The sequence below is a fragment of the Ziziphus jujuba genome, chromosome 12, assembly GCF_031755915.1.
Source record: "Ziziphus jujuba cultivar Dongzao chromosome 12, ASM3175591v1".
Classification (NCBI taxonomy): domain Eukaryota; kingdom Viridiplantae; phylum Streptophyta; class Magnoliopsida; order Rosales; family Rhamnaceae; genus Ziziphus; species Ziziphus jujuba.
The window spans coordinates 15,426,841-15,480,813 of record NC_083390.1 but is presented as its reverse complement, the minus strand read 5'-3'; the positions used below and the strand labels follow the sequence as shown (position 1 = coordinate 15,480,813).

The following is a 53,973-nucleotide window of genomic DNA, read 5'->3' as shown; positions in this document are numbered from 1 at the left end:
TAAAATATTAACAATTACTTGGCTTTATTTCTATTTTATCAATCTATTTTGGTGTTATAAACTCGGGTGGAAAAATGAAATCAAGAAAGTATCCTTCGTCCATAGAGAAGAATCACTACGTGGAAATGCACAAGGTTTTGCCATATATGTATCCAAGCATTTCCCACTGGGGTAGGTTGTGAATATCAATGCTAATGCCTCTTGGGAATGATCAATTGGACCACACCAAGAGCCTGATTCATCTTGAAAAGCACAGCCTGGCCTCCTTCACTCTCGTGGAATCTTATCTACAAAGGCTCAACAAATAACACTCTCAACTAACTTTGACATGTATCTATACTTGCAAATTCTCATGTATATTGCGCTCTTCCTTCATCATGTCCCACATCTCCATTACAGCACCATCATCCTTATTTTCTACTTCATCGAGTCTCCTTCCTCTTCTTGAACTCCCTGAAATTCCCATTCGTCATCACGGGCCTGAAAAATAACTTCATGAAAATGTTGCTCTTCTGCAGTAACCCATTTACGTTTACTCCAATCTATCATAGCAGTTTTCTTTTACACTCTTTCTCCAACAAGAGTAGATTGATGTTTCCAACACGAAGACTTTACATAGTTGAACTGACCGAAGTGCATACGTTGGAGCTGAGCAGATTATCAATGCTTGAGGACTTCCAAGTACAACAACCCAAACTCCACCGAGTAAAGTTTACCTTTTTCTGTTCTCTCTATATTTCCTAGAATAGTACTTTCCGAATTGCTTAGCTCGCTGCGCAACATTTCGACATAACCAAGAGCATAAGAAAACAAACCACATGAAGAAGTGGGGGAAGCAATAATAGAATGGCTACATTCACTCACCAATGGCTACATTCACTCACCACTTTTTCCATATACAAAAAATTCCTTTGCTCTAAATTTTAACTCGAACATAGAGAATTAGATGAATAGTATTGAAATTCTTGAATTCTCGTTTATTACATTAATAAAGTACGAACAAATTTAGATGCTGTACTAGCTAAAGAGGTGTAAGGGCAGAATACTGTATCAAGGTACCTACCATAAGGGAGAGATAACATTACCTTAAAACTACCAGAATGAGAAAAAAAAAAAAACAAATAATATAATGAAATGAAATATCGGACACATCATCCTCTCTCAATATAAAAATTTATATTTGACTAAAAGCAAGACTATTCAAAAGTGTCTTCTTTGTAGCCTTTATACCACAGCCGGCATGTCCTTGAGCCAAGAATCCAGTGGCTTTCCAATGGCGTAAACAATAAACCCAATTTGCCTAAGCTTCTCCCCATCCACAATGTTCCGACCATCAAACACGAATGCAGGCTTCCTCATGTTATCATAGATCCTTTGATAATCAAGACTCCTAAATTCATCCCACTCGGTCAAAATGCATATTCCATGAGCATCTTTAGTTGCCTCATAAGCATCCCAGACAACACTAACTTGCTTAACAGATGTAGGGCTCATCGGCTGAAGATGAAGTGGGTGATCCCAATCAAATTTTTTCATGGAAAGATCCCTCTGGATCTGGTCCTCATTGACCTGTGGGTCATATATGCTCAACCGCGCTTTGTCACCCAACAAGCCCTTGCAAACATCAATGGCCGGGGTCTCCCTGGTGTCACCGGTGTCCTTCTTGAAGGCAAAGCCCAGAATGGCAATCTTCTTACCTGAAACTGTGTTGAACATTGATGACACAACCCGGTTAACAAATCGGGACTTCTGATAGTCATTAATCTTAATTACCTGCTTCCAATAATTTGATACCTCAGTAAGGCCATTACACTCACAAATATAAACCAAGTTCAAGATATCCTTCTGGAAGCATGACCCACCAAAACCAACACTAGCATTCAGAAACTTGGGACCAATTCTTGTGTCCTTACCAACAGCATGTGACACTTCGGTGACATCTGCACCAGTTGCCTCACAGAGTGCTGAAATGGCATTAACAGAAGAGATCCTCTGTGCCAAGAAGGCATTTGCAGCAAGTTTTGAGAGTTCAGCAGACCACAAATTAGAGCAAATAATTCGGTCAACAGGGACCCAATGGGCATAAACGTCTCTCAGTGCTTGTATGGCCTTCGTGCCTTCTGGGGTTTCCCTGCCTCCGATGAGAACTCTGTCAGGATTGAAAAGGTCTTGAATTGCAGTTCCCTCGGCAAGAAATTCAGGATTGGAAAGAATTTGGAAGTTGATTCCTTTACTATTGTGGGTCAGAATCTTTTCTATTGCCTCAGCTGTTTTCACAGGGACTGTTGATTTCTCAACCACAATTTTGTCCGATTTTGATACATCAGCAATCATTCTAGCAGCACTCTCCCAATAGGTCAGATCAGCTGCTTTGCCAGCTCCAAGACCTTGGGTTTTGGTAGGAGTATTGACTGAAACAAAGACAATGTCTGCCTCCATAACATGTTTCTCAACATCAGTGCTAAAGAATAGGTTCTTCCCTCTGCACTGTTTTACCACATCATCTAGCCCAGGCTCGTATATGGGGAGCTGATCACTGTTCCAGGCATTGATTCGTGGCACGGAAATGTCAACAACAGCTACCTCAATTTCTGGGCACTTCAATGCAATTACAGCCATGGTAGGCCCGCCTACATATCCAGCTCCAATGCAACAGATCTTCACCATCTTTCTTTGCTATTGATGACCTAAGGGAACAATATATTCAAATGATCAAACAAGCTATAGAAATAGCTTGAACATGAACAATATGTATGCTATAGTTCTTGAAAAGCAAATTGCTTTTTATAAGAATTCTCGCTTTTAGATCAAAAGTATCATGCTAGATGAAAAGCAAACAGCAATATTAATAACCAGCAACATATTTTTACTAATCAACCTCATGCTAGAACAACAAGGGCCTGCACGCATAGCAGAATTTGTCATAAGAAAAGGAAAAAAAAAAAAAAAAATTATTGTAAATCTGCTAAACATATAATCTTAGAAAACAAACAGGTTGTCATTTCATACCAAACGGATCGAATCAAGCTAACCGTGATGTCGTACTTAGCCAACCCACAAACCAAAACCATTATTCAATTCAAAACAACAAATTATCCTCGTACTCTATGTGCAATACACAAAAAAAGCATGGTTTTCATTTCTGAGTTGAAACTCTAAAAAAGGAACACCATAGACGCATCCATTACATTTCAAAGCAGAGGAAAGAATCAGATCTATATGCCAGAATGAAGGGAAAGACAAAAAATCTCAGAATTTGCAGATCCAAAAATTTTTAAATTGAAGAAAATGAGATTTCTCAGAACTAACAAAAACTTCTCAGATATCAGCATTGCAGAATTAGTTTCTACCACGCCAACAAGAACAAAGTGTCAAACAGTAAAATTTAGATTCCCATTGACAAGTTTAGCTACCAGATCTACAAAAAAGAACAGTGCGAAACAACATAGATCTGTCCACTCCAACCCCTACCACCAAAACACCATCATATAACAAACCCAACTCTGTAAATCAAGAAAACCATGACCCAACATAAAAAAGCAGAAAACTTTAAAGACAAAAAATTAAAAAAAAAAATAAATAATAATAATAATAAATTAATTAATTAATTAAAAAACTACAAAATCAGATACTACCCAGAACAGCAAATGGCCAAAAACGAAATAAAAAAAACAAAAACCAAGAAAACAATAAACACAAGGAGATCAAGTTACCTCTTAAAAATGGATGAATGGGGACAAAACTAAGAAAGACAGAATTTTTATTTTTTTTGTTCTTCTAGTGTCTGGTTAAGGAGAGATCTAAGGCAGAAGAAGTGGAATAGAGAAATTAGCTTGTTTCTTTTTATTCTACTGCTGTGCCCACCTATGAAGGAGATCCAAGAGCTCTATTGGATATATATAACCCACAACCCCAGGCCTTTATAAGATCCAACTACCCAGATTTCCGCGACCAAAAAACAGTACCACACCCTTTACATTCATTCAACACGTTTTCTCTCACATTACACATCATGATCGTTCACTGACTACCGACTTTTTCTTCTTTCTTCTTAAAAATTAGTTGATAAATGGTTAGCATTTTATAATGTTTTATTCAAAATTAAATGACAAAAAGTTAGGATTTTTTTTTTTTTTTTTAACATATGCTCCTTTCTATAGATTTTTCTTGGAAGACCCATCTGTCTTTTTGAAGGGTTTGTGCCCAGCACATAAATTTTTAAATAAATCTAGAAATATATTTATAATTAATGTCTAGTTATTTATTAGCATGGAGTTAAAATAAGGTACTAAATTGATTAAAAAAACAAAGTTTTATATTTAATTGTTGTTGAAAATATTATTTAATGTGCATAGCACATGATAAAAATAATAAAAACCGAGGATAATAAATTCTCAGAGGCTTAAAGCAACAATATTAAATGTCACACATTTTAATATAATATTCTAATTAAGAGCATTGGTGGAACCCAAAGAACATGAAATAGAGTAAAATGGAAGGGATATTTTTATGAAGAAATAAAGAATTTTTATTACGAATAAAATATGTAGAAATAGAATAATGTGGCAGTTAGAGAGTCAGATTCGAAGAGAGTTGAATAATTGACAGAATTAAAGTGGGGTTGTGGAAATGTACAATTTTCGAAAGTTTGCAACAGAGGCAGAGAAATAGAACCTATGAGAATCCAAACGTGTATGGCACTCCGAAGTCTAATTCCCGATTTTAATTTGGAGAGAGTGATTGAAACGAGAAAGAGAATATTCCATTTAATGTGTATTAATATTACATATTATATATAAATACATACAATAGTTTTTAGGTTACAATATCTTAAAAATTTTAAATTAAAAATATTTAATTATTTAGAACAGTTAAATTATAGGTATTTAATATTATATGTAATCCAAAAGTTTTAAATTATTGAGTCTATTTATTGATATTTTTACTTAAACTAAATTGTATATACATATATTTATATTAGAGATATGATATAAGAATCAAAATTTGGATCATTACTCTAAATGCATATAATTATTAAGAGTAATGTAAGGGTATCAAAAAGAAAAAAAAAATCATGTTTATGAGATAAAGCAATAAAAAGATTCATTTTTATTTTATTATTTAAAATAATATAATTTAAATATAGAAAGGTGTAATTAAATATAAATCAATAATAATATTGTATCATTAGTTAACTTAACCTTTAGCATTGTTCAATTATTAATTTGGTTCATTTATTTGTCTACTTTCCCAGCTGTATAAATTTTAAATGATATAGTAAATACTATGATAATATATTTATAGTTAAAAAAAATGATAAAATTGAATGTTTTATGCAAAACTTGAATATTTGTAATGCACTTTTAAATAAACTTATTAGAAAAACTCATTATGAGGTAATAAAATAATATCACATCAATTCGCAATGATATCAAAATATAAATTAGTATCATGGAACAATTTTTTACTTGTGTTTGGTTGGTGAGAAAGAAATACATAATTTATATGTAATCTCAAGGTTAAGTACATTAATGTAACAACTCATCCCCAAAAAATCTAGATTTAGAATTTTTAAATAAAGTTGACCAAATGAATTGTTTATGGGTTATAAATTGATTTTTTGTATGATTAAGAATTTAGTTTGAGTAATATACCATAGTGTAGAGTGTGTCGATATGAGTTTGTAGTTCCGCGTTATAAATAAAAAATTATAATTTTAGGAAGTTTTAAGCATAAATATTTTATCAGTGTCTAAATCAGTTTTAATTTTTTATCTATTAATGACTCAATGGCCTATATATACATAGGGAATCATGTCTTTATTAAATAATTTGTATGTTATTCTTTTAGAATGATGATAAATTGTGTCACTTCCTTATGACCATAAAATGATAGGTTGTCATAATATGAGCGAATTATGATGAGTTGTCTGCCATTCTCTTGGAGTGATGATGAGTTATGTATCACTCTCTTATGACTTTGATTTTTATATATTTTTTTACTGTTTGCTAGTATTTTGGAATGTCGTACACTATTTGATAGCGCTAGGTATATCATATGTACAATGTATGTGTTTTTTTTCATATACATATTTTGGTGATTTTATTACGTTTTTCTATTTTTTTTTATAAATTATGATTACATTATTTATTGTTTAACATTAAAATGATTTATGTTTTAGTTAGTTAACGATATTTTAAATTTCTTTAGTTATGAAATGCTTATTTATGACATTGACTTAGGATACAAGTTGGATTTTGTAAAATAATTTTAAAGAGGAAAACTTTTTAAAAGAGTGAAAGTTGGGTCTTTGGTGAAAAGTTTTGTAATTAGATGACTATTTTCATATTATTATTCTATTCCACTTATTGAGTTTATCTCATAGTTTTATATTTTTAAACTGTTTCTCGAATGCACATTATATTTGGCATTTTCATCATTTTCGTAGCATATCATCATTTCATATTTTTATCGCTGCTGTTATTCTATTATTGATATATTTTCCTTTTCATGTACTTTCGTTGTATTTATCATTTATATTGTCTTTTATTGACTCTTAACTTTTGTATCTTTTAAATTACTCTTGTTTATTAATCTAATATGTATGACTTTTTTCTTCTTCTTTTTTTCCTTTCTCTTGATTCTCGAATTAGAACTCTTAACGTTTATGACAATGATTTTATGAAAATTTTATTAATAGTGTTTATGATATTTTATTTATAATATTAGATTATATCCATTTCATGAGAAAGTCCCATTAGGCTTTTGGTATCGATTCAATGGGATTTTTCTAATTGAAACCACTTTGAGAGTCTGCAAAGGATCTCAGAACCAATCCTGTTATTTAAAAATAAGGTAAAATTATCACTAGAAAAATTAATTTTCAAAAGAATAACATTTTTTAAAAAATATTTACCACCCCATTTCTATAACAAGATTTTTGGAACTGCTACCAGATTTCATCACTGCCATCTTGGTTGATATCAAGTAGGTCCTATTGGACATCCCAAAAATATGTTTGGTACTTTTACATATACCACGTAATTTGGACATTTCTTTAACGTGTGCAGGCATTGCCACTCTAATTAAAATTAGAGGAAAATAGGCAATGCATTCCAAGTAACAAATACAAAAGTGGTAAATTTAATATATTGTGCACAAAACATAAATATAACAAAAATCCAACTATTGTAGATATTGTAAAGAACTTCCTATCTGAGATTTTTTTAATGCCTTGTAATAAAGGATTTTAAAAGAAACTTGACTCAAATAAAAAATAACAAAGATAAACAATTAAAAATAGATCTTTCGAGAAAGGAGATTAGGAACTCAAATGTAAAATACAAAGAACTCAATAAAAAATAAAAATGATAAGAAATCAAAATAAAAAATGAACTAGAAAATTGAATATATTAATAAAAGAAATATTTTATGTTATTGAACTGAAAAATTATAGAAATAACAAGAACAAATGCACTAGATTGTTTTAAAAGTTACAAAACAATACAATTTAAAGGAAATAAGAAAGTAAAAATTTAGGAGTATGTCTGTATAGAATTTGGCAGATTTTTTGTCTTTGAGAATGTGTCTAGAAGAAGGTCCCTTCTTCTTGCCTCAATGTCGAATTATAGGCTAAAGTCCCCGAAGCTTAATAAGGAAAATCATGTATTTTGAATGAAGAATCTATAATAAAGGTATATTATCTGTAATTCTCCAAATCAAATATTTATTTCTGAATGAAATATTTCGTTTTATTACTTGAATTAAATTCAAATAAATAACCATAAATAGCTACTAATCACCTTTAATTTTCCAAATCCAACATAAAAAATTAACGTGGCCTTATTCATGCCTTTATTCAAAGAGATATTTATTATTTTCAAAATGAATTTCTAACTTTATTCTGGTTCTGAAATTACTATATAAATCATAAATAACCTTCCGAAAAAAAAAATTAATCTTGCAGATTCTTAAGTGCTTCAAGATTAATAATATTTCATAAACTAAAAAGGTGGCCTTATTCATACCTTTAATTGCTTCATTTATCACCAAATATACAATTATTATTATTTATTATAATATAGGAAAAATAGTTGGTCCGAACATAATGCTATGTCAATTGTTAACCATACATATAATAATGAATAGCATTACTCTTTCTAGAATCTTACCAAGCTTTAACTTTTTGCCGGTTAGGAATCTGATAGATTTGACTCACCAAATATTTAGGTCAATAAAAAAAAAAAAAATGTTTTACTGCCTTCTAATTCTGTTTAATATCCATTGAGACCTTTAAAATTTTTTCTTTTCAAACGATACCCTTTACTTATTCAATGTATTGAAGAAATGTAGGATAATATCTTGAATTTCTAACGGAACTTTGCAATCAGAAGTAAAGGTAGCTTTTTTGAAAATGGTGTTGCCTATTTCGAAGTCGATTTAGAAACTAGTTAAGATTATCAATCAACTAGCTTCGGATGATAAAAAAAAATAAAAAAGTAAAAATGTCGTACTACATTGTAACAAATTGAAAGATATAGGGTATATAATTGGAAGTAAAACTTTTAAATGGTTTTAATCAATCTCAATGCTTGAATTCAAGAGTGGTTTTAGTGATAGTAATCTTGATTAGATCAATCTCATAACTAATACCCTTTGCTAATACTTTACTTTCATGCCAATTCACTCCAGGCCTTATTAGATTATTATTATTATTATTATTTATTATTTTTTTTGTTTGGGTCCTTTCACTTCAATTAAAACAGGGTAGGACATCCTTAAGTTGGTAACAGAATCCTAACAGTCACAACACTACCATTTTCGCCCCTCTCTAAGTCTAAGCTTAGTTTGTCACAAAACTGTTACCAGTATCACTATGGTCATTATATTGTTGAAAATAGAAGTGGGTAAAAATCCATTGAACCAACCAAATTTAATTAGTTCCGTTTGGTTTTATTAACAAGTTCAGTTAATTTCATTAAAAAACCATGTTCTTTTGTTGCTCTTGAGGTCAGTTAAGATGGCAATAGCTATTCTTCCAATAATAATAATAAAATTAAATTGTTTGGTCCAGTTTATTTTTTTTAATGAATTAAATGAATATATATATATATATATAATATTATGCTGTAAACTATTTTCAATTTAACTTGGAAAATATTTTTGATATTGGCATTAAAAATTGGATATCCTATATAAATTTAAATGCTTATCTCTCTTTTTTTAAAATTAGCTTTAGTATTTTAACATTTAAAATTAAATGGATAAATCCGTATAAGATTTATTTTTGTTGTTTGTGTCATCATATCTTCTAGAATAAATGATGAAATAGTTCTTTAAAAAATCAGTATAGTTCCTAAAAAATCAGTTTTGTATAAAATATATATATATATATATATATAATTTTTTGATATTTTGAGTTATGTGTTTATAATATTGGTTATATTTTTCAATAATTTAATTTGTTAATAACAATCTTTCAAAAAAAATTAATAACATCAAATTCAAATTATTGCAAGTAAGAAAAAACAATAATATTTAATAGATAATGATACAATAAATAATATAATAATATTTAATACATTTAAATTATTAAAATATTCATTAATAGATAATGTGATAATATTTAATTAATTTATTTTATTAATTTAGTTGTCATTTAAAATTTATGTTAATATTTAAATATATTAATTAATATTATTTTAATATATAATTTAATAAATATTTTAATTTTGAAGAAAATATATACTTTTGACAAAATTAAATTTTAAAAAAAAAGAGTGGTCTGGCCAAGGCCCAAACCCATTCAGTCATCATTCGATGGTGGGTTCAGTTCAGCTTCACACGAAACAAAACTGTTCGGTTTGGTAAAATAAATAAAAAATAAAAAATCTAAGGAGTCAAGGTGGCTTTAGTTTGGCAGAGCGGCTCTTTATGAACTCAACGGTGGCGGTAGCAGCAGCGTGATAAACATAAGGCACAGGCGGCGATGATGTCAAATTTGGGGTCTTGCACTTTACAGATTGAACCTTTTTTTTTTTTTTTTTTTGGTTTTTTAAGATATTGAAGTTGGTGGGATTCCAATAAGGAATCATTTTATGAGAAAATTGAAAGGAAAAATATTAGACTATCTGAATTGAAACGAAGCATATTAAACTATCCATCTTGAATTGAAGTGACATTTTAAGATAACAAAATATATTAAATCCTCATGTAAATTAATGGAGAGTATCATTCTTCATGCATTCAATCTCTCATCATAATAATATCTTGATGATTTTTATATCAAAAACTTTTATTCTTAATTTTCAATTATTTTAAAAATTAAGATTTCAAAATATTTTAAATATAACAATATATTAAAAAGTACAAAATAAAATTTAAATAATATTTAAAATTTAATTATATTTTTAAATATCAATTTCTAATTCAATCTCATAATTGATGATGAAAAAAATCATCACGAGAATTGAACAGGGGAATTTCTTAAATCTTCGTAAAGAAGTAGGCTACAAGACACCAATAATATTGTTTGGTGGATGTTAGACGCCTAACCACTGTCACCTGTGGGCTGGAAAAATGGAAACCTGCAAACATGGTACTGATAGGGATTTATAAAGACGTGACCCATTCGAATTAACCACAGGCTTTGTCCTTTTGTGCGGTGTCTGCGGCGTTACTGACGATAGATCATGTTCAAAATCCAAAAAGCACATAACAATCATAACAAAACCAAACCCATTCCTAACATTATTCTAATCAATTAGTGTTTTCTTTTTACATAATACTTTAAGTTTGTTACCCATTTTGATCTGCTTAACTTTAAGTTTGTTTCCCATTTTGATCTGCAGACTCTTCGTTTTAAAAGAATAATTATTAAAAATATTTATCATGTGAACTGCTAGGATTCCAAATTTTAGCTTTTATGTATAATGAAAATAACAATTATGGTAGAGTAGCGAGGTATCCTTAGCCTTTTCTTTAATCTTTTGTTACAACATTATACAAGCATGTGTCTTTTGTTACGTTTTATATTAAAGTTTCATGAAACTAACACTAAACCATATATTTATACACTGAGTGTTATAAATATATACATACATATATATATGGAAATTTTATTGTGAGGACGGTCCGTATGAGAACCGTAGTATTAGTGACGGTTTTTTATAGTATTAACGACGGTTTTTTAGAAAATCGTCACCAATATTATGAAAAATCGTCACCAATACTATGGTCCGCATGAGAACTGTCCGCACCATAGACTGACTATATATATATATATATATAAATCACAAAAATACATTTTTAATTGAAATGCTTAACATAAATGAATATTTTAATTTTCAAATTGAAATTAAACTTTAATATCTTCTATTTTGAGTAGTTGCATTTTTTATCTTTAAATTTAAAATATTTAAATTCAAACCTTCAAATTTCAATTCATTGCATTTTGATTCAATTGAATTTGCTAATGGTGATTAATGATTTTGTTATATTTAACCAATTGTGGTAATTTAGACCTTTTATTTTTTATTTTTTAAACTGTTATTAATATCCCCAAATTGTTGATTGCCGTTTGTTAAAAACCTAATTAGATCAAAACACAATAAATTTAAAATCCAAACATATAAATTTCAAAATTAGATTGTGTATATTAAATTGCAATTAACACTTAAAATTATATATAAGAAATGTTAACAAGTATCAAAATATTGGCTCAAATTATACATTGATTAACATATTTATATAATTTAAATATAAATAAACGAACACTTCAATAAATAAATAAATAAAAAAATTAATTAAATATTACTGCATCGTTTAATAAATTAATTATACATTTTGATTCATTACTTTCCATGCTTTTTTATTTAGCAACTACATATCATATATACGTAAGTTTAAAGAACTATATATATATATATATATATATAATTTATTTCTTTATCAAAATATATGATGTGATACTTTGTTGGTTTTTTCACTAATGGCTTTTGAGCTTTCAAACATTTTCACTTTAAATATTCAGTTTCAAGTCTCCAAATTCTGAAAACAATGTATTTTTCACCTTAAACCATTGTATTACTCTGCTAGAACTGGAACCGTGCAATTGTGTGCAAAATCATACAAATTACGCTCAAAATTTTTGTTCCAAAAATCATACTATCTTTTAGGATTGTAACTCTATTTTGTTCACTAATGGTGATCACCAACAAGAAATTAACATGCAATTAGCTGCTTGCTAACATATTCAGTTTCTGTTTTTTTTTTTTTTCTTTTTTCTTTCAAGATTATGTATAATTTGTTTAATTCAACAGTTTGTTAGTATTAATAAGTCGTAATTAAAATTTGTTAGATATATCAATTAGCTATAAATGATAATAAAAAAAAAAAGCAACACAATTACAAATCGTGTTTTATATATTTTTTTAATCCTTAGATATATAGCTAGTGAAATATTTAATTATCACTAAATAATATTAACAAACAACTAAAGTAGGTAAATTAAATTGAGTGTAATAGAAAAAAATAAAAACCAAACATATTAACAAATGATACCTAATTAAAATTTTTAATTATTATTATTATTTTTTTTTACTTTTCAAAATTAAAAATGTAAATGGAAAATGTGAACCAGACCCATGGATGATAAATATTCATTTTCTTTAGAATAAAATGTAATATTTTACTCATTAGAAATAAAATCTCAGCAATGACAAGTCACAGGCAGTTTGACTTGGCAAACTCAGCTCTCTTCCACATGTTGATCACCCATTACATCCCGCTCACTCTCGGTCAGACGACCATTTCCACCATCTCCACGTACACAATTCTCTATCCCTATCTTCATCACCTTCTCTCACTCTTTTCTCCATTTTTGCTCTCTCTACAATACTCAAAAGAACACAAAACCACATCTCCATGGCGATAATCCGCCACCTTACCAGAACCACTCTTTCTCTATCCCTCCTCTCTCTATCCAACGGCTCAACTCGCTCCGCCTCATCTCTCCTCCACCGTTCTCCACCACCACCTCAGGACCCCACATTAATGCAGTACGACCGCCTTTCCAACTCCATCAACACCAAGATCAAACGTCTCGATCACCCGGACCCACGGTTCCTCCGCTACACCTCCCCGCACCCAACATCTTCCCTGGACCTCACTCCCATCCTCTCGTCCCCAAGAACCAGAATCACCACCCTCCCTAACGGCCTTCGAGTCGCTACTCAATCGACTCAGTGGGATAAAACAGCCACCGTCGGCGTTTGGGTAGACGCCGGTTCTCGGTTCGAGACCGACGAGACCAACGGTGTCGCGCACTTCCTGGAGCACATGATCTTGAACGGGACCAAGTCGAGGTCCGGGAAGGCATTGTGGGAGGAAGTGGAGAACATGGGAGGCTACTTGAATGCTTACACGTCGAGGGAACAGACGACTTACTATGTGAAGGTGATGGGGGAAGAAGTTCCGATGGCTTTGGATATATTGGCCGACATGTTGCAGAATTCGTGCATGGATGAGGCTCTGATCGATCAAGAGCGTGGTATTATTCTTCAGGAGAAGGAAGAGGTATACATATGTGTATATATATATATATAATTTTCCCAGAAAAAGGCATCAATCCCGCATTATAAATATATATAGCGTGTTACCAATCTATTGTCAACATTGGATTTCGAATTTTTTTATCCATAATAAATTAGTGGCACACCCTTTATAACGTAGAATTAACGTATGCTATAACATAATTATATATCCATACACCTAATATATAATATATATATAAAATTTTGCCAAAATATGAGTATATATATAATTTTGCAAAATTAGTGTTGATCCTCTATGATCACAATACGAGCGTTTCATATTTGATAATATTTTGTTTGATATTTTCATCTCCAATATTTTTTGATGTAGCGCGGCCACATTATTATAAACATTATTATGATAGGGAATAGGAACCAAATATCCACAATATATATATATATAATTTATACCTACTGGACGATAATGCCTAAATTATGCTTGGCGTCAATATCCATGTCTAGTGGACAGCACCAAATAGAATAAAATTATATATGACATTATTGGAATTAATTAATGGAAAAGCAGAAATGTTTGGATCAATTGAAAGTCATGTGAATATGTTGTGTGTGTTATGCGTAGGTGGAGATGCAGGCTGAGGAAGTTATATTTGATCATTTGCATGCAACTGCATTCCAGTACAGTCCTCTGGGTAGAACCATTCTGGGACCCGTAAATAATATTAAAAAGATTACCAAAGCAGATCTTCAAGATTATGTTTCCACCCATTACGCTGCCCACAGAATGGTAATTAATCATCACTTTCTTCATCAGTCAATTACATATATTCATACCCTGATCCCCCCCAAAAAAAATAAATAAAAAATAAATAAATAAAAAAACATAGTCATACATAAATATTAAAATTATCCAGTAGGCTAAGTGAGACAACTTATATTGAGTATATTAATGGTATTAAAACTCAAAATCAATAGATGATTGATTTTATACAATAATGTTCAAGTGAAGATATTTTTAACTTTTTAAATTAAAAATAAATGGATTCAATTATTTAAAATGGTTCAATTACATGTATTTGATATGACATATGATTCACTAATTTGAAATGATCCATTTTATATTTTATCAATTTAAACAGTTTAAAAATACCTTCCCATAATTCGAACTGTTGTGTTATATATATATATATATATATAATCATGCATTGTCATTTAACAATGAGGCTTAATTAATTAGGTAATTTGTGGAGTTGGAGCTGTGAGGCATGAAGATATTGTGGAGCAAGTGAAGAAGTTGTTTACAAAGCTCTCAGCTAATCCAAACACAAGCCTTCAGTGGGTTGCAAATCAACCAACAATTTTCACTGGCTCTGAGGTTATATATAACCTTACAAGCAGGCTTACTCTTTTTTTTTTTTTTTTTTTTCATTTTATAGAATTAAAATATTAATTGAATAATTAATTAATAATTCTAGGTTCGAATAATTGATGACGATGCTCCTCTGGCACAATTTGCTATTGCATTCGAAGGAGCATCATACACGGATCCAGATTCCATTGCTTTGATGGTGATGCAGACCGTGCTTAGTTCTTGGGACAAAACTTCTGGGGCCGGAAAACACATGGGGTTGGACTTTTAATTTTTATATATTTTACAAATATTTTTATCCCGTAGTTAATTAGTTCCATATTTTCTTATCCAAAACTAAAATAAAATAATTAGTTCCACGTTCCCTAATTAATGTTGGATACTATATATAGTTCAGAGCTTGCACAGAAGGTCAGCATTAACGAATTAGCAGAAAGCATGGCGGCTTTTAGCACCAACTATTCAGATACAGGCCTCTTTGGTGTCTATGCTGTTGCAAAGGTAATAATATTAATTAAATTTTATAATATTTCACTTATTTTTAGTCTCTCGCAAAAGTTTAATTCTGACTGATTTTAATTTTTTTTTTTTCCATGAATATTCAGCCAGATTGCTTAGAGGATTTATCCCAGGCGATAATGTACCAAATAACAAAATTAATTTATCGAGTTTCGGAAGTTGATGTTATCCGTGCTCGTAATCAGGTAGTAATTAATTTACTTTTAACTTTTTATTTCTATCCTAACTACTATACAAGTCAGAATTCCTAATTAACTTATAATAATTTTTGATCGCGAAATAAAAAGTTACAATATTTTTAACTAGCTATTTTGGTACAGCTGAAATCTTCTATGCTTCTCCACTTAGATGGAACAACCCCTGTTGCTGAAGATATTGGACGTCAGGTATTCGTTTTTAATTTGCCTTTCAAATTGAGTTTAATAAAGCAGTTAAAAAGAGAGTAAGCAAATTAGATTTGGGGAAAAAAAAAAAAGCGTAATTATTATCTATATGACCATATATATTCTTCTTCGTCAGTACTGCTAGGAGTGAAATTGATGAAAACCCTAAAAATTTAGGTAGAAGATGAAGTTTCTAGTAGAGAGAAAGTTTGACAGAAAATGTAGTGAAACTTCATTAGGATTAAGTAAAATGAAGCTTATAATAAATGCTAGACCAGTCTCAATTTTTATATAGAGATCTAATCTATTATAACCACATTAACTAATAGAAAAATTCCCTAATAAAAAAGAGACACGTGATCAACATTAAATTAAACTATAACAAATAGTATGTAAGGAAAATAAGACATCACAAGAAAGCCACCTCCACGTGACTGGCACACCACTCATAAACACATAACATGCCCCCATAAAAGCACGCTTCTTTAATAAACCTCTTTAGCCTCTGTATCAGTCTCTGTAAGGTACCTTCTTCACACAAAAACAATAGGATGAATAAGCTAATAGCTGCACCAATACGCCCGCGCAAAAGCAAGCTTCTTCCTTGAAAGATATGTACCAAGAACAATATTAGTCTTTAGTATCTGCAATATTGAGCATACTTCGAAGAGCAAGAAATCTAGCTATACCAAGTGGTTTCGTAAAGATGGCAACCACTTGATCTTCTGTAGGTATGTATCTAATTTCCAAAGTCTTCTGAATTACTTTTAGAAAATTATAAGTCGCTTTCAATATGTTTAACTTGGGCATGTAAAATAGGATTACCAGCTAAAGCAGCAACTCCAGTGTTGTCACTCTACACGATAGGACAATAAAGCTTAAACTAAATCTCTGCTGTTAAATTTTGAAGCCAACAAATTTCAGAGGTAATGTGGGCAAAAGCGAGCCGCTCTACGTCAGTACTAGAGCGAGCCTCTACATGCCATTTCTTGGAACTATAGGAAACTAGATTTGTACCATAATAGATGCAATATCCACTAACAGAATGACAATTATCAATAGTATCAGCCCAATTTGCATCTGCAAAGCCTTAAACTTGGAGAATTTTGTTCGTTGTTTACTTTAAGCCATAATGAAGAGTAACTTTCAAGTATCGATGTATATGTTTACAAGCTTCCCACTGATTAATAGTAGGAGCATGAAGAAATTGACTCAAGGTACTAATAGAATATGATATATTTGGCGGAGTAAGTGACGAGTATTGCAAAGCTCTCACAGTACTTTTGTAAGCAGCAGACTCATCATAAGGATCACTATCAAACAGAAATAACTTCTTGCTAGAATGCATCGGTGATGAAATAAGTCTAGCACCATTCATCTTAGTCTTCTATAATAAATCTCAAACATATTTGACCAGGCACAGCACAGGGACATATTAGAGCTTGTACGAGTCACTTGGACACAAAGAAAATAATAGAGGCTGCCCAAATCTTTAAGAGAAAAGATAGAATCTAATTGCGTCATTAAGTTGGTTAAATAAATAGGATTATTGCCTGAAAAACAAAATATAATCCGCATAAACCAAGAGCAAGGCATATGCCGATACTGTTTTCAAGATGAATAAAGAAGTATTAGCTTATGAATTTCGAAAACCAATGTCTTGAAGAAGAGTCTTAAGTTTGTCAAACCAAGCTCGACGGTTTTTTTTAAGACCATAGAGAGCTTGTAGAAAAGTGTAGGGTAACAGGAATCAATAAAACCTTCAGTTTGAACCATGTAAACTACCTTTTTTTAAGTCCCCAGATTAAGAAAGGCATTGTCAAAATCAAAATGTCTAACCTCCCAATTGTTAGAAAAGATTAAAGTAAGAACAATCGTTATCATGGCTAGCTTAATGACAGGATTAAAAGTCTCAATATAGTCAATAGTAATTGTTTAGTCAAAACCTTTTGCAACCAAACAATCTCTCAGTCTCTCAGTTGTACTTGGTTCAAAATATATATTTATTCCTGACTACACGCATCCTAGGAACATAAGGGTCTAAGCTCCATGTCTTATTACGTCGAAGGGCTTTAAATTCTAAAGTCATTGTATTCTTTTAATGAGGGTAGAACAAAGCTTGAGACAAAGTAGTAGGATTAGAAGAAGAAGAAAACCTAGTAGTAGGTAAAGGATGATTGGTAGCAACAAAGGATTTCGGTTTGAAAATATCAACTTTAGAACAAGTGGTCATAAGATGAATATTGTGAAGAAAGAACAGGTTAAAGGGAAGAAGAGGAGAAAAATTAAGCAAATCAACTTGTGAATAAATAAAAGGAGGAGAAGGTGGAAAGGAAGGAGAAACTGAAGTAGAGACAAGAGCAAGAAAGAGGATGGAGAAGAAACAAATGGTGAAATATTGTCGGAAGAAGATGTCGTAGTAGTAGTAGTAGTAGTAGATGATCAATATAAAACCATGTGAGAAATAGATGAGACTTCATCAAATTCTCTAGTAAGAGAGTAGGACTTTGAATCTGATGAATAATACAAATTCTTTGGTAAGAGAGTAGGACTTTGAATCTGATGAATAATGCAAATTCTTTGGTAAGAGAGTAGGATTTTAAATCTGATGAATAACATAGAAACAAGATAAGAGTAAAAAGGAAAATCAGATTCATTGAATTCTACATTCCTAGAACTGTAGATATGACTTGAATGATAAAGACATTTATAGCCTTTCTGATAAGAACTACAACCAAGAAAAACACACATTTGTGTATGGAAATGAAATTGATTATTGTTATGGGGTTGTAGAAAGGCTTAACATATACAACCAAACATATGCAATTTCATGATAATCAAGAGTTCTTTAAAAATAACGTTGATATGGGATTTGATTTTGTAGGCTTGAGTGGGTAATCGATTGATAATAAAAACAACACACTCACTTACTAGTAAGCAAGAGACATAAGAGCATGAGCAAGCAAACTAAGACCTACTTGAATAATATGTATGTGTTTGCACTCAACTTTACTATTTTGAGTATGCAAATAAGGGCAAGGATGATAAAATTGGATTCCAGTTTTGGTAAGAAAAAACAAGAAGGAACAATACTCACTTACCCAATCAGCTAGAATAGTTTTGATTTTTTTATCAAAGGTTCTTTCAACCATGGTTTGGAATTTAATGAACATATATAAATAAAAACTTTAGATTTGAGTTTTAGAGGATAGAGCCATACATATCGAGTATGATCATCCAATAATTGTATAAAGTAGTGAAAATCTTCTACAAATTTGATAGGAGTTGGCCCGTAGAAGTCTATATGAATCAATTCAAGAGGAGTTAAAGCTCATGAGATAGAGGAAGGAAAGGAGATGAGGTGTTGTTTGACAAATTTACAGGCATCATAGAAAGACAAATTGTGTGAAGAAGGCATATGATAAAAACTTAAAATTTTTGAAAGAACCTATAAAGGTGGTTGGCCTTGTCATTGATGCAAAATATTGATATTAGTAGTTGATTTAGAATTTGAAAAGAGAGCAAATAATTCGAACAATTAGAATAAGAATAAGAAATAGGCAAAGTAGAAATAGCATTGCTTTTATTAATAGAAAAGAAGTATAAGTTTTAGATGAATTTTTACAATCAATAGATTTTTGTGAACAAAGAGTATTATAAGAAAGATTTGAAACTTCATTACAAATAAATTTAGAACTAGAAATAAACTAAGTACAAGGTGAATTACAAGAGAACACTTTATTAGAGTTCATCGTAAGAGAAAAACTTGTAGTATAATAACTGGCAGGACCAACAGTAGACTTGAGTCTATCATTAACATATGGAGAAATAACAGTAGAAGTTGGTGAAAAAGAACTTAATGATGTTCCAAAAGGATGACATTGAGTATAGAAACCAATACTAGAAGCAATATTAGGTGAAGATATCAAGCTTGTATGACAACACTCATTAGGAAGAAGCATCTATATAAGCCCTCATTAAGCACTCCTTTTAGAAATGAAATCCTTCAATGATCCTCAAGAACACAAGAGAAAGCAGTAAATTCAATAGTAAAGCATTGTTTTTTTCCAATCATGGGACACTTAATAGGTTCTTTACAATAGTATGGATAACCAAAACATTTAGAAGCTTGATGGTAGTAGAACTAGTTGGCAAAAAAGTACTACTAATATGTGTAATAGCTAGATATTGATCACTGCCAGCCATTAATTTGTTATTACTTTTGTATTCAATTTTCTCCAAAAGCACTTCTCCATCAATTGCAATATGATTTATGGCACCACAATCATGATACTGAGTAGGATCAATCAAGGTCATGGGAGAAACAAGCTAACAATTCCCAACAAACTTTTCAAATATGACTACCATCGGTGCAAAAGTAATCATAGTTTAAATTGATGAAGTTGAGTGAACCATATCGCTCTATGAAGGGAAAAGAGTCAAAGGAGATCTACTAGGTGAATAGCTAAGATTTATAAAAGAAGAAGGAATTATTGCGGTTGGTCGAGGAGATAAGGGATAGTCTTACGCTCTACTAGAAGAAAACATACCATTGATGTTGGATAAGGAGCATTAAATTGCATGAGTATAGGAACTTGAAAGAGAATGAGTAGTGGACAAAGAATTTTATTCCCAGATGAGTGCGGGAGAACATAGGTAACATAAGGAACAAAAGAAGCTTGTGGTTGAGTGGTAAAACCATACTGAACATTACGAGGAGAAAAACCAGTAAAAGCATTAGGTCCTATAAAATTGTAACCAAAATGACAATAATAATGAGCTATAACATGTGCATAAAGACCATGGAGCTAACAAGTTGGTTTAGAATGTCCATTGCCTCTACCAAAGAAACCTAGATCTTTGCCTCTTGGTGACAAAACCATAACCTCAATTAATAAGTGAAGTAGGCATTAAATTGAAAACTCTATTGGTAAAATCTATAATGCCCAAAGGAGAGCAATTATACTATGAATAACTTGGTTGCATCGAATAACGATTTTTATTCTAAACCCAAGATAAGTCATAATTGATAATCTAGGACCATGAAACAAGTTGAGTCTTGTAATAACCATGACCAGAAGAGGGATTAACAGAACTAAAGCAGCTCTATGCGTAACATCATAATGAATATTTGAATTTTGCTCTTCTAATTTGGATTTCAATGTTAAGAGATGGTGTTGTATTTATTCTAAATAATATTTTTCGAGTCATACCTCTAGAATTGTTGAGATAGATTAAAAATTGGGATTGAGACCTCCAAGAATGTACATCAACAAATTGGTTTTAGTGACATTATCACTAATAGCTATTAAATTTCTAGCCAAATCCTTTATCTTGAGAATGTAACCATCCATAGAAAGACTATTTTTCTTGGTGTTCTGCATCAAACTTTAGTAACAAAGAACCCTAATTAGAGATTGAGCTACATAATGATATGTAATTGCATTCCAAATCTTATATGTTTAATCTTTTCTAAGAGAGTGACCAATAACTTCTCGTGCAATTGTACCATGTAATTATCCAACAATAAATTAGGCTTAAACCTTCTAATTGTCTTGATCATGAATAAAATAACTTGAAATAGTGTTGTTGGAAGTCACATAAGATGAATTGTAGTCATGGCGTATTTGTGACGACCAACGTGGGCATGTGCAAGGCATTGGCAGGTAACTTGGTGTCCAATCCTACATCGTTCGAGTGTAGATAGAGGATAATTCAAATATAATAATAGTCACTTTCATAGTAGTGAGGCATTTTCAGAGTGGTTAGTTTTAAAGTTCAAAAGAATTCCTAAGTTAAGCATGCTTAGGTGAGAGCAATCCTAGAATAAGTGACCTCTTAGAAAACTCTAAATAAAAAATCTCATAATAAGTGCGGTGAGGTGGGCTGTTATAGTATTCCTTTGAGATATTTATCATATGAAGAGAAATGCAAGAACTTTATAAATTTATGCCCTTTGATCACCGGTAGAACCTACAATTTCTACAAGGAATAATTCAAATCATCTAACTTTATTATATTGCTTGGAAATAGAGAGATAGGAAGGATTGGATTTGAATTCACCATGGATTCAAAAGCTTTGATGCCTAGTGAAACTGATGAAAAACCTAGAAATCAAGGATTAAGTTTCTAGAAAGAAAGTTTGAGAGGAAACGTAGTTGATCTTCATTAGGATTAAGTAAAATGAAGCTTAAAATAGATGCGGAACCAATCTTCAGGTTTATATATCACCTGAAAAGATCTAACTTGTCATAATACTAGTAGAACAAGTCTCTAATAAAAAAGAGATACATGGTCAATATTAAACTAAACTTTAGCAAACAATATGTAAGGAAAATAAGAGATCACAAGGAAGCCACATCAATTAACAAAACCATGTGACTGACACACCACTGATAAAATGTACTAACATTAGGGATAAACAACAATAACATGACAATTTTATGCCAGTTGGTGATTTATATATAGGAGGATTAATAAAATGGAAAAAAATATAAAGGACAATATGCTAATATAAATTGCAAGCATATTATTTAAGTTGGTTATGTAATATATATTTTTTAGTTTTTCTTTTTGGATTAGGAGATCAACATTAGAAAAATCTGAAATCATTTATGGTAATAAAAAAATTGTTTATCAAAACGGATCTCATTCTATAAATATGTAGTTTGAAATATATTTCTATTTTTTATTCTTTAATTTTGTAATAGTTTTTTCCCCCCTTATTTTAAGCTTGTAATTGTAGTTATGTGAGAAAACTAACCATTATTTAAGGAAAAATGTTATTTGTCACCAATGTTAATTATTATTAGTATAACTTATATGTCATTTGATAATTTAATTGGTTTTTCAGAAATGTTTTCTTTCCCAAATTAGGTTTTGAGAATCACAAAATTAATATATAATTAATTACAACCAATGAATGATAACCATGTCAATAATAATTCCTCTTATAATAAATAACACAACTCTAATTTAAATAACAAATGCCATTAAAGTATGTTGGAAAAAAATTATATAGATAACACTAATAAATAACATAAAAAAGAAATATCCGTTTCCCTCTTTGTGCAATTAAATGGGCAAGACAACAACTAATAAAAAATAATAATGAAAATAAAAATTGAATAGAAATAACATGAAAAATTTATGTTGAAATCTTTAAAATAAAAGGAGAAAACCATGTAAATCAATCCATAAGCTCATCCACTATTAACAAAATAATAACATAAACAAATATTCATCAATTTAGTAAGTTTGAATATCATATAATTGGTATATCATATACAAAGAAAACAATTTAGAAAAAGGAATATTTAAAAGAGTTAATTAATGTGTAACTATTGGATAAAATGGAAGCTACTACTATTCTCTCTCGTGACTATTGGTAAAAGAAATTAACTTTCTCTTTTATTTTCTATTTATTTTTTCTTTTTCTCTCTTTGTTCTTTAAGTCTTTCATTTTCTCTCTACAATCCTTCATTTGGGCTTCCTTTTCTTCATTTGGTGTGCTCTTTTTATGCTACCAAACACACTTATTTATACTAGAAGAAAAAGGAGTACAACTTGGTTCTCCATGTTAGCTTGGACATCCATCTTCCATGTCATTGTCTTTGGGATCGCTCATTTCATGTGGGCCTAACTCCTCCATGTATAGGAGGGGTAACTCAATAAATCTCCCCTTCACGACTTATGCGAAGGAGGGCTTCCTAAACTTACAACCTGTTTGCAAATCTTAAGCTTTTTCTATAAGTAAAGCTTTGGTCATCAATAATTGAGCTATTTTCATCGATATGAATCTTCTCAATTTGCAATAGCTTCCTTTTTAGTACATACCTAATCCAATGATATGTCATATTAATGTGTTTTGATTTATAATGGAAAGTAGGATTTTTATTGATAACGCTTTTATTATTGTAGTATAGAACAAATTTCTTTTGTTTTTGGTTGAATTCTTTTATGAATGTCTTCATCCACAAAACTTCTTTATAACTTTCAATAAGTAACACATTTTTGTAATCTTAATTGCCATAACACAACTCCCCCTGCAAAAGTAATCAAATACTTCGATGTGGACTTTTTAGAATCAACATCACTAGCCATGTTTGTTTCTATGTATCCAACCAACATAAATTTTCCATCTCCAAAGCATAGATGATATTTAAAAGTACCTCTGACATATTTGAGATTTGAAGAGAACCAACTAAATACACCAATTGCATGAGCAATGTTGAGCCTTATGCATACCATAGCATACATCAAACTATCCACTATTGATGCATAAAACACTTTTCCATTAATTATTTATAAGATATTGTTTTCAACTAAGCTTGACCCGTAAATGGAAATATAATTGGTTTTGCCTTGTTCATGTTAAATGTCTTCAAAACTTTCTCAATATACCTCTCCTTAGATAACCAAAGTTTTCCATTCTCCCTGTCATGAATAATATTCGTGCTAATGATTTGTTTTGTCAATCTTCAATCCTTCATGGCAAAGGATTTATTGAGGTCCTTTTTCAACCTTTCAATTTTACTTGCATTATAACCCACGATTAACATATAGTTAATATAAAGCAGAAGAATGATAAGATTACCATAAAAAAATTTCTTCACGTACACAAGCACTTGAGTTAGTCTTGTGATCTTCCATAAAGGATCCAAATTTTCTATACCACTATTATGGTGCTTGTTTGAGCCCATCTAAGCTTTTTTTCAACCTATAGAGAAGATTCTCTTTTCCTTTAACCTTGAATCCTTCAAGTTTGTCCATATAAATCTCTTACTCTAAATTCCCCATGGAGAAAGATAATCTTCACTTCAGTTTACTCAATCTCTAGATTTTGATTGATTGTTAAACCCAAACAACTATGAGAGAAGACATCTTTACTATAGGTGAAAAGATTTCGTAAAAATCCATTCCCTATTTTTGGTTGAATGCCTTCATGACTAGCATTGCCTTATTCTTTTTGGTCGTGAGCAATTCTATTGAGTCTTTAACTTGAAACCCATTTGTTCTTAGAGTTCTTCTACCATTTAGTAATTTTACCAAATCATATGTGTAATTCCCATACAAGGGTTTCATCTTTTCTTGCAAGGCATATATTCATTCATTTTTCTTCTCAATTGCCATAGCCTTTTCTAGCTATCTGATTCTACCCCATCTGTGATCATTTTGTACTCATGAGGTGGATACAAGCTAGAAAGTTGTGTTACCTTTATAGATCTTCTTGAATGAGGTTCAACTAGTGTCTTTGGAATGTTTACTTCATCTTGTTTATCTACATCTATAGGCAAACTATTGATAGGATGATCATCTATATTGGCATTGTTGTTAGCTTCTTGAATATCTCCCCTCTCATTATCATGTCTTATAGGTGAAGGTGTTGGAACAAATATTTCTTCATTGGTGGACTTTGGTTTCTCATTCTTCTCAAAGTCTTCAATGGTTTGATATTTAAAAAATACAATATCTTTGTTTTTGATGACCTTTTTGTCAACAACTTGCAATAATCTTTAGTTAAATTCTCCATGGCCATATTTGATAAAGATGCACTATCTTGCTTTGTTGTCAAGTTGGTTCATTTGTCTTTGGGTACATAGAAAAATGACCTATAGCCAAAAACCCTCAAGGAGTCATAAGAACCATCTTTTCTTAACCAAAACTTCTTTGGCATATCACCTTTCAAGGGAACGAAAGGTGACTAGTTAATAAAGTCCAATGTTTTTCTCATTATCTTAGCCTAAAAGGGCCATAGCATTATGTGAGATAGCATACACTTGATGCTATTATTAATCATGCAATTAATTCTCTTTGTGACCTCATTGTGTTGTGGTGTTTTAAGCACAAACTTCTTTAATACAATCCCATGAACTTTGTAGTACTCCTCAAATGTACCTTTGTACTTTTCACCATTATTTGCATGAGCACATGTCAACTTTCTTCTAGTTTCTCATTCAATAATAGTATTAAATTGCTTAAAAGTATCCAACACTTATCTTTTAGCCTTTAACACAAAAACCCAAACTTTTCTTGACTTGTCATAAATTAATGTGATATAATATTGAGCACCACTTAAACTTTTGGCATCCATTGGATAAATATCCGTATGCACTGAATTCAAAATATTTGATTTTCTAGAAGGAGAAAAACTTTTAAATGCAACTTTATGTTTTTATCAGTTAAACAATGTGTGCATACCTTTAAATTTGTATTCTTCAAACCAAGATCTTTATGTTTCTTGGATAATATTTGCATCTAATTTTCAATTAGATAACCAAGCTTCATGTGCCATAGCTCAGTGAAAAATTCATAAACTATGTTCACAACTTTTATATGTTGTTTTGCTTACAAGTATAAAAAGAACAATATTTTATACCTTTTGCCACTATCAAAGATCTTGTAGTAAGTTTCCACTTTTCTTCATCAAAGCATTTGGTAGCCTTCATCATTAAGTACATCAATATATATTAGGTTGAGACTAATATCAAGAATATGTTTGGTATTTTTTAATATCAACTTATATCCATTATTGGTCTCCAAACATACACCTCCAATACCTGCAATCTTGCACATTGCATCATTTCTATCTTCATGTAGCCAGTGGTTGCTGGAATATGATAGGAAGAAGTTGTAGTAAAATATGACATTATACGAGGCACTGAAACAACTAAGAAATATTGTGCGTTATATTTACAAAATCGTTGTCATAATGAAAAGTGATGTCTCCATTAGATGATGTTGTAGTAATAATATTATTATTATTTTTATCATCTCTTTCCATCTTCTGTTCCTTTTTTCAATGTTTGTACTGACATTTTTTATGGCCCGACTTTCTATAATGAAACCATGCAAACTTCTTCCTTAGCTTAGGTCTCTCATGTGACTTATCATCATGTTTGTCATCGTTTTTTAGGTTTTGGCTTTTTTTTTTCTTTTTTTTTAAAACAAGTATTTGAGATTGTGGATTTATTCCTTGCTCTTCAGGTAGCTTTGCCGTCATGTGTTGTGTAAAAATCCTTGCAAGTATATGATTCTTTTAGCAAGTAAATGATGAGAAAAATGTTTACTAATCCCATGAGGAATAGAATTAATTATTAAATTTTGGTTGAATTGTTGTATTAATTAAACTAAAATAAAAAGAATATTTGGACGATTGCTCAATAATTAAAGGTGAGTAAGTAAGGTAAACAAATACTAGAGTAAATAAATTGCATATAAGAGAGTAAATCAGGTCAAATGCCACTAATAATGCAATAAGAACTATGATTTCACCATTAATTATTTAGGTTTAATACATAACTTGCAAGGAATTTAAAAGATAAGATCATTATACTTATTTAAAAGATAATTAAAAGTTGTAAGATTGCTACACGGATTAAACCAAATTAAGACCTAATGTTCATGCAATATCATTAAGCACAAGATTAAGATTCTAACATGGCATGAGATTTCAATTTATATTCACACAATTGAAATAAAAATGTAATCATTAAATGATTATAATTTGATCATGTTTTCAGACTATTTCAAATTACTCAAACCGATTATTCAAACTGTCAAGAATAAAGCATTAAGTAAATTGATGAATTATAAACTTTATTAAAGAACATAAATAAAATCCCAAAATAATATTGAACCTTTATAATTAGGGCTACATCATAGCCATAGATATGATGTTTAGTTCATAATTATAAAGTGCAAAATAATGAAATTTGGTGAAAATGTAACTAACAAACAACCAAGGAAAATAGTTATATGAACTATTTTGTTGAATTCAGCCATGAAACTCCACAAAACTTGCAACAATCCATGTTTCAACTCCTTCCTTGCTTGCTGCAACTTTTGCTCTAAAAGCTTAAAAGAAAGGAGCTTTAATGGCAAGAGAAATTAACTCTTATTTTTCTAAACCTTTGATGTTACCTTCACCTTTAAACTCTCCAAAAATTCCTCTTAAAACTTACAAAAGAAAATCTATAAGTCTTGGATATCCTTTGGTTGACTATAAAAGAACCTTTTATAGTATGAGAACCAATAAAATTTTAGCTTAAAATTCGAAACAAGTGGCCATATAAAAGCACCTAATTTTTGGGCAAGTGGGCAAGTTTAGAATACATGTGCAACCACATATGGGGTGTGAAACTGGTCGAAAGTCGAAATTTGGTATCTATACATGTGCTGGCCAAATTTTAGGTTGAAAAGAGACTTGTTTGAAAAGTCTTCCAAGTTGGAAAATATCTTGCATCCAAAACTTGATCTCTACAAAAATTAACCCACATACAACTCTTAAAGTTTAGAAAACACCTTTATTCATGTCAACCTATATTTGGAACACCTTTTAGAGCTCTAAACCTTCTTATTTTGCTCTGATTCTATTTAGAATAGTTAGGGATGTACCTTGGATTTCCATTCATATATGATAATAAGCATTTGGACATCTGGAAGGCACTCAAAAATCAATTTTCCCCTAAGACTGCAAATTTACTTAATTGCATATTTTCTCTAACTTCAAATTAAAATTGGCACTCATTGGCTAATTTTATTGCAATGAAATTTTACATTGAGATTCATAATGAATTAAGAAAATTCTTCAACTAAAATCATCTTAAAATTCTATCTAAAATTCCAGATATAATCAAAATAGTATTGATTATGTATATTCGAACATCTTTCTATAATGACTTTAGAGTATTCAATAGGATCTTTTGTTTGAATCTTCATTTTAGCTCTATAACACCTCTTTTTAGTTTGTTTATACTATAACACCTCTTTTTAGTTTGTTTATATTGAAATATACTTTATTTTACCTACAAATAAGAAGTACACAAATTATGTGGGTTAATATTATCTCCAAGCTATAAAGATAATGAACCCATCAATATCAAGGATTGTACTTTATCATCAAAAGTCATCTGCACTGCTCCAAGCTAATTCAATAAATCCTTAAATTTACTCAGATGCTTTACAATGGGACTTTCACCTTGATATTTCAATTTCATAAACTTTTTTATTAGGAAAGATTCGTTTTGAGAGGTTTTAATGTCAGACATCTGCACCAAAGTCTTCCATAAATTATGGGCATTGGTTTTCTTTGCAACAAAATTATAGACATTGCTATCAATCCGTTACCTAATTTTTCCAACAGTTTTTCTGTTCAAATTTTTGCACTTAGTATCATCCATGTCACTTGACCTGGTTGTAGCTCCTTCTATAGCCTCGTAGACATTATGCTCAAATAATAAATCCTCCATTCAAAACTTTCAAATTTCATAATTTGAAGTCCCCAATTTGATCATCAAATATGACACATTCAATTCCTCCATTTATCTTATAAGAGAAAAATATCAAGATTATAACCAATATTCCAATACCACTTATTGGGAAAAAGTTACACAATTAACAATAATAAATAGCACAACGATATAAAATCTTTTCCTTTCTTTGTGCAATTAAATGGGCAAGTCTTTACCCAATAGAAAAATAATAAAAGAAATAAAAATGAACAAATATAATACAAAAATTTTACATGGATTCCTCTTAAAATAAAAGGAGAAACGCATAAGACATGAGTTTAGACTATTAATAGAATAATAGGATACAACAAATATTCATCAAACTGGTAAGCTTAAATATTGTCAAAATGGTATATCCTATGAAAGAGGAAACAATACAGAAAAATGAATATTTCAAAAGGACTAAAGTGTACATGATTGTTGGATAAACGGAGGCTCCTATTATTCTCTCTCTTGACTATTGGACAAAAGATATTGACTTTCTCTCTTTTTCTTCTTTTTCTCGAAATCTCTCACTTTCTCTCTACAAAGCTTCACTTAGGCTTGATTTTCTTCGGTTGGTATGCTCTTGCTCTTCCACCAAACACACCTATTTATAGTAGAAGGAAAAAAAAAAAAAAATGCATAACTTGGTCATCCATGTTTCACTTTGAGGCCTTAGGATCAAATGGAGTAGTTTGGACATCTATATCCCACGTCATTGTCTTTGGGACCACTCATTTCAGGTGGGTCTTACTTTTCTACGCATAGAGGGGACGATTTAACAAAGTTACCAAACAAGCATTTTTATAATATAATAGCAATGATGAATGGCATTTTTTATTTATAAATATGAGTAAGAAGCAGTTTGGAGTTGTTATATATATATATATATTTTTTATGTTTGCAGTTGCTTAAATATGGACGAAGAATCCCATTGACTGAATTGATGGCGAGGATTGATGCCGTAGATGTTGACACAGTTAAACATGTTGCAAACCGTTTTATATTTGACAAGGTAATCAAGAACTAAATATATAAATATTATAAATCCTTGTTTATAATATTTTCAATTTCTCTCTCTTTTTTTTATTAGCAAACAACATTTTCAATTTCTTGAATATATTATTTCTGTGGGCCTTTTAGGACATGGCAATTGCTGCAATGGGACCCATTCAAGGTTTACAAGACTACAATTGGTTTCGTCGCAGGACCTATTGGTTGCGTTATTAGCCTCATATATACATTTTCTTTACATATATAGTTAATTTGCTTTTTTTTTTTGGTAAATAATATAGTTAACTTCTTTTATTTCTATATTTATAGTACAAATGTTTTTAGATGAAATGCTTTGCCGTAAATATTATATTAGACCATTCAATATTTCACATAATATGATAATGTTACAAAAAGCTAAACGATAATTTAAGGATTTGAATTGACAAAACAGTGTTGGATTCAAGTTGAGTGAGAGAAACTTGTTTGAGTAATTTGGAAAGTAATGAAACAAATAATGAGTAATAGTATACATATATATATATATATATATATATAATATGTTTATAAAGTCAGGTTTACATTAGGATGACTAGATCTTCGTTTATTAATTTTTAGATCACATCAATAGTTAAAATTTAAAATTCAAAATAGGTAAAATATAGATTTAGTAATATACTAAAATCCTACATAAGAAAAATAAAACATGGAGAGATCTAATAAGTAATAAATATAATTTTACATCTTAACTATTTGTTCGATCTAAAAATTAAAAATGAAAGTCTTGATATTAGTCCTGTTAATAAAAACCTTATTTGAGCTTGATATTATGTTTATATATATATATATATATATATTTATAAAATTTTGATATGTAAGGATTGTAGTTTCTATGTCAAGACCCATCCAAGATTTTTTATTGGAATATTAGATAAGCCCTTGTCCCAAGAAAATCCTATTAGACATTCCAATGAAAAATTCGATAGCATCTCTCATAAAGATTGGATATGTCACAAAATTCCGTGTACAAAAAACACACTTCTAAAGACACTACTTTATTCTTTCCACCTTACTATAAATGATTCCATAAATTCCAGCACTTCATAACAATACAATATAGGGAACATGCATAATATTAATTAAGTAAATATCCAATATAGTATACAGAGCATCATAGGGTTTATAAAAGAGTACATAATTTAATACAACACAAAGGAATAAAGAAGAAATATTACAAGGAAACAAGAAAAAGAAAAAAGGACTTCTTGGGATTCTGAACAAGCAAAAGATGTCAAGCTCACCCTCAAACGGTCAACGCCTACTAACTACTACATAAATAATAATAATAATATAATAATATAGATAGTTAAAATAGTAAATAAGTAAAATTTAAAATTTTATCTCAAAACTCTCACAATTTCACTCAGTTGGAAATGTTCCTCTTTTAAAAACTATTTTCACAAAACCCAACATTTTTATATCCCAAAAATCAAAGAAATAAATAATTGAATAAGATACAAAGAGAATACAAATAATTTAAAATTAAAATTAGCATTGAAAATAATTTGATAACAAATTATTAGATTTAGAATAAAATTTCATAAAATAAAATAAAATAATAAATAACATTTTTACTAGAAAAATTTGGCATAAAAGCAAAATTAACCTCAATATATAATTTATAAAATTTTGATAACTAAATCAATGAAATAATAAAAGCAATATTTTAATTAGTTTAAAAACTCAATTGAAATAGATAATAAAATACACAAAAATTCATGTTAAAATCTCCAATTGAAATAAATAATAAAAACATGATAATATGCATTTTAAAACATCAATTTAACATAAATAATAAAAATATGATAAAATACATTATAAAAAATCAATTTGAAATAAATGATAAAAATATGATAAAATACATTTTATGCATTTTTAAACCACAATTTAAAATAAATAATAAAAATATGAAAAATGACATTTTAAAACATTTTGTTTTGAAAAACGTATTGAGAAAACCACTTGATGCACCACACTATATACCATTAATGTAAGACGGTACCCACCCTCACCATTTTGATGGGGAAGTTAAAGAATGAAACTTGCAAATGGTTACGTTGTCATCCTAATGGGCGATGCTAATAACAATCATCCTTGTCATAGAAGGGGACTGTGGATGCTTGCTTACTATGCAAATATACTAGTCAACCCTCAGGTTCATGGCTCATGGAAGAGGCCATACATATTTGTGCACTAACAACAAATACAGTATATAACACTAGTATTGTATGGTGCATCTAAAATCAATAAATCATAAATCTCATGAGTAACACAATATCATAAAATACAACAGGTTTAGCACATCTTTTTAAATATATAAAATTTCACATTTCTTTTTAAACAAGCGTCATAAATCTATCAATTTAAATACACCAATTTTTAATACAATGAAACATAATTCATAAATATTTAAATGTATAAATATATTTTTGAGCACAATAATTGATGCGAATCCGTCTGTACCCACATAACCAACAACCCGTTGGGTTGCTGACCCGATACGAATGAAGACTGGGCCGATCACTAGGGCTCAAGCTAAGAGGTTTAAGGACAAATTATCTGCCTTTATCTAGGGGGTAATTCATTCTCAAGAGCACTTGTCCATACCTGAAGATCAAAGACCTATTTTAGGCATATAAGTAGTGGAAGTTGATATGGATATGAGTAGCGATTTTGGTGCATTTATGGAGTCCGGGCAGCAGGAAATGGTTCCAAATCTTTATGGATTCAATAAATATCACTAATAGGTCATGGAAACAAGTCAAGGCAGAAGTAAAACCAACTTGTACGAACTTGTACAGACAACTTTAAAATTTGATCGAAAATCGCTGTATTGCTTGCTAGCTTTACTATATTTTGCTGAGTTGACTTTTTCTCTTTCTTCCAAGTAAGGGAAACGTGTGGGACACCATAATAAGCTTATTCAGCATCCTACAAAGCATATTGAAGCTGATTTGGAGTTCAAATTGGTCAAAGATCGGTCAAAGTCAACTTAGTCAAAAAGCTAGTATTTTAGTTTCCTAATTTGATCTTACTTTTTGTTTTAGGAAATTACCATTACTTTTTTTTTTAAATTTATTTTCTGGCAAAATAATTTTAGAAAATTTATTATTTTATTATTTTAGGGTTTTATTTTTTTTTCTTAGCCTATAAAATGGCTTGTTTTTTAGGAAGAACACACCATTAATAATATTCAGAATTTATTTTGTGAGATTGAATTTCTCTTTGTTCTTTTGAACACCTAAAACACCATTAAAGAGTGAGTGTTTTAGTTTTGACTTATCAATAGGACATCTATCACTTATTGTGGCGTCTTCACTATGCCAAAGTTTCTAATAACAAGTTGGTTAGGGATTGAGGTCAGTCCATTAAAACTTGAATATAATTAGATCCGGGCTAATATAATACAGGTTTAGGAGTAGGTTGTCTTAGGTTCGTATTATTTGGTATCAAAACCAAATTTTGTTCATGTTTGATCTATCTTTATTTTCTTTATTTGTTTTTGTTTTAATCTGCAATTTCAGAATTAGGTTAAGGTTGCTTCTATCATATACATGTTCTGCATCTTTAAAAAAAAAAAAAAAAGTCATTCCTAGTTGAATTAGAATTTCCTAGTTTTACCGTATTTTTGCTTCCTAGTTTGTTTTCATCTTTGTTCTTGTTAATTTTGGTTTTTGTTGATTTTTATTTGCTGTTTTAGTCTTAAATATTTGCATTCATACATTTAACAAAAAAAAAAAAAACCGAACAGATATTTAAAAAAAAAAAAACTGCACATTTTTATTCTTGTTATTGGAGGCCACGGGTTTGGTGAGTTTTTGCTGTTGGAATTGCAAATTTTGGAGTTGATTCTTGTTACTGCAGTTTTTTTATGTTCTGTAAGTGAAAAAAAAAAAAGAAGAAGAAAAGTCGAATAAAAAAAAATTTCGGTTTGTTGAAGTTTGATTTGTTTGCTGAAAATTATTGGAGCTGCTGAATCGTTACATATTTATTCATTATTTGGAGTTGTTGGAGAGTTATTTTTGTTGCTGGATATTTGAAATTTGGTTGTTTAAATTATTTGGATTAAAATTAGTTGAAGGATTTGATACAAAACTTGAATTACAAAAACAACAACCAACACTATTCTATATTTTTGTTCGATTTGATTCTTGTTTGTGTTGAAATTATTTTTCCAAAATTTTGTTCTTAAATCCTTTATCTCTTACCATCTGGTCCAGTTCTTGCTAATTCCAAAATTTTTGTTATTATTTTGCGTTATTTTTCCAAGAAAGCCGAAAACTAGGTTTTGTTAATTCATTCGGTATTGCTTATTTTTTGCTATTGTTTTGTTGATAAGTTTAATTAAAACATACTTATGATCTAATTGCTGTTTTATGGTTGTTTTAATTAGAACTTTGAGATAATTTCTTGAGTGGAAAAAGACAAGAGCATGTGAGCTTAAAAGAGGATAAAAAGCCGAAACTAGTGTAAAAACACGAGTGTCAAGACCTTGATTGAGTGAAACACGTGAGGGAGTGATTTTTTGTGAGAATTTATTTTATTTTGCATTATTTATACTAACATGGCAGATTCAAGGGTGAGAAGAGGAGATCCACCTCTAAGAATTAATGATGGAGAGTCCGTAGGATTTCATGGTGGTTCCCGAGCTACGGGGAGTGGTGAGCAAACAAACATGAGGGCTATATTAGAGCAATTGTAGTGGATGAATGCCAGATTTGATAACATAGATCAAAGGATGGACAGGATAGAAACATCACAAGGAGGGTCGAATATAAGGTTAAATGCTCATGGAGGCCGAGGGCGACCAAGAGAGGAATTCGGGGAAGTAACTTTGGAGACGACTTGGATGAGGGGTTTGATGAAATTTTTGAACCTCAAGAAAGGCCAATCCATGGGAGACTAGTAAGGAATGAAGATGATGATCTAGGGAATATCAAGGTAAATATTCCACCCTTCATGGGAAAAAATGATCTGGAAGAATATTTGGAATGGGAGGAGAGAATGGAGATGATTTTTTATTGTCATAATTATTCAGAGGCCAAGAAGGTGAAGTTGGCAGCAATGGAGTTTGGTCATTATGCACTCCAATGGTGGACCAATAAGCAAAATACCCAAAGAAGAGTTGGTGATGACTTGATCACTAAATGGCGACAAATGAAAGGAGGCATGAGGTCACAGTTCGTACCATCACATTATCATAGGTTGCTACATCAAAGGCTTCAATATTTATCTCAAGGAAGTAGGTTTGCGGAGGATTATTACAAGGAGATGGAGATGCTTATGATGAGGTTAAACTTGAATGAGGATAGAGAAGCAACCATGGCAAGATTCCTTGGTGGTTTGAATCGTGAGATAGCCAATCAACTAGAATTGCAACAATATGTGGAATTGGAATATGGCTATTAAATTGGAGCATCAATTCAAGAGGAGGGGTATAGGCTCATGGTTTGGGGGTGTTTCCACCAGCGGAAGATCTATTCCAGGTGGCTGGAGAAACAGTCCTACCTATGAAAGCAAGCCAAAGCCGAAGGTGGGAGAAGAAAGCACCAATCGACCAAAAAGGGAGCCTAAAGCTAAATCTGTCCAAGCACATAAAAATGAGGTAAAATCTGATCCTAAACCTTCAAAATCAAGAGAAATTATTTGTTTTAAGTGCCAGGGACGAGGACACATTGCTAGCCAATGCCCGAATAGGAGGATCATGGTGCTGAAAGGTAATGGTGAACTAGAATCCGAAAGTGAGGAAAGTGGGGGAGAGGACGAATTGGATGATGAAGAACTTGGAAGGGATGAGCATGAGGAGCCCAAAACACTCTAGCCTTTAAGGGCTGACTTGAGCTTGGTTTCTAGGAGAGTGCTAACTGCATACAAAGATGAGGATGAAATTCAAAGAGAGAACATCTTCCACACTCAATATGAAATCCAAGGTAAGATTTGTAGTATGATTATTAATAGTGGAAGTTGTACCAATGTAATTAGTAATCTTGTGGTAGATAAATTAGGCTTGACAACAATTAAACATCTAGAGCCATATAGATTATGATGGCTTAATGATAGTGGTAAAATGAAAGTGGATAAACAAGCCAAAGTAAAATTTAGCATAGATAAGTATGTGGATGTTGTTTTATGTGATGTTGTGCCTATGCATGCCGGACATATTCAGTTAAGTAGACCATGGCAATTTGATAAAGATACTACTCATTATGGTCGAGAGAATTGTATTGTTTTTAGATTTAAAGGTAAGAAGGTAAGCTGAAGCCATTGACTCCCAAGGAAGTATATAGAGACCAATTACAAATACAACAAAGGAGGAAGATTGAAAAACTTAAGGAGAAAGCTAGTATGGCACCAACGGCTTCACCATCCATCCAAGAAGGTAAGTTCGAGCTTGTTGTCCAAGGTAAGTATTCTAAAACAGAAATTAAGTGAAAAAATCATGAGAAAGCCAAATGTGGGGTGAGAAAAATGGAGAAACCCAAAAGCCCTTGTGAGAAACTCGAGAGAGAGGGACGTTGTGTGGTGGCCAAGAAAGAGAAAGGAAAAGAAAGAAAAGAAAGGAAAAATAAAAATTTTTATTTGAGTTTTGGGAATGTTAATAAAGAAATTTTGAGTAAGAAACCATTTCTGGTATAAATCATAAAGATACTTAAAGATGTTTTTGCTGTATAGAACTTTATCTGCCTTGTTGAAAGCTTTACTTTGTGGAAATTTAAAAATTTGGAAGATATTATTTGCTAACTTTAAAAAGTGTAATTTTTGCCATAATGAGCATGTATTTTTAGATTTTGTTTGTTAGTGTTTGACTCAGGAGATTGGATTTGGTTGCACTTAAGAAAGGAAAGGTTTCCAAAGCAACAAAAGTAAAAGCTTATACCTCGAGGGGATGGACTTTTTCAAATTTTAGAGCAAATAAATGAAAATGCCGACAAACTTTACTTACTAGGTAGGTACAATGTTAGTGCCACATTTAATGTTGCTGAATTATCTCCTTTTTCTGCAGGTGATGATCTTGATTTGAGGAAAAATCCTTTTCAAGAAGAGAAGAATGATGCGAATCCGTCCGTGCCCACACAACCGACAACCCCCCTGGGTTGTTGACCCGATACGGATGAAGACTGAGCCTATCACTAGGGCTCAAGCTAAGAGGATTAGGGAAAAATTTTCTGCCTTTATATAGGGGGTAATTCATTCTCAAGAGCACTTGTCCATACCCAAAGATCGAAGACCTGTTTTAGGCATATAAGTGGCAGAAGCCGATACGGACTCGGGTAGCAGTTTTGGTGCATTTATGGAGTTCGGGCAGCAGGAAATGGTTCCAATTCTTTATGGATTCAATAAATATCACTAATAGGTCATGGAAATAAGTCAAGGCAGAAGTAAAATCAACTTGTACGGACACCTTCAAAATTTGACCAAAAATTGCTGTATTGCTTGCTGGTTTTACTGTATTTTGCTAAGTTGGCTTTTTCTCTTTCTTCCAAGCAAGGGAAACGTGTGGGACTCCATAATAAGTTTATTTGGCATCCTAAAAAGCATATTGAAGCTGATTTGGAGTTCAAATGGGTCAAAAATTGGTCAAAATTAACTTAGTTAAAAAACTAGTATTTTAGTTTCCTAATTTGATTCTACTTTTTGTTTTAGGAAATTACCATTACTTTTTTTTATTTTTATTTATTTATTTTCTGAAAAAATAAGTTTAGGAAATTTATTATTTTATTATTTTCATTGTAAATTAATTAATTCCTAATTCAAAATAAATGAATTAATTAATTCAAATTAGATTAGGAAAGGAGGAGACTTTCGGCCATATTAGAATTCTTGATTTCATGGCTGGTTTTTCCTTTTTGTTTTAGGATTTTTTTTTCTTAGCCTATAAAAGGGCTTGTTTTTTAGGAAGAACACACTATTAATAATATTCAGAATTTACTTTGTGAGATTGAATTTCTCTTTATTCTTTTGAATACCTAAACACCATTTAAGAGTGAGTGTTTTATTTTTGACTTATCAATAGGACATCTATCACCTATTGTGGTGTCTTTAATATACCAAGGTTTTTAATCACAGGTTGGTTAGGGATTGAGGTCAATCTATTAAAACTTGAACATAATTAGATCTGGGCTAATATAATACGGGTTTAGGAACAGATTATCCTAGGTTTGTATCAATAATTTAATACAAATATTCTTCTCAAAACCTTAAAATTAATTTATATAAAAATTACATTAAATTGTGTAAAATCCGTATATACTTAAGTTCACATAAATACGTTTTACTATGCATAGTAAATTCAATAGTAAAATTTAATAATAATTTAAAACCATAATTTCTTTAAAACTAAATGTATAAATTCTATGCAACACATATTTAAATCAACATAATTTTAGTATCATAAATTTAAATAACAATTTTTCTTAAATATTAAACATATAACAATTTTCTTTTTTTTAGAAATTCAAATAACACAATATTCATATTTAACAATCCCAAAATAGTTTTTGAAAGAGAATCACTCACCTTAAAAGCGTGGATCACTATGCCTCTCGGAGATCGGACCAGTGGTGATCGGAATCTAACCATGAAGGTCAACAACTAAATGTCCCTGAAACTCTTAATTTTTTTTGCAATTTGGATGCAATGGACATCAGATTTGGGATTAAGGAGGTTAAAACAGTGGGGAAAGGTCGGCAAACATGAATAAAACTCGCCAAAACCAAGGATTTTGGCGAGTTGCCATGGTCACCGGTGAATGTCGTCGGCGATGGTTAGTCTGGTGGCCACTGGCTATAAAATTTGATGGAAAGGTAGATTGGAGGGTGGATAACACAGTGGTGTGGGCAATCTCAAAAGTGGGTGGTCGATTGAGAAAAATCAATCGGCGAAATGGACGGCACCACTGTTGAAAAACGCACCGATCCTGGTGTATCGTAGGCTTGGTGGCCATGAAACTTGGCTGGTTGTCTGATTTCAAGCCATTGACCTGGTGGTCTGGCATGTGCATGGCGATAGTGACTGGAGCACAGTGAACTAGCAGTCGCTAGTTTTCTTTCTCTCACCCTCTCACTCCTCCTTTCTCTCTTCTCTCACACCCTTCTCACCCAATCAAAAACACTCGTGGATGCCACTATGCAGACTCATTTTCACACATACATATATTGGTAGACGATAACACGGTCCTCGAAAGATTTTGCAGGTCCATAACTTTTTACCCAAATATCCAAATTAAGCGTGTCGCTAGTCTATGAACTCGTGTCGATGAAAACCTTACTACCATATACAAGTCAAAATCAAATTTTGATATGAATAAAAAGTCAAATGCGGCACTACTCGAACAGTTCAGACTACAATTTGTTTCACTTATAACTTTTGAAACATAGCTCATTTTTCAACATCCTTTCACTTATACTCGACACATACATCACAAAGGTGTCTCAATCAACGCAAAACTCCATCTAAAACAAAAGGTCAATGTGAATCCCATTTGGTGAAAGTTGGTCAACTCAATCAAACTCTGTCAACATGTAGAAAATTTCCAATGTACTTCAAGATGGGGGGTTACATTCTGTTTCCTATATTTGAAATTTCGCACTTCTTTAATGGCTTTTGGATTACAATAATTTTGTTGCCATATCAGAAATATGGATTTAAGGATTTTTTTTTTTTTGGGATAAAATTTCTAATGGCTTTGCCCATTAACTCTATTCAACTTATAAGACAACAAATAAAATAGACATTGTTAAAAATACTGCCTACTTTTGAAAGGTTTATTAAACAGTATGACTCACCAAAACGACCTTTATTGAGATATTTTTCGAAAGGGAATAAGTTGGATAAATAAATTGTTATTAATTGTGATTTTTTTAAAAAAAATACACATATCATTATATAATTGAGCTTTAAACACAACATTATAGAATAACTTTTGGAAAGAATATTTATCTAGCAAATATTTATACCTCATAAACTGCAAGCCCTTCCAATCTCTGTACTACATAGATAGCAATCCACAAACCTATCGAAATGTTTTTAAGGTTGTTATTTTGGACAACAAAGTAAGTTTTTAATTTGAAATCATTTATTAATTTGGCCTATGGATGTCACACATAACTTATACTAAGTAGTTCTTATATATGTTGTAAATATCCAAATTGATTATAACTCCATATAATATGTGTGTATATATATATATATATACAAAACCTATCTCCTAAATATGATCACCTAGTTTTTTCTTGGGAACATGATAATGTGGAGAACAAAAATGGAATTCACATTGACTCATCCACTTAGTTTTACGTGTTAATGCTTTTAATATCTCCTTATTCCTCCCACCTTGCTACAATTTAATTTCCACAAATTTACAGTACTTCAAAATTAATAGATAACCAGTGCAATATTATACATAAATGTCCAACATAGTATACAAAGTATTATAAGATACATCTGAATATAAAATTAATACAATAAAGAGTGGAAAAAAATAATACAAGATGGAATGAAAAGAAAGGAGAACTCCTTTCAATTTGGCAACAAACCAGAACGTTGAGCTCGTCCCGGACGATCAACATCTACTAACTTGAGTCTAGAGGAACAAATTTAAAAATATGAAATGCTAATCATCTCAGTGAGTAACCCAATCTATTATACAATAATAATAATAATATAACAATAAAAGAAACTTAATCAATTAATAATAAATAAATACTAAGCATTTGAAAGTGAGATTTTCTCTCAAAAGCCTCACTGTTCACTTAGTTGGAAATGTTCCCCTTTTAAAACGTTTCACAAAACCATATATCTGTATACCTCGAAAATCAAGAAATGATTATTGAAATAAATTGCAAACAAAATAAAATAATTTAAAGATCTAAATTTATAATAAAAAAATAAAAATAATTTTAATAACGATTGTTAAATTGTAACACATTGTCATAAATAAAATAAAAGAAATCACAATAAAATTTATATTAGGAATATTAGGAATAATCAATGAAATATTAAATAAATAAAATCTAATAAATTAAAATGCACATAAAATACAAATAATAATTTAGACTTAAAGTTTACATTGGAAACATTTTAAAAACCAATTATTAAATCTAGAATAAGATATCATAAGATGAAATAAAATAAAATCATAAATAAACTTGTATTAAAGAAATTTGGCATAAAAACAAAAATAAATTCAATATATAAATTATAAAATTTACTAATTAAATTAATGAAATAATCAAAGAAAATTTTATTTAATTTTAAACCTCAATTAGAAATAGATAACGACTTATAATAAAATTCATGTTAAAACTTCAAATTAAAATAAATAATAAAGAAATATTTAAATCAATTTAAACATCTATTTGAAATAAACGGTAAAATGTAATAAAATCCATTTTAAATTATTAAATCACTTTAAATGATAAAATCATGGCAAAATGCATTTTTAAAATATCGATTAACATAATGTTAAAAACACTATTGAATACATTTTAAATATGATTTTAAAATATTTTGCTTTGAAAATCACATCGAGAATTTTTTTACGCATGATACTATATACCAGTAATGCCCGATGGTGCCTAGGGTCTTAAAGCACCACCTGACGGGAAGGTTATAGAGAGAAACCTGCATCCAGGCTGCCCTGGCATCCTAGCAGCACCGATGCTATAACCTTCAATCCCGGCCATGGAGGGGGGCGGCTATTACCAATATCAAACTTGCCTACTCTCAATTCGATGGCAACTGTGGGAGAGTACAAACCGGTGCGCTCATAACAATCCGCCCATGTACTAATCACATCCACAGCTACATAACACTGTTACTGTATGGTGCGTATAAAACCAATAAAATCAAATATTTTTCAAATGTCAAAATCTTATAATTTGCCATTGGATGAAATATCTCTTTTCAATCCATGTAATCCATATGTCCTTTAAACCATCAATGTAAGTCCATCAATTTGAATTCATCAATTTTATCACAATGCAACCAAAACCTTAAATATTGAATGCATAAATTCATTTTTTGATCATAATACTTTAAACAATATTTTTCTCAATCCTTAAAAATCCATTTAAATCAAATAACATTTAAAACCATATAAAATCCACATATAATTAAATCCATACAATTATGCACCATAAATTTAATAATAAGCATAACAATAATTAATAAAAATTTAAAAACTATAATTCCTTTAAAATCCCAAATACATTTTTGGCGATAACATATATATTAGAATCATCATAAATTGGCAATGCAAAATTAAATGAAAATTCCTTTAAATATTAAACATATATTTAAATTAACATGAAAACATTTTTAATTACACAATATTCCAACAATAAAATTTAACAATTATTAACAAAATTCCAAATCCATGAAATTCTTAAAAATCAAAGTACCGCTTGGTGCACAATATTTTTAATTCATTCAATTTTGGTATCAAAATTCCAAATAGAAATTTACTAATACTTAACACAAGAAATATAATTTTCAAATATTCAATTATTACAAAATATATATAATTCATCTCCCGAAAATAAATTTGAAGGTGGATCACTCACCTCGAGCACGCAATTCAATCAAGATCATCCACAGGATCAATTCCACAATTCACACGTGCTCCTCCCAGAGATCGAATCCTTGATGGCTAGAATCTTGCCGGAAAGGTCTTGGGTTTAATATACTCAAATCTCTCAATTCGTCAAGAATTGGAGGAAAAGGACCTCGGATTTGGATTCAGGGAGGTTTAATTAGTGGGAGAGAGTGGGAGGTGTCATTGGAAACTCACCGGAGATGGGTTTTCCAACGAGACACCGTGGTCATCGGAATCTGCCACCGCCGACGGCACGTCTGGCGGCCACTGGCCGTGAAGATTGGTGGGGAGGTAGATCAGTGGATGGGTAAGCTAATGGGACCAGTGGTGAAGTAAACGGAGGTCGGAGAAGGAAACAGGTCACTAGCCCAAAAAATGGCAAATCTGGGTGCTTGGCCAGTGAGGTTGATGTAAAACTCGGGTGGTCGGCCAAAAATGAGGTGGGCTACAAGGTGGTCCAGCACATGTAACTAGGTGGTGGCCGAAAGGTGGCTAACGATGGTTGGCCGATTCTCCCTCTGTCTCCTCCCTCTGTCTCCTCTTTCTTTAAGGGAGTAGGTTGTAACAACACGTACTCAAAATATCTCTATTGTACAAGTTTGACCAAGTTGATAGTATGTGGATCTAAAATTGACTTTTTTTATGGTAAAGATTTTTGGTTTAACTAATTTATCATTGTGTAGAGCTTATCGATACAAGGTCATAGACTGGGGGCACGCCAAATTCTGAGTTGTAGATAAAAAGTTATGATCCTGTAAAGTTTCAAATATCAGTTTTATATCAATGTTCAAACTAGTTCCAGATTTTTATCTGTTAGTAACCCAAGCTCTATATAAATGTTGGAAAGCGTGCCCAATATTAAATAGATTTCAAAATACCCATTTTGTTCCTCAAACCTGAGAAATCTCTCCAGACCCATGGATCCGAATCGGATCATTTCGAACCTGTTTTTCACCTAACCAGATCATCGCTGTTTTGCCCATTTTCGGCCACCCTCCTTATGCACGCACTGGACACCCTTCTTACCACCCCTAGGGCAACCTCATTGGCCAAATGTTTGGCCAAACCATCGGCCAACATGTCGGGATCAGCCGTTTGAAGGCGACAGCTGCCGTTTGGAGTCTTCCTGCCGTTTGGCCTTTTTTGACCGTTTCAGGCCAACCCATACACCTATCCCACCATTTTTAGACCCTTTGAACTCATTTCCATAGTCTGTTTTCCAAGATTCCTCACTGTTTGAGAGATACATCAATGTGGACTTCGACCGAGTATTTCGACGAGTTTTCCGGCCACCGATGACACTTTTGGACCGAGATGAGTACACCATTGCATTTCTTATCTCTTGAGATTTCCATTGATATAACGTTTGTGAATTTTGGATATCGTTTGATAATTTTTTCATTTTTGGGTCAATTAGTTAAATACCTGATAAATTCGGACTGTGTTTGGACAAAATTGGTCAAATTGGACAATATTAAAGTTAGATTAATGAAATTGGATATTATTAGAACCCATTAGAAGGTTCAATTTTGAAGATTAGCCTTTAGGTAAAAAGTCCCAATTTTAGGTCTCGGGTCCTAAAGGTACGTAGTATAATTGGACCGGCCAATGTTCAATTTGTGTAATTTTATAGTTGTACGAATTAATTTAAGACATTTGGTGTTTAAAAATGTCTTTGGTTTAATTATTGGAATTTGAGAAAATATTTTTATTATATTACAGACATTCGTGTTGAGTTTGAAGGCGGTTTTACGGGAAAGCAAGAGTGAGCATCTGCAATATTGTGAGTGGTTTTATTTTTTTAAAATGTTTTTAGGCATGTGGTATAATATATATGGTTTGGTTATTTTTACGTATATATCATTTGATTTAAATGATTATTTTATGCATATATGAGGAACTCCTTTTACATATATGTGCTATCATTTTATGTGACTTTTGACAATATTTTAAATGGCTTTTAGCTCTGATGAGTTATAGTGAACTTGTAGATCATGGTATTTAAATATGCTGGTTTGAATTGACGCTTTCAATCATTTTGGGAAATAATTGATTTGAGAAAGCAAATTGAAAAATTATATGATTTTAAGCATGTTCAAGTATTTCAAAATTTTATATGCTTAAAATTGTTTTATGGTGAATATATTTCACAGTGGTATTTCTAGTTTTCATATAAAATGATGATTTGAAATTTTTGAAATTTTTATATAAGGGATTTAAATTGAATATTAAATTATGAATTATGATATAGTATCGTTTGAAAAAATATGATTTCGTAAGAATATTTTGACGGATATTATATTGTTTATTTTTAATCAATGTACCATATAGTACTAGTGTTTCGGTTCAGTATTATATTAAATCGTGCTGGGTTTTCCATGGTACCGTGAGGTTAGGTTCATCCCACAGGTTATTTATTGCCAGGATTGTGAGGTTAGGCTTATCCTAGAGGTTTATTATTGCCATGGTACCATGAGGTTGAATTCATTCCACAGGTTGTTTATTGCCATGGCCCGTGAGGTTGGGTTTATCCCATAGGTTATTATTGCCACGGTACCATGAGATTGGGTTCATCCCACAGGTTATTTATTGCCACGGACCGTGAGATTGGGTACGTCCTGACGGTTTTATTATTTTCCACGATGCCCTTCATATATTAAGGATCGTGAAGTGGGTATATCCCACGGTTTACAGTTTGGTACATCGAACGGTACTTTGTATATGTTTTGAGTATATTGTTGGTTTTCAAATATGATTATTATTACTACACTTTCATAATTATTTTGTGAAATTGTGTCTATAATATTTTATGCTCAATACTTATATCTTGACTAAGATATTTTATAATATTATATTGATCGTTCACTTTATATTTTTAAGCATCGATTTTATGATATTGTATTGGAGTACAAGTTTGAGTTTTATAAAAAGACTTTTAAACGGGAAACTTTTTAAACGATTGGAATGAGAGGTCTTGAGAGAAAGTTTTATGGAAATAAATAATTATTTTTCTGTTATACTATGTCACTCACTGAAATTTCCTTATCTGACATTTTATTTGTTTTAAATTCGTTCCTTTAAGCCCAGGCAGTTAACTGATAGTGTACCTCGCGCATCGTTTGTTATTGTGTACTCTCCACTGTAGCAGCAGTACTTGTCTTTCTCTATTTATTTTTGTCCTTTGAGACTCATTTGTATCGGTTGTTCTTCTACATTTTACAAATACTTTTAGAATGCTCTGATCTAATTATTGGACATGGTATTGACCGCATGTATAGTTATGCTGTTGTGATTTTTTTTTTATCTATATATTGAGTTATTGCTGATAATGCTTGTTTTCGGTTGTCCACGTTTTAAGTGAGGTTCCATTGGATTGTCCAGTAGGACTTCACTGGGTGGGACCACCTGGGAGATCCTGGGAGGGTTCCTAGGGTGTTTCCTGTTAACTTGGTATCAGAGCTTTAGGTTCTAAATTCCTCGGGGTTATGCATCACTGTATGACTCATCCTGGGTTTTGTCTTCCATACGTACCCTTTTGTTGTTGATGTTAATATATTTTGACTAATTCTTTCATATAAAATTTTTCTTGATGTCGTGAGGATCTAGATGTGGTTGCTAGTATGCTACAGCTATAAGTGCAGATGTGTCAATTTATAAGGAGCTTTTTATCGAGTGCTGGCTCGATCATTCAAGAAGAGCAGGTTTACTAGATATTCTATTAATTAAGCTCGTAGACTTGGAGCAGTAGATTTTGATGGCTGCACTAATCCTATGCAATGTCGGGACAAGGATAAAATCACATTAGCTAGCTTTATGCTAGAGGGAAACGCAAGGAAGTGATGGACGTATGAGAAGACCAAGAAATGTCACACTTGGGCACAGTTCAAGACTATTTTGCATACTGAGTTATGCTTTTCAGCCTTTGTTAAGACTAAGAGACTAGAGTTTGCAACATTCACTTAGGGTAGCATGACAGTTTCTGAGTACGAGCGAAGATTCAGAGAGCTATCAAAGTGCTGCCCTAATTGGATTGTCTATGAGGTTAATAAAAAAAATAGGATTCTTAATGAATTGAGCAAGCCTAAAATACTGAGTATCTCAGGTGCCACTCACCCCAAGTAACAATCTATGAAAGATGCTATCTTGGAAGTAGATATACAGACCATGATGCGCAGGTCTAAGCACCGATCAAATACTGACATGTTTTGGAGGTCAATAGCTAGGGATTCTCTAAAAGGAACAGCTTTAGCTCAAGAACATTGGAAAGTGAATGATTTAAAGGAGGCATACATAGCCTCAGGGATAATAGATTCATAGAAATGACACACATAAGTTTAGGACTTTGGACAGTGAGTAATGGTAGTGGCCGTTTATAAAGATCCGCAGGCTGAGGTAGTTTCCGCTCAGCATGCAACTTATGTGGTAAGTTTCATAATGGATGATGTAAGCAGAATGGATCGTGCTTTCATTATCAGAGTTTGACACGCTTTAAAAAGAATTGCCCATATCGAGGACATAGCTAGGCTAGAGTTTTAAGATTGGGTGCACAATTTTCAGCAAAATGGTGTGTATAAGGTACAGGATATATAGATGTACCAGACTTCAGGAGGTTCTACCAACACTGGATAATGATCTTCATCCAGAGGCGCAGGTCAGAGGGGATGACCACTTACTAGAGGCAAGGTATATGCTATAATCAGTTAAGAGGCACAAATCATCCTAGGTCCTAAAGGTATGCAGTATAATTGGAAAGGCCAGTGTTCATTTTGCATAATTTTATAGTTGTACAAATTAATTTAAGACATTTTATGTTCAAAAATGTTTTTGATTTAGTTATTGGAACCTGAGAAGATTTCTTTTTTATATTACGGACACTCATGTTGAGTTTGGAGACGGTTATGCAGGAAAGTAAAAATAAGCGTCTGCAGTACTGTGAGTGGTTTTATTTTTCTAAAATGTTTTGGGCATGTAGTATAATATATATGGTTTGGTTATTTTTACGTATATATCATTTGATTTAAATGATTATTTTATGCATATATGAGGAACTGCTTTTACATATATGTGCTATCATTTTATATGACTTTTGACAATATTTTAAATGGCTTCTAGCTCTGATGAGTTATAGTGAACTTGTAGATCATGTTATTTAAATATCATGGTATTTGAATTGAGGCTTTCAATCATTTTGGGAAATAATTGATTTGAGAAAGCAGATTAAAAAATTACATGATTTTAAGCATGTTCAAGTATTTCAAAATTTTATATGCTTAAAATTGGTTTATGGTGAATATATTTCACTGTGGTATTTTTGGTTTTAATATGAAATGATGACTTGAAATTTTTGGAATATTTAAATAAGCGATTTATATTCAATATTAAATTATAAATTATGATACAGTATCATTTGGAAAAGTATGATTTCATAAGAATGTTTTGACAAATACTGTATTGCTTACTTTTAACAGATGTGCCATATACTATGAGTGTTTCAGTTTAGTATAACATTACAGCGTGTTGGATTTTCCACGGTGCCATGAGGTTGGGTTCATCCCATAGGTTATTTATTGCTAGGACCGTGAGGTTGGGTTTATGCCAGAGGTTTACTATTGCCATGGTACCGTGAGGTTGGGTCCATCCTATAGGTTATTTATTGCCACGGACCATGAGGTTGGATTTATCCCACAGGTTTATTATTATCACAGTACCATGAGGTTGGGTTCATCCTACGAGTTATTTATTGCCATAGACAGTGAGGTTGGGTACGTTCCGACGGTTTATTATTTCCACGATGCCCTTTGTATATTAAGGATTGTGAGGTGGGTATATCCCACGGTTTACGATTTGGTACATTGAATGATACATTGTATATGTTTTGAATATATTGTTGGTTTTCAAATACGGTGGTTATTACTACACTTTCATAATTATTTCGTGAAATTATATTTATAATATTTTATGCTCAATACTTATATCTTGACTAAGATATTTTACAATATTATATTGATCGTTCACTTTATACCTTTAAGCATTGATTTTATGATATTATATTGGGGTACAAGTTTGGATTCTATAAAACGATTTTTAAACGTGGAACTTTTCAAATGAGTGAAACGAGACGTATTGAGAGAAAGTTTTATGGAAATAAATAATTATTTTTCTATAATACTATACCACTCATTGTGATTTCCTTATCTCACGTTTTATTTGTTTTAAATTCGTTCCCTTAGGCCCAGCCAGTTAGCTAATAGTCTACCTTGCACATTGCTTGTTATTGCATACTCTCCACCGCAACAGCAGTTTTTGTCTTTCTCCATTTATCCTCGTCCTTTGAGACTTAGTTGTATCAGTTGTTCTTCTACATTTTACAAATACTTTTAGAATGCTCAGATCTAATTATTGGACATAGTATTGACCATATTTATAGTTATGTTGTTGTGGTTTTTATCTATATATTGAGGTATTATTGATAATGCTTTTTTCGGTTGTCTACGTTTTCAGTAAGGTTTCATTGGATAGTTTCCTAAGGCGGTCCTGTCATATACATACAAATATATAAATATATATATATATATATATAGATATATGTATATAGGGTCTTACTCTCTTAGGCAATGAAGCACATAATAAGCTACCAAACAACATGCAGATAGGCGTAAAATTTTTTTACATACCTAGTCATATATAGGGTAGCATAATTTGGGCTCATCATTTAGAAAAAAAGATTACTTTCTATGTTTCGGTGAAAACTTAAAAAAGAAAAAAAAAAGAAAGAAAAAGATTACTGTATCCATATATATATATACTGTATCCATATATGTATATATATATATATAATTAGACTATATATATATATATACGTATATAATTAGCTAGGAACATATTTCACATCTTATGTTGAAAACTTACTAATGTGGCAAGCATTAGTGATTGTCATTTGTCTAAATTTTAGTTTGAAGTCATTAACTATGGTCATATTACCTTCATGCATATTTGATTTAGAGTGGAAATAGGCTTGGAAAACTTATCAAATTAGAGGAAAATCAAATTTTAAAGCCAAACTTTGATTTAGTATGATTTGGATGAAGATGGGTCTACGTGGGATCTTCAATGAACCAAGTACTTTGATTTGTCTTGTTAGGTTTAAATGTTTTGATATTCGATTTTGATATAAAGAGTTTGATAGGCCCATTAGATCCAAATTTATATTTTTACTTAAAGAAATTGATTTTATTCCAAAATTATGTAAATGGTTTTTTTGAAAAATAGTCATCCCGTAAATCCATTCTTGAAAAATAACAATTTAAAAAATAAAATAAAAAAAACACTAGCCAACTATGAAGAAAAATGCCCTTAACTAAATTGAAAATTACTAAATGCCTTTTCTCTTACCCTTTCTTTTATCCTCCTTTCTCAAATAACTTGTGCATTTCATCTGCTCTCATTCGTGCATCTCATCTACTAATGAGCTTGTTCTCCTGGGCATTTCATCTGCTCTCACTCTCTTTTTCTTGTATTTTCTCACTTTTGAAGCTAAAGCCAGGTAAAATTTTTCTCTTTTTCTCTTATTCCCATATTTTCTCACTTTGTACTTTTTAAGTTTTTTTTTTTTTTTAACATGGGTATGTAATAAATTAGTTTATAAGCTGTTATATTTGAGATTAAAGATACTTAAGTGATAATGGTGTGGAAATGGGGGAAAATTATGTAGAAATTAAAAATTGCGAAAACCAATAAAATCGGAGGAAAATTGGCGAAAAAGATGAACTTCTGCCATTTTCTTCCAATTTGTCAGTTTTTATCAGTTTTCTGCTAATTTTCTGCCAGTAGGAAAACACTATATTTGGTCCAAACAAAACAGAATCAACTTTTTTAGGACAGTTAATATGTTTATTTAGTATTATTCATATTTTTATATATTTATTGATTTAGTTTAACGTTATTCATTTAATTTTGTTGTAGAATGGAAGATGATAATATTGTAATTACGATTTTATACAATGGAGCATTGGTACAAAATGATGGTGGTAATTGGGAGTATCGAAATGGTAAAAATATAATGGCTTCCATTGGCAAAAGATGCACAAAATCAGAGTTAGAGATGACAATGATGCAGCCTCCATTGTATGTTGAGGTGATTTTGAAAGATGAACATGTATCTAGAAATGTTCATGAAACAGCATTTGCTTCGGATAGTGGGAGTAATCATCATTCGTTTGCTCATCCTCCAATTGGCATTCATCTACCACAAGCTCCCGATACTAATTACTAACAATTTTTTTACGTGGTTATTGATTTTAAAAGTCAATACATTATTTGTTAAATCCATCATCATCTTCTATATTAATTATCGATAAGAGATATATATATATATATATATTATGTCATACCCTATTCTAAAGAAATATCAATAATACATGTACCAATGTATGACACCAAAAGATTTTATAGATAATAAACCCATTGGACTTCCATTCATTAGGTTCATGACGTATTTTGTCTCCACTCTCCTTTTTTTTCACCACAATATTAATTTACTCATCTATTGGAACATGATTTTCCAGCTGGAGGAAATTAGTTTTTGACAGGAGGAAAATATTTCTGACGGAAGGAAAATGTTTTCAACAGGAAGGAAAATGTTTCCACTTGGAGGAAAAATTTTCAACAAGCGGAAAAATTTACAGAAGCTGCAAATGAGCTAAATGTAAGAGGTTTGTGTATTTCTAATAAACATGGCACATTTTCTATAAGGTAAATTAGTTATCCTTACAGCAAAATATATCATTATCTTCGTTAAATGAACATCATAAGCCATCATTATCTTTACATTTAAAAGGCTAATATAAGAAAAAAGATGCATCTATATTGATCATATTGTTTAATGCCATATGCAAGTCTATGTTACAATCAACAAGATCAACTACATACAAGCCACTAACAAACAGAAACAAATGGAACATGTGTATGTCTAATGGCTTCATTCTTGGCCATGTAGTGGGCCATGCCTTTCATATAGATGTCTCAATAACAAATCATCATAGCCAAATGTCAACACAGCTCCAGTGACTGGTTTATTTTTTTAGGGAACCAACAACAACACCTCATTTACTACAATTAACTACTTTTTTATTTTTCATTACCACTCCAAAAGAGCCACATATAATCACAAACCACTTTTCAAGTCAAACGTCAAGTGAGCTTCTATAACCTGGTAATATTGCAAAGAACCTATAATGCACCACCTATTATAATTTTCAGCATGAAAAGAATTAGAAACAACAACTGCAGTTTTATTTTACAATTGTTGCCACCTCATAAAAATTATATCACATTTAAGAATGAATTTGGCCAAAAAAATAAAAATAAAAGTGAGGTCTAGAAATAGGGCTACATAAATGCAAGAGGATGAAGAGAAGAAGGTTATGTATTATCTAATACCTATAAGTGAACAATTCAAGGAAAAGAACACATCATAGCCATTTTTACCTACATATAAATGTAGTAATAAAATGAGATATTGAAGAATTTCACATGTGTAAAGTGATCTTTGTTTAAATATGGATTTTCACCGCAACGTTACTTTCAAGAACAACAGAAAAGAAAGCTTGAGAACTTGATTTTCATACATGAAACTTCTAGAAAAACAGAAACATTTATGATGCTTCATTCTTCAAATTTGGCACTTTACATTTCCTCAAGACATTAGATATGAGGGCTTGGCGCAAAAAGATTTGAATTTTAGTCATTAACATGAAGGTCTGGTCTTGTAAGGGGAAGAATAGCATGAATTGCAAAAACAAAGAAGCTTTAATGCCAACATGATAATTTTAAATTCAAAGACTATTAAGCTCCAACTAATTTTGTAATTTCACTAACATAGTCTTTAGATTAATAGCTCCAACTTATTTTGTAATTTCACTGACATAGTCTCTAAAGTTTTTACAACTTAATTGAAATTCAAATTTCTTTCTCTGAATTTTCTATCCAAGTTCAATATAAGAAAGATTCAAATTCCACAATCCAGCAATTCCAACATAAATCAATCTACATAAAAACCTTATTCCAAAAATCATTTCTTGCAGCAATTTCAAAATGAGAAACCATGTTGAGTTTAAGCTGAAGACATAGTTTTCTTCTCCAACAATTATATAGCAAACATCAAGTTTTTTCCATTCAATCCCAACAAAATTTTAGACAAATATATCAAAGAATTACTATATTGACTCTAAAGAATACAAACTTCATACAGAGCTGTGAGGAAACTCATGTTTCAATCAAAGACAATAAAAACACGAAAAGTAATGATTCATATGAACTAAAAAGTAGGAAAAGCATATAGAACAGAATGAAAAATAAAAAAAGGAAAATAAAACATGTACCATTTGCTGTCTCTGGAAGCATTGGAACCATTTCAATAGCTAACAATACGACCAAAAATACCCAAAAAGCAGCATTGAATCTCTTAAGCTAATGAAAGAAGCTCGATCTAGAAAACAAGTCGTCGAAACAAGTGGGTTATTGAAATTTCCCAACGGTTTCTTATACTTTCTTGCAATCTTTATTATTATTATTATTGTTCTCCAAGCCAAGAAAAAAATACCAAACAGCTTGGAAAAAGAGGAAAAGCTAGGAAGTTAGAGAGAGACTTCGGTGAAAAGCTAAGAAGTCAGAGAGAGACTTTGGTGAAACCATTTCCCAACAATTTTCTCCCTGAATCCTGGAGGTCACACTGTTAACAACTTGGAAACCATTTGACAGAAACACAGTCTCTCTCTCTCTCTCTCTCTCTTTCTGTGGGTGGCTCCCAATCTATTTACTCTTGCCGAGACAACAATGGACGAGGACAATGCCGGTGAATGGGAGAAGGATTTGGTGAAAATGGTGACTGGGATGGTCTTTTTCAAAAAACCCTAGCTATGTTTTCAAAAGGGCAAGTAGAGAAAATGAAAACCAAAAACAAAAAAAAAAAACAAAAAAAAAAAGATAAATGGCATTTTGACAGAGAAAAAAATAAAAAAAATAAAAAAATAAAAAATATAAATAAAAATATTTTATTCCAAATGTGTAAAATATTGGTTAGTTTTTTTTTTTAAAAAAAAAAAACTTTGCTATTTTTCATGATTTAAGTTGTACGATGTCTAGTTTTCAAAAATACTCTTATGTAAAAGATAGTCTCAAGCATGGGTGGACCCACGTTGGCCCAAAGGGCTTGTGCCTCTCAAATTTTTGA

At 31.1% G+C, this 53,973-nt stretch overlaps 2 protein-coding genes across 3 annotated transcripts; one reads left to right on the top strand and one right to left on the bottom strand.

The window, feature by feature from the left end:
• Positions 1 to 935: 935 nt before the first annotated feature.
• Positions 936 to 4,065, bottom strand: LOC107428892 (UDP-glucose 6-dehydrogenase 5). 2 transcript variants are annotated; one of them, XM_016039491.4, is made up of 2 exons: positions 3,714 to 4,065; positions 936 to 2,687 (listed from the first exon to the last, which is right to left on the bottom strand). In XM_016039491.4, the coding sequence occupies exon 2, from the start codon at positions 2,665 to 2,667 to the stop codon at positions 1,225 to 1,227; it is 1,443 nt and encodes a 480-aa protein (XP_015894977.2). In that variant the 5' UTR covers positions 2,668 to 2,687; positions 3,714 to 4,065; the 3' UTR covers positions 936 to 1,224. The 2 variants fall into 2 exon arrangements, with proteins under 2 accessions (XP_015894977.2, XP_048318684.1); XM_048462727.2 differs by lacking the exon at positions 3,714 to 4,065 and adding an exon at positions 3,414 to 3,438.
• Positions 4,066 to 12,891: 8,826 nt separating this feature from the next.
• LOC107428866 (probable mitochondrial-processing peptidase subunit beta, mitochondrial) lies at positions 12,892 to 30,325 on the top strand. Its single transcript, XM_048462003.2, has 9 exons — positions 12,892 to 13,575; positions 14,173 to 14,337; positions 14,788 to 14,925; positions 15,026 to 15,177; positions 15,312 to 15,420; positions 15,525 to 15,623; positions 15,759 to 15,824; positions 30,003 to 30,110; positions 30,239 to 30,325. The coding sequence occupies exons 1-9, from the start codon at positions 12,925 to 12,927 to the stop codon at positions 30,323 to 30,325; spliced, it is 1,575 nt and encodes a 524-aa protein (XP_048317960.2). The 5' UTR covers positions 12,892 to 12,924.
• The last annotated feature ends 23,648 nt before the right edge of the window (positions 30,326 to 53,973 follow it).

Coding starts and splice junctions, on each gene's coding strand:
- LOC107428892 (XM_016039491.4), bottom strand. CDS start 2,667: ATGGTGAAGATCTGTTGCATTGGAGCTGGATATGTAGGCGGGCCTACC.
- LOC107428866 (XM_048462003.2), top strand. CDS start 12,925: ATGGCGATAATCCGCCACCTTACCAGAACCACTCTTTCTCTATCCCTC. Junction 13,576..14,172: donor TTCTTCAGGAGAAGGAAGAG/GTATACATATGT, acceptor TGTTATGCGTAG/GTGGAGATGCAGGCTGAGGA. Junction 30,111..30,238: donor ACCGTTTTATATTTGACAAG/GTAATCAAGAAC, acceptor TGGGCCTTTTAG/GACATGGCAATTGCTGCAAT.